The 68778-nt window shown below is 39.5% G+C and overlaps 2 protein-coding genes across 4 annotated transcripts; both read right to left on the bottom strand.

Annotated features, from left to right (window-relative positions):
- Nucleotides 1-36128: 36128 nt before the first annotated feature.
- On the bottom strand, nucleotides 36129-49238 carry si:rp71-68n21.9 (kelch-like protein 9). The gene is made up of 11 exons (XM_059342166.1): nucleotides 49059-49238; nucleotides 47657-47713; nucleotides 46953-47095; nucleotides 45824-46011; nucleotides 45266-45398; nucleotides 43751-43947; nucleotides 43420-43495; nucleotides 42332-42889; nucleotides 41917-42096; nucleotides 41005-41118; nucleotides 36129-38369 (listed from the first exon to the last, which is right to left on the bottom strand). Exons 2-11 carry the CDS (start codon nucleotides 47659-47661, stop codon nucleotides 37873-37875), a joined length of 2091 nt encoding a protein of 696 aa, XP_059198149.1. The 5' UTR covers nucleotides 47662-47713; nucleotides 49059-49238; the 3' UTR covers nucleotides 36129-37872.
- Nucleotides 49239-49989: 751 nt separating this feature from the next.
- hao2 (hydroxyacid oxidase 2 (long chain)) lies at nucleotides 49990-58689 on the bottom strand. Of its 3 annotated transcripts, none has more exons than XM_059343120.1 (8): nucleotides 58554-58689; nucleotides 58012-58164; nucleotides 55832-55983; nucleotides 54845-55128; nucleotides 53413-53631; nucleotides 52156-52314; nucleotides 50909-50978; nucleotides 49991-50811 (listed from the first exon to the last, which is right to left on the bottom strand). In XM_059343120.1, the coding sequence occupies exons 2-8, from the start codon at nucleotides 58140-58142 to the stop codon at nucleotides 50756-50758; spliced, it is 1071 nt and encodes a 356-aa protein (XP_059199103.1). In that variant the 5' UTR covers nucleotides 58143-58164; nucleotides 58554-58689; the 3' UTR covers nucleotides 49991-50755. The 3 variants fall into 3 exon arrangements, with proteins under 3 accessions (XP_059199104.1, XP_059199103.1, XP_059199102.1); XM_059343119.1 differs by having other exon boundaries at nucleotides 53413-53634; XM_059343121.1 differs by lacking the exon at nucleotides 58554-58689 and having other exon boundaries at nucleotides 49990-50811; nucleotides 53413-53634; nucleotides 58012-58160.
- Nucleotides 58690-68778: the final 10089 nt, after the last annotated feature.

Consider the following 68778-nt stretch of genomic DNA (forward strand, 5'->3'; position numbering starts at 1 on the left):
ACCAACATTACACGTGAGCACAGCAACAAGTCTGATGGAAAAGGATCACTGTCCTGTGCTTCTACCAGCCCCTGGCTGTGTGCAGCGATGAGAAGCAGTTCAGAGTCAGTTAGCTGCTGCTTCCAGCCTCGCTGCAGGCGACTCACCACCCTGACTGACCTGGTCCCCATATGTGAGGCCAGCCCTGCAGCTTCATCCAAACCAGGACCACAAACCTCCACCAGCCGGTCCAGTGTGACAATGTTAGTCTCACACAGTTTCTGGAACAGGGACGGCCCTGCTTCACTCCTGAGACCTATGGACCACAGGCTCTTTGAGAAGCCAGAACAGTGAGTCACAGTTTTTTGTTCTCTCTTTGTGGAACAGTCCCCACACTTTATAAAAACCTGGAAAGTTGTTCAGTTTATATCCATTAAAATCCATTAAGAAAAGAGATTCGGCGAGACCCAGCCCACCACACCACTCCAGTATGGCTCGAGATACAGGTCTCCAGACCAGATCAGCAGGTCCAGTCAGGAATCTCTTGATGAACTGGAGCCTGAAAGCAGCTCCCCTGCTTGCCAAGTGGACGAGTCCAAGTCCCCCTTCCTCCTTGGGCAGGAACAGGACGCTCTGTGGGACCCAGTGCAGACTGTCCCAGAAGAAGTCCACCAGAACAGACTGCACCTGAGACAGCAGGTTGGATAGAGGGTTCAGGCACGCCAGCCGGTGCCACAGCATTGAGGACACCTTGTTGTTGATTACTAGGATCCGACCTTTAAAGGACAATTTTGGCAGAACCCATCTCCATTTTTTGAGCCTACCTTCATTGTCCCAGTTCTTATAGGCTTCATCACCAAGGTGAACTCCAAGATATTTAAGACCTCCCCTTGTTCACACCAACCCTCCTGGTAAAAACAGCTTCCTGCTCAGCCCATCACCAACTGCCAAAGCCTCACTCTTCCCCCAGTTGACCTTAGCAGAGGATATTTTACCAAAGTTCACAACAGCTTCATTTAAAACATTTATATCGTCTTGTTTTTTTTAGCAGAGACAATAACATTATCTGCATAAGCAGAAAGTTTAAAACAAAAGAGACACCAGATAAAGACTGTCTGAGCTTGTGCAGGAGAAGCTCTAGGGCTAAAGAATACAGCATGCCAGACAGGGAGCAACCCAGTCTGACCCCCCTCTGTCGCTAAACGGAGCACTCAAACCATCGTTAATGTTTAGTACACTCTCAATGTCACAGTACAAGACCTGGATCTGGGGGTGTGTGTGTGGACTCCCTCTGTAAGACATCTGAGTGAGAAGCCATTTCCATTTTTTTAGTTTTCTGTCTGGTTTTTCCATCACGGTCACCCAGTTTTCCAAGGAATACACCAAGATATTTAAGGCTGTCGGTTTCCAAAAGTTAAATTTTTGGAAAACAAAAAACTTCAAACCACTCCACTCTCACACACACGGCCACTCAGAAAGAAAGAGACATTCAGAGATAGTGATGAAGATGATGGTCCGCTGTACAAATTGAGAAGGGAAGACATCAGAGACCAAAATACACAGAGGGGAAAAGGAGGTGTGGGATTATGAGAAGTAAGAGAGAAGTAAATCAGTTACATGACTCCTTTTGTTCAGAAAGCTGCCAGAGCTGCAGCTATCTGCAGATCTCTGAAGATGGAGGTTGGGGATGATTGGGTGCCCTGTTTCCGTGAATTCCCCAATATCTCCTGCTGGATCCCACCGTCTCCTTGGCCTGAAACATTGTTTATTGACATTGCACTGTACTCCATCTCTGTGCTCACTACGGCCCTCAACCTGCTCATCATCATCTCAGTCTCCCACTTCAGGCAGAGATTAACTTTTTTGTTTTTCTTGACAGGTTTTGTACTTTAAATGTGAAGAACTGATGTAGATTAAGAAGAATTGTCTTTGAGCTGTCATTGAATAATGTTGCTCCTCTAACACTAGTCTGACTGCATGTTAACACAAAAATCCACTGTGACCTTTATATTGTAATTTAAATCACCTACACTTAAATATGTTCACTATATATGTTGCTGAACAGACAACATCTAAATTCTTAAATCAATTTTTATTAATATTTGTAATTGTTTGTACATTTTGTTATGAGGACTGTGTTGTCGAATGATGCTTTTCTCTTTTCCTCCAGGCAGCTCCACACACCCACCAACATCCTCCTCCTCTCTCTGGCTGTCTCAGATTTTCTTGTGGGCCTCCTGCTGATGCCAGCAGACGCACTGCAAAGAACACATTGCTGGTTGTTTGGTGACCTTCCCTGTTCTCTCTTTTGGTTTGTGTCCGACATCATTCTCTCTGCTTCAGTCGTAAACATGGTGCTCATATCAGTTGACCGCTATGTGGCTATTTGTGACCCTCTGCATTACACCACCAGAATCACTGTGAATAGAGTTAAAGTCTGTGTTTGTCTTCTATGGTTCTGTTCTGTTGCCTACAATAGTTACTACTTTAAACAAGACGAATACAGTGTGACCTGCTATGGAGCATGTTCGAATATAACTCATGAGGTGGGTGCCTACCTTCAACTTCTTTTAAACTTATTTGTTCCCGTTACTGCCATTATAGTTTTATATACGAGAGTCTTTGCTGTGGCTGTGTCTCAAGCTCGTGCGATGCGCTCTCAAATTACAGCTGTCACAAAGCAGATTTCAGTGACTAAAACAGCAAAGAAATCTGAGCTGAAAGCAGCCAGGACTCTTGGTGTTTTGGTAGTTGTGTTTCTAATGTGTTTCACACCAAATTACTTTGTAAGTTTGGGAGGATATGAATCCATGAGTCATTCAACTACATTCTTTATTCAGTATCTTTACAATTTTAACTCTTGTCTAAACCCTCTGATTTATGCCTTGTTTTACCCCTGGTTCAGGAAAACAGTTAGACTCACTGTTACTCTTCAGATACTGCAGCCTGGCTCCTGTGAGGCCAACATACTGTAGAGAAGCTGTGGAAGGATGACGTCATGAAATTGGTGAGAACAAAATAAAATTGCTGTTTTTACTACTCTGCTATGGATTTTTATTCATTTACTTATTTATTCATTATTTTTTGATGTCACATTTTATGATGTATTCTTAAAAAATCTATCAGAAATATTCTTAATCTGGAGAAGGGCATGAAGTCAAGAGATAACCTTTTTGAACTGTTGACTCCATGTAGACTATCCTCTCTCCCATGCACATGATGTGTGAGGAAACTGCTCTGAACCCTCTCAGAGACAGATGTAGATGCTGGATGTGTTTTATCTGTGCAGGTCTGTTTGAGAGTCACATCTTTGGGGTGTTTGTAACAGTGAACATAGCTGTTTGTTTAAAATGTAACTGTTTTCCAGTCAGGAGATTTCACTTCTGCTGCCATTTTATTTAAACACAGACTGTGGCCTTCTTCCTGTGTGGGATCTGCAAATGTTTTTTTGAGTGTATCACAGGTCTGCCTGTGTGGGCCACACGAAATACTCAAAGTACAAGTTACATATATTTTTGCCCAAAGATCTTTTTTGTTTTTTTATCTATTTATTTTAGGGATGCACTGATAACATCGGTTATCGTATTGGCCAAAAATATTTTTAACATTGCTGTTAATTAATAAAAACAGATATTTACCGATGTTGATTTGAGCTGTATAAAAATAATTTCTATGATAATTATATTTTCTACATACTTTATGTGTACATGCTGTGAATTTAAAAAACTAAATGTCTTTTTTTATTTTCAAAACATAAATAACCATAAATCATAAATCCTCTCAAGAAGTAAAAAAGAAAAAAGAAAAGAAAAAAGTAACAGCATTAGTTTTCTGCTACTTTTACAATTTTGTGGCAAGTGTGCAACTTAATGACAGTCCAGTTTAATCAATCAATCAAACTTTATTTGTATAGAACCTTTCATACAAATAACATGTATAAAACTAAACTAAAAGATAGACTAAAGAAGTCTAAATTATGTAGCTTCCAAAGGGGTTTAACCATGGCAGTCTTCAAAGCAGTAGGAAAGACACCAATCTGAAGACAATCGTTTACGTTGAGTAAATCTTCACCTAAAAAACTATAAACTGTTTTATTAAATAATGTATCTAAATGTATCTCTTTTAGATCTGGGATCTAAAAAGCAAGTAGCTGGTCTTAATTGGGAAATAATATTTCCAAGCATTTCATCATAAATCATGACATGTGTTTCCTCACATAGAAACAAAGTTAATGGGTTATTCATATTCTTAAGCTTACTTTGACAGAAATTTGATCGAATGCTATCTATTTTATCTCTGATGTGGACTGCAGATTGTTCACATATTGAGTTGGTTGACATACTCAGAATTTATAAAAAGGATTAATTAAACTGGCAATTGTTGAGAAGAGGATTTTGGGGGTTATTCCGGTTGTCAGTTATTTAGTCATTGCCTTTTTGTAAATAGTCAGTTCTATTTCTTCCTTCCTGACCGCGTGACCAAACCATTTCAGTCGGAGCTGCAAGTAGCTCGCCCTCCAAAGGCTGCAGCAAGCCGTCCTCCGGGACACAAAGGTTGCCCTCTTGGCTGGGTGTGTAGTCTTGTCTCTTTATTACCTTGTTGGTGACGGCAGTGTATCCGCTCCCTCTCCCAGCATAACGGTGCGCCGTGATGGCTCATGGTTAGCAGCAGCGTGTTAACTTGTTTATCTCAGAACGCCTTACGGCTGTTTCATTGATTAAGCGGGGACCTGTTGGTGACGGCGGTGTTTTCGACCCCTCTCCCAGAATAGGTGGGCCTTACCTTGTTTATGTTAACTGAATTATTACGGTAGACGACTTGGTCGTACCCGTGCTGCCTTCATGACGGCTTTTCTGTTGGATTTGAGTAAACTTTAATTTTGCAGTTAGCAGTGCTATTTTCACTGGCTGAAACTGAATAATTATTGGATTGTTGTTGTTAATTGAACATCATTCCTTGTTTGGTATAAGCCAGAGGTTTATTTATTTATAAATAATTAAAATAAAAAAAGTAAAGCGGCTGCCTTTTTCTTTTATGCAGCCTTGTTGGTGAAGGCAGTGTCCTCCCAACATACGCTGCTTTAGTGGTGTCGTAATTGGCGGTTGCAATTATGATGACCACTCATTGTTGCTCTGCCTGCATGGCTATTCTGCAGCCTGAGGATGGCCATGACCTTTGACCCTCATGTCTCGGCCTCGAACACTTGAGGGAGGGCCTTTCAGAGGACCTGTGCATGAACAGCGGCCTCATGCCTCGAGCAGTACGGGCTGCTAGGCAGGCTGAGGTTGAGCAGCTTCTGGGTGGTGTGTCTTTGCCAGATGAGTGAGAACGATGAGCCCCGGTGAGAACGGTGAGGAAACGTTAATGGACTTCTGAAGTGGTTGCAAATTTTATTGAGATTTTACAGAGCACCCCTGCTAAGGTTTTACCTGCACCTTGTGATTTTATTGTTGAAAATTTTAACTCCAAACTGAAATCAACACTGGACTCAGTGGCTCCACTTTTAACTAAAACAGCAAAAACAAAACCTGTACCACCGTGGAGAACTGCCAATATTAAAAAACTAAAAAGAAATTGCAGGAGTGCAGAGAGAAGGTGGAGAAAAACTAAATTGACAGTTCACCATGAAATATTACGTTAACTCAAAACTTACAATAACGCAGTCAAACAGGCAAGAATTTCCCATTTCTCAAAACTCATCATTATCCGCAATCGGGTCGCGGGGGCTGGAGCCGATCCCAGCTGTCATTGGGCGAGAGGCGGGGTACACCATAGACAGGACGCCAGACTATCGCAGGGCTGACACATAGAGACAGTCAATCACACTCTCATTCACACCTACGGGCAATTTAGAGTCCCCAATTAAACCTAAGTGCATGTTTTTGGACTGTGGGAGGAAGCCGGAGTACCCGGTGGGAACCCACGCTGACACAGGGAGAACATGCAAACTCCACACAGAAGAGCCGCAGGCGGGAGGCGAACCGGCGACCCTCTAGCTGTGAGGCTAGAGCGCTAACCACTACACCACCGTGTAGCCCCTCTCAAAACTCATCACAGACAATAAAAACAACCCCAGGTTTCTTTTCTCCACCTGCGATCTTTTAACCAACACCAGTTTAAACAAAGCTCGCATGACACCATCAGAGGCCCTCTGCGAGGACTTTGCAGACCACTTCAGAAGTAAGATCGACGGTATCAGATTCAGTCTTTTATCCCAGAATGTATTTTTTTACACACATGAACCATCGCTTTTATCTGAGGAAACACTGGAGAGTTTTGCCCTGGTTGATGCAAGGACACTTTCTCCCAAGTAAACCCAACAACTTGCCTTTTAGATCATATTCCCACATTGCTCTTAAAATCGTTTTATGATTTCTTTGAGGAACAGATTTTAAATGTTGTGAATTGCTCTCTTCAGACGGGTGTATCTCCACTGCTTACAAAACGGCAGTGGTGAAGCCCCTTCTGAAGAAGAGTTATTTAGACCCCAACTTACCAACTTACCATTTTTAAGTAAAATGTTTTTAAAAACTGTTTTTTTAACCAGTTAAATTATCTTTTCAATAGAAACAGCATTTTAGAGAAATATCAATCTGGTTTTAGAATGAACCACAGTACTGAGACAGCTCTTTTAAAGATTTTAAATGACTTTAGATGTAATTTAGATTCACAAAAATGAACAGTCTTGGTTCTACTGGATCTCAGCGCCGCCTTTGATACAGTAGACCATCACATTTTATTAAGCAGACTCTGAACCCTAGTCTGCCTCTCTGGTACTGTTTTTAACTGGTTTAGTTCTTATCTCTCAGACCAAAGTTTCTTTGTAAGTATGGATACATGTTCCTCCAGAATGCATAAAATCAAGTGTGGGGTTCCCCAAGGGTCAATTTTAGCTCCAATTCTTTTTCATCTTCATCTTGGGGACATTATCAGGAGACAAGGCATCAGCTTCCACAGCTACGCTGATGACACACAGCTGTACATCACTGTGTCTCCTGATGACACAGGGCCAATTGATACCCTTTTAAACTGCATTCTGGATATCAAGTCATGGATGGCAGTGAACTTCCTACAGCTCAACCAGGACAAAACAGAGGTTTTTGTCATCAGTCCTGACGGCAAGAGAGTGAAACTTTTACCAAAACTACAAGATTTTAAAACTTCACTGTGTAAAGAACCTGGGCATCATTTTTGACTCTGAGCTCAATTTTATTCAACACATCAAAAATATAACAAAGTTAAAAAAAACCTACAGGGAGGCAGCATTCAGCCGTTATGGCCCGCGCCTATGGAACAGCCTGCCAGAGGGCATCGGGACCGCAGAGACTGTTATATTGACCTATTTTATTTATCTATTTAGTTGTTCATTAAATCGTTTGTATTTTCTTTCCTGCCGATTTTAATTTTTATCTGAACCTGTTGTCTTTTAGTCTTTTAGTTTTTATCCTGTCCTGTTGTCTTTTAGTCTTTTAGTTTTTAGCTCCAGTGTTCCCTCATGGGGGCCTCCGCACTGGGGGGTGTGTTCGCTCTGCCCATGGGGATGTCGACTTGGAGATTCCCTGGGCCCGGGGGACTGTGCAGATCTGCAACATGTGTGGAGTCCGCCCGGTCTACACGGGTCGTGGTGGTCTCTGTGGCGGCATCCTCTATGGCTGTGGGCTCTGGCACCTCTCAGTATGGATGCTCCCACAGGTTGCTATTTCCTCTTCCGGATCCTCGGTGCCTTACCATGTCTCTACACTGTCAATTAATATGTGCTGTGTGTGAGTCTGAGTGTGTGCGCGTACGTGTCTATGTGTGTGTGTGCATGTATGTGTACGTGCAGATGTGTATGTGGGGATGGGAGGGGTGGGTTTTGTCACTTTTATTGTCTGTTTTTATTCTTATTTTTTGTAAAGCACTTTGTGTTACAATTCTTTGTATGAAAAGCGTTATATCAATAAAGTTTGATTGATTGATTGATTGATGAGCTGACTCCAGCTCAGACCTTGGACTAGGCCCAGCCCAGTCGGCTGAAGTGCTGGGCTGCAGAGGCTGAAGGCATTCCCCCCAGGAAGGTGGCAAGGGAGTCTACGCTGGCTTCCAGGGTGGACCAGCTGATGGCAGAGCTTCATCAGAAGAAGTCCATCTTTTTGGCTCTCCAGACTGAGACTGGTGCAGGGAGTGTGCCTACTCCTTCTGTGACCATGTCTGGCTCAGAGGATGACATCCTCTCCACAGCAGCCTCGGCCACTGCATTCAGGAAATATGGGGAAAACACAGGCCCTCAGGACACCATCTCCCATGCCTCGGGGGCAGGCTCCCGTTCCTTGGCTCACAGCTTTTTTCAGGCGTGTTCCGACCAAGGCTGCCTTTACAGTGCCTCCTTCGGAGGAATACCTAAGGGAGCTGCGTGTTGCATGTTGGAGGGTCTCTGGAGCCCTCTCTCATGCAACATCTGATGGCTGAACCCTGGCAGCCATGCAAGAGGTTTGGTCTGGGTCGCATGCCAGCTATTGAACCGATAGTGGTGGCGCTCATCGTCTCTCCCGATGAGGTTGGATGCCAGGTGTCCGTCTCCCCAATTTCGTGACAGCCTTCTGTCTAAGACCTATGATGCAGCAACTTGCATGGGTCGGATAGGTAACTCCATGTCTCACCTTATGCTTGCTCTCTCAGCATCCCTGCAGGAGTCCGCGGTTGACTCTTCAATGGTGAATTTTAGTGATGCGTCCCTGCAGGCTTTCACCCTTATGTCCAGGGAACTGGGACAGCTGATGTCTATGCCGGCCCCCATCCGTTGGCCGGGTCAAAATGACCATCATGAGGGACCTGGTCAAAACCCTGGCCCTAAACCAGGAGCTGTCTACTCTTCTAGCCAAGGGTGCCATCGAGCCGGTAGACCCCCTGTCACAGCCCGGGGGGGTACTACTCAACATACTTTCTCATGGAAAAGAAGGATGGCGGCCTTCGCCCCATCCTCGATCTAAGGGGACTCAACCAGTTCCTAAAGGTCATTCAATTCCACATGCTCAGCACAGCAGACGCACTACAGGCGATTGCAATCCATCGACCTGAAGGATGCCTACTTCCACATTCCCATCATACCCCACCACGGGCAGTTCCTGCGTTTTGCCTTTCAGGGCCACCATTTCCAATTCCAGGTGCTTCCCTTTGGCCTCTCATTATCCCCTCGGGTCTTCACCCGGTGTGTGGCTGCAGACTGTGTGGCTCTGGACACTGTCACAATGAGGGCTTGTCCATCGACACGACGGGTGGCCGATATCTCTCGAGGCTCTGTTCCGTCTAGCCGGGAGACTGTCACAACAGACGCTTCCCTTTCAGGTTGGGGTGCAGTGTGGCAGAACATGTCAACCATGTCAACGTGCTGGAGCTCCGTGCTGTACATCTAGCGCTCAGGCACTTTCTCCCGCATTTGGTAGGAAGGCATGAGGTAGCCTGCCTGAGGGCAATGCATCTCCCAGGGAGACAGAACGAGATGGTGGACTCCCCTCCCCCCCGGCCCGAGTGGCGGCTTCATCCAGAGGTAGTTCTCAGGATTTGGGACCTCTTCGGCAGGGCAGAGGTGGATCTTTTTCGCCTCAGAAAAGATGACCTATTGCCCCCTCTGGTTCTCCTGGACAGAACAGACCAGCCCACTAGGGTAGGACCCCCTCGCACACAGTCGGCCAGTATGCCACAAGGTTCACGTCAAAGCAGCGCTTGTCTCACTGGATCGTGGACGTCATAACCCACGCATATGAGGCAGGTGGTCACCCCCTGCCACCCGGTGTGAGGTGCCACTCTGTCCGGGGCGTCTCTACACCATGAGCGGCTCTGAGAGGGGTGCCCCTAGAGACCATATTTGCTGCGGCCTCATGGGCGTCGCCAAGCACCTTCACCAGATTTTACCGGGTGAATGTTGCTACTCCTCACCCACTGGGTGTGGCATTCATAGAACTGTAGTTACATACATAACTTTCATTTTCGATGGTATTTGATAATTAATTTATACTTTCTTCATCTTCTTTCTGCTGTTCTGCAGTTTCTCTTTAGTTGTTTAGTTTTAATTTTTGTTGACAAATTAGAAGTGATCTTTTTTTAACTTTAGTGGGGCTACTGTATCAACGGTTGATTTCAATTTACTGTTAAAACTATCCAAAATAAAATCACAAGAGGAAGGTAAAATGTCTGCATGAGCTTTGTGCAAAAGATGAATAAAATTTGAATAAAAACTCAGTAGTAGGATAGTGTTTCCTCGCAGTTCTGGAAGATCTTCAAGTATAAAGCCATTGATAGAAAAAAACCCCAGCAGTGATCAGACATGCCTACAGCCATAGCTGAGGTGATATTGGCTGATAGACTGTAGGTTATTACTAGATCTAACATGTGCCCTCTGTTATGAGTGGGCTGAGTAACATGTTGGTTAAAATTCATACAATTCAAAAAATGTAAAAATTCCAAAGCAAGAGAGTCTGATTGATTGTCCATATGCAGATTTAAATAATCTAAAATAATGATTCTATCAAAGTTGGTATGTATAATTGAACGTAATTCTGAAAAATCTGAAATAAAAGAAGATCGTAATTTGGGTGGCCTGTAAACTAACCCCGGGATTCCACTGGATGCGATACGACTCCGAAATGGGTCCGTCCGCAACGGCTGCGTATCTCCACAGTCCGTGAATACACAGCGGATCCGTCTGTGATCCGCACTGTTGCGGACAGCGGAGTCCCGAGGACGCACAAGACCTTGCGAATTCACACGTAATCAAGTCATTGGTTTTCTCCATGTATAACTAGAGAATGTCTCATTTAATGTACAACATTTATTGGACCATATAAGTAACTTACCATCCACTCCCATTACTCCTGCAATGGTTTTCCAAGCCACCTCCTTTTTATGGTTGTCTTTATATCAAGGACGTGACGGGTCATAGATAATTGTATGATTTTGGACCTCCAGAATCAACATCTCCTCATCCATGGTGTCAATGGGGTGAAAAGACGAGTGAAAACCTCTAACCTGTTGACTTCAGGTCTGTCCCCGCCCATCATGACGTCTTCGAGTTGTGAAATGTGATGTATAAGTTGGAAACATAACTTTATTTGTTTAAGAAATAAGTATATCTTTGTTTGGAAATGTCGAAAATGGATTGCACTACATACACAAAGTTTCACAAAAACATTTCCAGCTTATACATCAAATTTCTGCGGTAAAAAAAAACTGTGTGCCTCTCGGGCATCTCACAACAATCAGTCATTCACCGGTGCCTTATATTAACTCATGACATCAGAACCAATAATGAGCGCTCTTCTCCACCCGGTGGTGTGAGGCGCAAACAAACAAATAAACAATCAAAGCAAAATGGCTCTTACAGGCCATCTTTTCCCAGAAAAAGGACTCGTACAAATTTAGAACTATAAAAATGACAAATATAGACAAACTGGAAAAACAGTGATTATTTTACTTTGCAACATTATGCATTACAAAGGAAATGACAGCAAAACACTGCCTATAACACAAGCTCTCCCAACAGAGCTCTATAAAGGCTGTACAGTAAAGACAAAACATGCATATCGGCTCTATCGCAAGGCACAATAAATCTTTTTTTTAATTTTTTTTTATACATCTTTATCCCACGATTTTGTAACCCATTTTATTTATCACCCAGTTTGTCCTATTTCATGATCCTGGGCGCTACCTCGTCCCTGTCGGTCTGGGGAGAGCCCTGAACTGCCACATGCTTCCTCCGATACATGCAGAGTTAGCAGACCTTCTTGACACCTGACGGGGAGATTCCCCGGTGGGACGTAGCGCGTGGGAGGATCACATTATTCCCACCGGTTCCTCTCCCCCCCATCAGGCGCCCCGACCGACCAGAGGGAGGCTCTATAGCGACCAGGATCAATGCATGTTTTTGTGAGAGGTCCCTGTAAGGGGATCCTCGGGGGACACGGGGAGAACATGCAAACTCCACACAGAAAGGCCCTTTTTGCCGACACCGACCAGCGCTGCGGACACCGGAGACATGGAGCCCCCAACGCCCACAGCGTCCTGCCGGGAATCGAACCCAGGACCTTCTAGCTGTGAGGCCTCACCGTGCCCCCGAGGGGCCAACCTAATATGTGTTTTCCACCATTATCGAAACATACCATAAATTAGACATGCAATTTGCAATTGCAGACAGAGCATGGCAGAAAAAAATATGATGTTTGATTTAGAATCAAAATTTCACTTTGCCAATTTCACAGTAGCCAAATGAGTCGAGTAGATGCAATAATAAGCCAAGCACAGGTTCTGAAAAAATACTGTATTGAGTTGAACATTAGTTAAAAGGCACACAATAATGACAATAACAATAGACTAAACATTTGTACAAGGAAATACAAATACAAATTTGAACAGAGTTTCTAAATTATGCCCTGGAAGAAAAATACAAATAATAATAAAAAGAAGAAAGTGAAGAACAATAATCAAAACACTTTTCAAGGGATAGTGATCATTTTTTCCTTTTTTTGCCTGGACCACCAGTGATGCCACATGTCTCATCCTTGCCCTCTTCTCTCCTTCAGCGTCTGTTTCTTGGTCTGCTGAGCACTGCCAGTTGCTTGAGAGCCGTTGTTACGTATGCTTGCGCATCAAGTGGATATATGAGGGGGAAAAAAACGAGCGAGTATACAGGGCGTATACCTGCGTATCACATAGACTACACCACTGCTACTACTGCTACTAAGGACTAAGGTGTTCTCTAGTTTAGCCTTATTGATAGAAAGTTGAACCACTTCACCTTCAGCCTGGCCAGTCCTCTCACCTCAATAGCATCCACACGTCCTGGAAATACAAGTTATAGAGAATTTAGAAAGAAGCAATATAACCAGTGTTTCTTTTCTGTGATTTACCGTTAGCTTTACAAGCTCGAAGCTAACTTCAGTAACAATATCTAACTAACAGTAGCGTTAGCTTATAATTTTCCACCGGAGCTTTAGCTGGCTAGCAGCTAACGTTATGTTCTCTCGCTGTGTTCAATGACTCAATTCAGATGGAGATCTATCTCTATCCGCCATCGCTAACTGTGCACAACGTCAGCAGCTGAAAGCAGCATGGTTTCTGGGTTTCATCAGCCGCATCTGGTTCTCTGATCCTGTGACTGGTTTTCTATCCAACAATAATCTGGGAAATCCTGCCTAGAACATTGAATTTCTGTTTCTGATTGAATTAAGTAGAGTCAAACCATCACTCTATAGCACAAATGTGGACATTGTAAACATTTTTGTGTGGGTTTTTGGAGCAGCTACAACCAGGCCCTGCAGCAGCCTCCACCAGGCCCTGCAGCACATCCACCAGGTCCTGCAGCACATCCACCAGGCCCTGCAGCACATCCACCAGGCCCTGCAGCAGCCTCCACCAGGCCCTGCAGCACATCCACCAGGCCCTGCAGCAGCCTCCACCAGGCCCTGCAGCACATCCACTAGGCCCTGCAGCACATCCACCAGGCCCTGCAGCAGCCTCCACCAGGCCCTGCAGCACATCCACTAGGCCCTGCAGCACATCCACCAGGCCCTGCAGCACATCCACTAGGCCCTGCAGCACATCCACCAGGCCCTGCAGCACATCCACTAGGCCCTGCAGCACATCCACCAGGCCCTGCAGCAGCCTCCACCAGGCCCTGCAGCACATCCACCAGGCCCTGCAGCACATCCACCAGGCCCTGTAGCATCCTCCACTAGGCCCTGCAGCACCTCCACCAGGCCCTGCAGCACCTCCACCAGGCCCTGCAGCACATCCACCAGGTCCTGCAGCAGCCTCCTACAGGCCCTGCAGCACCTCCACCAGGCCCTGCAGCACCTCCACCAGGCCCTGCAGCAGCCTCCACCAGGCTCTGCTTGGGACCAGAGGCCCAGCTACTATCAGCTGCTACCGCCAGCCCAGCTCCTGGCTACCAGCCTCCAGCTACCATCAGGATACAGGCTACAGGATACAGGGTGCCAACTAGCAGCTGGCAGCTAACACCATGTCACCAAGGAAGGTGAAGAAAGGGGGAGATGAGGACTTTGTGACTTTAACCCAGGTGCGTGAAATGTTGGAACAACAGAAACTGTTTTATAGAGAGCTGTTGGAGCAGCAGGAGCGTAGCTGCAAGAACTTTTTGACAATTGTAATTGAGTCAAATAACAAGAGATTGGATGCAATGGTGAAGGAAATAAGCGAATTGCGAGAAAGCCTCCACTACACGCAAAAAGATGTGGATGAGCTCCTGGCCAAGGAGAAGTCATCAACTACAAGACTCTCCCAAATAGACTCAGATCTCTCAGTTGTTGCCACAAACATCCGTTCATTTCATCCAAAAATGGACTACTTGGACAGTCAGTCACGACGAAATAACATTATGATTGATGGGATTCCGGAGTCTGAAAATGAGAACTGGGCTGAATCAGAAAAGAAGGTGAAGAAGATCTTCGCTGAGAAGCTCAAACTCTCAGGCTTGGAGTTTGAACGTGTGCATCGGATTGGTAAATCAACAGGAGAGAGAGCTAGGCCAATTGTTGCAAGATTCTTCAGACACAAGGACAAAGTCAGAGTCATGGAGAAAGCAAAAGACCTAAAAGGGACCAACGTGTACATCAACGAAGACTATCCAGAAGATGTTCGCCAAAAACGTAAAGAACTCATACCAGCTATGAAGGCTGCACGTGAGCGAGGGGAAATAGCATTCCTCCGCTATGATAAGCTCATTGTCCATCCTGCCTCCCGACCCCCAAACAAAGGAGTTGGAGAGGGAAATGCAGACAAGTCTGGGGGTTCATAGGCCTAACCCAAACATGGCTGGCCACAGTGACTGTAAGTCTCATTTTGATTTAAGTTATGAACATGAACTTGAACTCTTTAAATCTTCCTAACAAAGGCTTGGTGATTGCTCATATAAATGTATGTAGTGTCAGGAACAAGATCCAGGAATTGAACAGCCTAGTGCAAGCAAACACCATTCACATACTTGCATTGACTGAGACTCATTTAGACTCTTTCATTCTTGACCCAGTGGTATCATTAGAGGGTTACTCTTTATTCAGAAAGGACAGAGACAGATATGGAGGGGGAGTGGCTATTTACATACAAAGTCATCTTCCTTCAAAATTGTGTCAGGATCTTATGTGTAATAATGTAGAAGCACTGTGGGTTCAAATACATCTACCTCACTTGAAACCAATATTGGTTGGCTGCTGCTACAGGCCTCCTGGAGCAAATTCTCAGTACTTTAATGATGTGTGTGATATGATTGACAGAGTTGCTGATTCAAAGAGTGAAATTTACTTGCTTGGGGACATGAATACTGACTGGCTAGATAGTAATTGTTCCTTGAGGAAAAAGTTATCATCATTGGCTAAAGCTTGTAATCTGTCACAAATAGTTTCTATGCCTACAAGAGTCGTCACTAATTATGCAGGACATACTTCTTCCACATGCATTGATCATATTTACACCAATGTCCCGGAGCACTGTTCAAAGCCAGTTTCTCTACCAGTTGGATTCAGTGATCACAATATTATAGCAACTGTAAGAAAATCAAAGATTCCAAAATCAGGTCCAAAATTATATTCAAAAGGACATACAAGAGATTCATTGAAAACAATTTTTTAGTTGATGTTGGAAAAATTGACTGGAATGGTGTGTATACAGCTGATGACCCAGATATTTCTTTAAATGAATTCATGAAGGTTTTTATGGAAATTGTAAATAGACATACTCCCATGAAGAAGTTTACAGTGAAATCTAAAATTGCCCCTTGGGTTGATGAGGGGATTAAATGTTTAATGAAAAAAAGAGATGAAGCTAAAAGAGTGTTGGCAGCATCTTGTTCTGCTGAGGATAGACTAAATTATTGTAAATTGAGAAATATGGTGACTAAATTGAACAAAAGTAAAAAGAAGGAATATTATAGGCTGAGAATAAGTAATGTGAGACATGATGGTAAACAACTTTGGAATACTTTAAATGAAATCATGGGAAGAAAGACAAATGGGTGGGACTCTTTTGTAGAGGCAAATGGTGTGTTTCTAACAAAGCCACTAGAGATTGCTAACTATTTTAATAACTTTTTTACAAGTAAAGTTCACAAATTAAGGCAGAATATGTGCTGCACAAATTCCAACACTTTTAACTTAATAAATAATGAAATAATGAAAGATAAGAAATGTACTTTTGAATTCCAATGTGTTAACACTGAAGAGGTCAGGAGGTTGTTGGAGTCCCTCCCTGCCTATGGTTCGGCAGGCACTGACAACCTAGATAGTAAGATACTGAAGCTAGCTGCTAATCACATTTCAGGGCCTATATGCCATATATTGAATAGATGTTTGTTAACTGGAAAGTGTCCTGGACTGTGGAAAGAGGGTAAAATTATTCCTTTGCCCAAGGACAGTAGATCAACTTATAGTGGACCAAATAGTCGCCCTATAAGTATTCTTCCTGTACTGAGTAAAATTATGGAAAAAGTTATTTATGTTCAGATACAGGACTATTTCACTTCAAATGGACTTACCACTAAATACCAGCATGCATACAGACAAGGATATTCAACTAGCACAGCACTGACACAAATGACGGATGACTGGTTAAGGGAAATTGATGACTCAAAGGTAGTAGCCGCTGTTATGCTAGACTTCAGTGCTGCTTTTGATGTCATAGATCATGAGTTGCTGATTGGAAAGCTTATTTCTTATGGGTTTACACACACTGCCATTACCTTGATTAAGAGCTATCTCTTTGCTAGAACACAGAGAGTTTACTACAATGGCAGTTTATCTAATAGCAGTAACTTAACCTGTGGTGTGCCTCAAGGAAGTTGTCTTGGTCCTCTCCTCTTCTCTATCTTTACTAATGATTTGCCATCTGCTGTAAAAAAAGCTAGTATAGTGATGTATGCAGATGATTCTACAATGTATTATGCAGCAAATACATATAAGGAACTCAATGAAGTTGTATCACAAGAACTAGAAGGTGTGCATGGATGGATTACATCGAACAAGCTGGTCTTGAACACATCTAAAACTAAGAGCATTATTTTAGGGTCTAGACACAAACTGGCTGCTAGGCCAAAATTGGATCTATATGTGGCCAAAGAGCCCATTGAACAAGTGGAGAAGGTGAAATTACTGGGCATGGTCATTGATAACCATCTGGCATGGTCAGAACATATAGATAGAATCATTAAAAAAATGGGGGTTGGCATTTATTTCACTAGACAATGTGCACCATATGTACCATCTCATATCCTGGAACAAGTCTGTAGATCATTAATATTATCTCACCTAGATTACTGTTCAGTGGTCTGGGCCTTAGCCACAAAAAGAGATCTGACAAAATTACAAGTTGTTCAGAATAGGACTGCTAGGCTAGTTCTAGGTTGCTCGTCTAGAACTAGCACTCTTAAAATGCAATCTAGCCTATCATGGCTCAATGTTGAAAAGAGGCTGGCCTCATGCACAGTGACATTTCTGAGCAACACATTAACAACACACAGACCTGAGTTCATGAAAGATAAAATAGTTTTTTGTAATACTGTGCATAAACATAACACCAGGAAGGCAGACAAGGGTGATATTGTGCAAGCTCATCCAAGAACTAATTCTCTGAAAAGAACAGTGCTTTATAGAGCAAGTAAAATATGGAATGATTTACCACTTGATATCCGTCAAGAAAAAAGCAAAATATCCTTCAAAAAGAAATTAAAGATGTACTTTGTCAGTGGTTAATGTTAGGTGTAGGGCTAATTATATTTTTTGGGGGGTTTCTTTAAATTTTTTTTTTTTTTCTGTTTATTTTGGTTGAAAGGACGCTACTCTTTATAGAAGCGATGTTTGCCTGGATTCATGATGTCCAGGATTACAATCAATGATACTGGTTAAAGCTGTATTGTTTTGTTTTGTTTTTTTTGTCTTGTATTTGTTTTCTGATCAAATGCATTAGACCAATTATTCCTAAACATTTAATCCAAATGGCTATAATTCAATGGTTTGATTCTACAAACTGTCTTTTAAATTTGTGCTGCATTTTGTAATGAACTTTTGTGCTGCACTTTTCTAATGTATTTTGGAATGTATTTTTACTGTTAAAGTTGTTGTAGGACTGTTGAGTATTACTTGTTGGAATGTGGACCCCAGGAAGACTAGCGAACTGCCACGGCACAAGCTAATGGGGATCCTTTAATAAAAAACAAAAAAACAAAAACAAAAATTCATCAAGCTGTAGCTAACGTTAACTAAGCCTATGTCAACAGAGCTCCTGGGTAACTTAGATATAACAGAAAATATAAAAATTATTGAAACCATCACTCACCAAATTCAGTCCGGTAAATCCAACTTCCAGCTTCTGGTGGTCTGCACTCTGACTCCTCGATGTGCAAGCTCTGGTATCGGTGGATATCACCACCACCATGCGAATTCAGTCAAGCGTGAAAATTGGCATGAACACTCTCCATGGGTCACTTGACAAGAAAATTGTCCGAGACATTTAAAATTTTAAGATGCCGGCCATTTTTCAAGATGGCCGACACCTAAGTGGAGCAGTTAAGTGATATAATGGTTTATTTGGTGATACAAGCAAACAAATTGGCATGAGCAGTCTCTGTTGGTCACTTGACAATAACCCACCCACAGTTACTTGAAATTCCAAGATGGCGGCCATTTTTCAAGATGTCCGACACCTTAGTGGAGCAATTGAATGATATAATGGTTTATTTGGTGATACAAGCATAAAAATTGGCATGAGCAGTCTCCATGGGTCACTTAACAAGAAAATTGTCTGAGACATTTGAAATTCCAAGATGGCGGCCATTTTTCAAGATGGCCGACACCTTAATGGAGCAATTGAATGATATAATGATTTATTTGGTGATACAAGCATAAAAATTGGCATGAGCAGTATCTGTAGGTCACTTGACAATGCACAGCAAGCAATGCACAGTTACTTGAAATTCCAAGATAGCAGCCATTTTTCAAGATGGCCGACACCTTAGTGGAGCAGTTAAGTGATACAATGGTTTATTGGGTGATATACGCATAAAAACTGGCATGAGCAGTATCTGTGGGTCACTTGACAATAAGCCAGCCACAGCTACTTGAAATTTCAAGGTGGCAATTTTTTTTTTCAGGATGACTGCCGCCTGCCATGTGGACCTTTTAAATTAAGAATTTTCTCTGTATTGGGCTCCTCAAGAGAGGTTGTTTGACTGTGCTTTGTCTGACTCCTTGCCCACGACCTGTCCAGTTTGGTAAAACCTGACGGGAGTTCCCTCCCACCGACGTAGCTCTCCGGGTTCACCGAGGTACACAGGCTCCCTTACCATGAGGGCTTTTTAAAATATTTTTTTAAATTACTTTTTTTTTAAATAAATAACCATTACTACTGCCATTAAACATGCCAAATAAATACTAAGGGGTGGGGAAACACAGTTATGGTGCTGAACGGACAGTGCTCCAAAATAATAATTGAGCAATGGTTTATACTGAATGGCAATAATGACAGATCCAGAGGCAACAGCAGCTCTGGCTGACACAGAACCATGACAAACAGTATCTGAAACTATACTAGGGAACTAAACTGAAAATGTGAAAGCAATGTTGCAAATGCAAACAAAATAGAACATAATGCGCCGATGTGGCGAGGGGAAGCCGAGCCATAGGCCTACACTTGAAAACACAAAGGACAACAAGGAATAACACTGGCAAAAGAAACAAGCAAATAAGGTCTGGCAGGGGCAACTGAGTCCATATCTGTAGCACTTACACTTTCCAGTACAAGCCTTGGTGCACCCACATTTTGTCAACTCCAACAACTCTCCGCAATAGGTGAAAGTGGAGTCCAGAAGACTTTCCACTCTCCTTGTCCTGTTTTTTTTTTTTTTTTTAAAGATTATTTTTTTGGCATTTTTGCTTTTATTGAAAGTGATAGATAGAAAGGGGGAGACAGAGGGGAGGACATGCGGCAAAGGGACCACAGGCCGGATTCGAACACGGGTCCGCCACAGGAAGGACTCAGCCTTAATGATACGCGCTCTACCAGTGTGAGCCACCGGGACGCCCCTCCTTGTCCTGTTTAACCCATCCCCAGTCGGACGGGCTCGGCATTTGTGGGTGTCTCTTCAATGCCTGCCCCCACACATATCCAGCCTCATAAGAAGTCTGGGATCTTCTTGACCTCTTGACATGGATATCTTTGGTGTCTTTAGTGTCTTTAGCAGCAGTAGATGCCTTTTTTTGTGCCCTTTCCAGCTGTGTGTTGTTGAACATAAGTTTACAGCTTGAATGATATTTTGCTCTGTTTCTTGTCAATGTGCTTTCTATGCCATCACCTTCATCTAGTTGGGTTGGACTACGTAAGATAGGCAGAGCATTTATTTTATGAAATAATGGAACATTTCTTGCAATGGTATCATAACCAGTATGATCTTGGTGTCCTGCTGTTTGTTTTCTCAACTGTTATGATGGCTTCTGCAATGTCTGCAGCAAATTCAAAGGCAGAGGCCGAGGGTTTATCCTTTTACCACCTTTTAATAAGCACTTTGATGTATGGGATACAACTAAGTTCATGCCTCAACCCTACACTTAGTCTGATCGTTCATCCAATGCCATTTTTACCCTGCACTGTTAACCCGGATAAGTTGAGCTTACTTAAAAAATTTGAGGAAACCGGTTGCCCTAAAAAAATTAAGTAATGTTTGATGAAAACTTGAGTGGATTTAACTTAAAAAAATGAGTGGATGGTATTGTTATTTTGAGTTCAATACACTTAATACCAAGTTGGTTTAACTTAAAATCATTAGTAATATCAATTGCTTTGCCCCTTTATTCCACTGAAAACTTAAAGTTAAGTGCACTAACCTCCAAGATGATTAAACTTAAAAACATTAGTAAAATCAATTGCTTTACATATTTATTCCACTTATAACTTTAAGCTGAATACACTAACCTCCAAGTTGATTTACCTTAAAAATTCCTTTGCCCAATTACTCCACTCTCTGAAGAGTAAAATAAAATCAGTTTAATAAAAAAATATATATATACAGATTAAATGCATTAAGAAAATAAAAAGCAAAACCACAAAAGTACATTCTTGTCTACATGTTTTATTAAACTTGTCTTTATCATGTTATCAAACAAAATAGGTGTGCAATCAAAAAATCAAATAGGACTCTTGTGAATCAGGATGGCATTAAACTACAAAATCAATGCCAATGCTATACAACATAGGTAGCAATAGGAATTAAACTAGATCAGCGCTAATAACACAAATCATACAGCAATCAGCATGGAATCAAATTGCAAAATCAGTGGCAATGCATAAAAAACTTGCATATCAATCAGTGCCAACAGTAAATATGGTATTTTTAAAGTGCAACATTACAAATAACCAAGCACTCAGATCCAGAGCAGTGGTATAAGTATTCAGAACCCTGTTTTAAACAGATAGCTGATTCTTCAAAGACTGAATTTTGGGTTCCAGCTCACCTCTGCTCAAGTTGAGCCTGACCTGCTGAATAAAGTGAAAGGTGCTTTTCATGCACACTTGTGAATCAGGATGGCATAAAACTACAAAATCAATGCCAATGCAATAGGAATGAAACTAGATCAATGCTAATAACATGAATCATACACCAATCAGCATGGAATTAAACTACAAAATCAGTGCCAATGCCATAAAACATACTGTAGCTAGAAATAGTAATGGAACCAAACTGCTAGATCAGTGCTAATAATCAGTGCTGATCAGTAATGATCAGTGCTACTAACATGAATCATACACCAATTAGGATGGAATCAAACAGCAAATCAATGGCAATGCATACAAAAACTTGCATATCAAACAGTAAACATGGTATTTTTAAAGTGCAACATTACAAATAACCAAGCACTCAGATCCAGAGCAGTGGTATAAGTATTCAGACCCCTGTTTTAAACAGATAGTTGATTCTTCAAATATTGAATTTTGGGTTTCAGCTCACCTCTGCCCAGGTTTAGCATGACCTGTTGAATAAAGTGGAAGGTGCTTTTCATCCACTTGGGGTAATCCAAGTGCAAGGCGTAAATCAGTCCAAAAAGGACACAGAAAGCCTGTGGCAGGTTGGCCAGCTCCTCCATTACCACACTCCCTTCCAAGATGATGCTCACTCTGGATGGGTTGAGTTGAGGATGTTCATCAATGCAGAGGGTTCCCACTGAAGTTTCACTGTACAAGTCCTTGTCAGTTGCATCCTAACAGAAAAAGAAACAGACAAAGAGAGGACATTGTAATGTCAATAATGCTGTGTTGCGCACAAAAATTAAGAAAGGACAAGCCCAATTTTAAATCGCCATAATTTGAACTGTGCATTACAAGAGCTGTTTGAAAACCTGTATGCTGAAATAGTTTTGTAGCTCAGCAGAGATGGAGAGCTTTTTCAGTCCCAGTCAAGCTGAAAAGTTGTGTAAAAACTATTTCCAGTACAGATGCAATTGTTGCAGTTGATACAAATGACCAGTATTGTCCTTTAATCTCAAAAAGTAAGAACTTATGTAAGGGTTTTTCATAGTCATCAGCAAAATAAAAAGAGGGGCAATTTCACAGAAATAAAGACAGGTGAAAGTTCAAAATTTTGTACAATGTTAATTTGTTTGTAATTTAGAGTAAGTAGTAGTAATCCATTTTTTTTAATAGTAAATTAATATCAGATGGTGTTGTGAATCAATAATGCAGATTTTCAAAACAAATTTAGTTACTTACTGAGCAGGTTTTGAAGAACGCAGAGGGGTCATCCCTCAAGACGACTGGCAGTCCCCGAAGACAAAGGCACCTGATGTCTGTTGGCTCAGTGGTCTGGAAGATAGTGGACATAACTAAGTACACTCATACTGTATATGGTTAAATAGATTCCAGAAAGTCGCCACAATTTAATTACTTCATTACAAACTTCCTGGACAGAAAGTAGAGAGGAGTGGATAGAAGGACAGAAGAGGAGAGATAAAAACAAGAAAAGTATATATAAGTATATAGAGTAGGAGAAAAGAGGAGGAAATGGAAACGGGAGAGCAATGAAAAGTAATGAGATGAGAAGAAAGGGGGGAAGAATAGAGAGGCAGTCAGCTTAGGTAGACAAGTCAGCCTACCTTTGTCTGACGTAAAAGGTCAGTTAAAAGCTGTCCACTGAGGCCCGTCTTCTTCCTGAAGAGGTCCATCAAGTTTGGCGAGAAACGGTCAAGTGCCTCAAAGAAGGCCCATGGTCAAATGAAAGACATTTATGACCCTCAACACAACACAATTTGGGTCACACAGTGTTAACCACTTTTTGTAAATACTCAAAACAGGCATACAAACCTGCATTTCGGAGAAAAGTGCTGGCCATCGCTGTACAATCTGGGTAATTGCAGGCTTGTCTGTCACAACTTCTTTTCTCCAAAGAGCAAAGGTCCTATCCATCTCTTTCTTAATAAGGGACACATTTGGCTTTGCCTTCATCATCTCATTGACTAGAACCTGGCGAGCTGCTTCCAGGTTGTGGTCATCCAACCCCTCTGGATACTGAGGCAGGAAATGTATTTCTCCTTTCCTTGGCTTCTTGATGTCCTTGTTTGGAGGGTCGCCATTTGTAGAGTATCTTCCACATTTACCACTATTGACAGTGACGTCAAGTCGGCCCAGCTTGCACATTTTGGCTCTGTAATTTCCAACCTTGAACTTCAAACTGTTCTTCCATCCAACACAGCCAGAGGGTGACCCCACTTCTTTAAGACATGGGTGCGTTGCTACTAAAGCTTGTGCAACAGCCGCTAAATCTTCCTTTTTTGGGTATGCATCAAATGCATAGATGACCTCAGCCAATTTCTCAAGGATATCATGCTTTAGCTCTTTTGTCACTTTGAGATAGGTTCCATCCCTCATATATAACAAGTTACCTTGACGGAGTCGGTACTCAGCATCAACTGAAAATTTAGGAATTTCAAACACCTCTGGCCATGGCACACTTCTATCCAGAGAGGAGCTGGACAGGATCTCGGTTTCTGCCAGGCTGCTTGTGTCACCACACGATGAAGATTGTTCAACTGGTTCAGTGACTGGTACCAATTCAATCATAGGGATGATTTTAATGGTTGGCTTATCTGGGAGCTCTGAAACATCTTCAAGGTTACACAGTTCATTGTTAAAGTCGGGGTCTTGGTACTGTAGGACGAAGTTGTAATTTGCTTGGAGAGTGCCTTTAAGCCAGCCAATCAAATCTTCAAGTGTTTCCGGTCGTGTTGTCATTGTCAACTTTCTGATGTCTCCCTCTGAGACAATAACCCTCATGATGAATTTCTCTTGCAGAGCCATCTGGGGAGAAAGAATATACACAAGAATTTAGCAAATAACATATCGTTTCAATGTTACCATAAGTTCTCCTTGGACCCTGTATGCTGATAACGGGAGGACATCATTCAGCTCCGATATCTTGACCACATATGTGGAGGGGATATCACCATAGAGAAGTTGGTAAGATCTCAAATGCTCACAGTACCATGCGGTCATTTTGTGGCAGATGAACAGGATTTCTGTGTTAGCTGTAACGATCTTTTCAATCTGGGCAAATTCAGAGAGACCTGAGCATGAGCCAAAAGAGAGAATCATGCCTGGATGATACATGATTCCATCTATGCAGACAGATGACACATCCAGAACAGACTCTACCTTTGCAATGTCTCGAGCAAATACTCTCTGAACATTAAAAGGGAAAGAGGCAAGCAAAACTGGGGTAACCCTTGTCATTTCCACCGATGGTTTGAAAAATGCACTGCAGTCAAGATGGTAACTGACTGCTTTCTGGTGTTTTGTAGCAAGTGTCATTGCAACATTTTTTAATTTTGAGTGTTCCGAATTGCTTTTTTAAAGAACTTATGTTTCCCCTCGAAGCGCATTGTCCAAACATCGCACAAGGGACCAAACTTCCTCAAAAGGTAAGGATAGTGTTCCAGGTAGTGATGCTTTGGCTTTAACCGAAAACCTGGAAAAGTTGACTGCAGCAGCCGTCTGTGTTCTGTTATTTTACATTCCATGAAATGCAGTGTCTCTTCAGTATGCCTTGGTGCCACAGCCGGCTCGATTATATCTTTAAGAAGCATCAGAATTTCCCAAGTGTCATCACCCTCAGGAACACAGTGACCAATAAGAAATGGGAGGAGCCTTATGAGACACCAATTCTCATGGCCATTTCCACCAATGCTTCCTTTGGTGGAAAATCCCTTTCCGATCAACTGAGGGCGATTTGTTTTGTCCGTGAATGTATAATTAAAGTGTCTGATGGCCTGATTTAGTGTATCTAACGTAAAATACCTCTTGCTTATCAGATTTTTAAGACACAGGGACAACTCAGTTGGCACAATGCCTTCAAAGAGATCGTGCAAGATGTCAGGAGGATACCCAGTGACCACATGAAAGTGCTCGAGATTTTCAGTTAATGGACATGCTCTTTTCACACCATAAGTCTGAATCAGTGCTGTGTCCTCTCTCACCTCCTGCACTTGCCTATCATGAGAGTCCTTGTCTCTGAGCTGAAAGAATCCAGAACATACCTCTTGCTGTTGTGCGTCTCTGCTGCTCGCTAGACAGAATCTGCAGAACTTGTCGACCCTGAAGCTCTCCAGGAATCCTGCAAGAGAGTGAGCACCAAGATTATCAGCGGCAACATATAAGACTGTGCCCTTCACACTTGCACCTAGTGACTCTATGTAAACACCATTTTACTCCAATATCTTTAGATCATAGATGAGAGGTTGCAGAACTTTTGCATAACCACACTCTTTTAACTGTAGAGGTATTGCATAGTAGAGCAAGCTGGATTGAGTTGAGGGTGGACCTGTATATTGCAGGTATGTTTGCAATGACCCAGTATACTGCACAGATTTTATGTTTCAGCTTTGACGTTCCTAGAGGATTGGCAACTTCAAAGTCGTCAATGTAAAGGCCAAGAGCAATTGTGAACTCATCGCTTGCAAGAAGAGAATTTTCATTAAAGTACTGCCCATCTGCATAAGACGTGTATTCCTGCAGTACATGGACTTTTTCTGACATAGCTTTGTCTAACACGTTAGTTTTGTTAAGCAGCTTCTGGAGCATTGGAACAATGGGGACATATGCAAGTGGTTTCTTGCCTTTTTCCACAACTTATTCAATAGGGTTTACCAATGGGAACTCTTTGCGTACATAGGCTGCTCTCTTTTTAGCAGTTCCTAAGGGTCCATCTTTGGCACAAAATGACATCATGTTACACTCTGACACAGCACTGGTAATTTCGCTCACAACTGTATCATCCACATTATCAAAGTATTTATTTAGTGTAGCCCTCACTTTGTTATGCAGAAGTGGCTCTGACAGCTTATTGATTTGACAAAGCTGCTGTAATACCTCTTGCACAGAACTCTCTGGTATGTGCATAACTGTTTGCATCTTTAACAGAAGAGATGCTAAGTTGTGCTCTAGCTGCTTTCCTAAATCACGAATATCATTCTCACTAGCTTCTTCACTAACTCCTTCCAACTCTGCCATGTCATCAGCATGTGATATTTGCTCTTGTGCACTATCCTGATCATGACCTTCATAATCACAACCAATGATTTCTGACTTGAACCTCTTCCAGCTGTGTTCCTTGTGTGCTTTACTCTTGTGTGCTTTGAACGTGGAGTAGACACTGCTTTCAGCAAACCCACATGACAGACAACAAAACTTTACTGGTACATCTACAGTTGGTTGCTGTTCTGAAGTTTTGGTGTGAAGGCGGGATAAGTGTACTTTTAGTGCTTTTAGAGTGATTTGAATGTACACAGACATTCCTGGTGTAAACATGGAAACGGTTCTGTTCTTGCATAGCTCCCATGTTTTAGTCTATAGTGCTTAAATAGCTGTCCTCTCTTTTCACAGATGAAAGGACAGTACTTACACTTCCACAACATGTCTTCTGGAGACCTGCAACACAATAAAAAAGAAAAAAAAAAAACATAAGAGACGGGGAAGTAATGTTAGATTATCCTCTACAATCTATCTGTATTTTGAGACTCTTAATTCTGGATAGTGATAAAACTGTATAATGCCATTTGTTTGACGTTTACTTCTTAAAAAGTAATGTTACTTTGTGGAAGTAACTTAAAGAGGGTCACATACACATTGAAATAGCACAGCCTGGTCACATGAATACAGTTAGCATTTCATAGGTGATTTACTAACAATTAATGGCAGTTATCTTGAGTGAAAAAATACACAAAAAATATCCGTGCGTGGCAAGAGCAAACATTTCCAATGCTGAAAAACAGGACCTTCAAATAGCTATCTGTTTAAGCAACCTTTTCAACCGGCCGGTTTTGAGTGGCAGTGGGGGGTGGGGGGGTCTTCACTGCTCAGTCTAACAAGTGAAAATATCAGTGTAAATACTTAAAACGCCGTTTTCACTGCTCATAAACAGCTACTAAAGCTATGTGTGTCTTAGAAGAGAAAAATGTCAGTTAAAATGCTTTACACTGCTAGCCAAATGTGTGTTAACATTACCACGCCAGTTTAGCTAATGAAAACGTTGTTTTTTTCACTGCTCTAACAGTCATTGGAGCTAGTGCTAATTTTAAATCAAAAGCCACCACGCGGTCGCTCACTCACCAGATTCAATCGTCCTGTCGCCCTCTTTTTTCGTCTCTACTCCACGCGAGGCACACGTCCTCTGGCAGGGCAGCCGCCGGCGCCGACGGCTTGTTTAGCGATAAAATTAGCTACAGTAGTTCTGCGGTAGTGGAACTACTGTTTCCACTGCTTACAAAAATACTCCTCGCTGTAAAAAACTAATTGTAAAATGTCGGACACAACAGCAGCGAACTGTTATAATACATGCAGGAGAAATCAAGCTACGTGTTGCAACATGCCTTCAGGTTAACGTTACCTATGCTGATGCTGCATTCAAGTGGTGTCAGAATAATCGGGTAAATGACTTTCCGAATGACAAAAATCACGCGAACACTGATAGGCTACAGTAAATTTCTGCTCATGCAGAGTAAAATGACTTATTGAGTTATTTAGGTCTTTTTAAATGTTTTGGTTATTAAAACATAAAGCATCTTCTTTGTAGCATCCACAAAGTTGAAAAATGACCTCGGGAACACCGAACCTTCCTACACTACTTGAATGGAGCGGGAATTTAAGAGGTGGGTCATGACCTAAACTTAAAAATTCCATCCCACTTAACTTAAAGTTACTCATTCATGACATTACTTTCAAATGTAAGTATATTCTACTTCGAATTAGTAGACTGCGCTTAAATTTAATAGTTATACAATCAAACTTAAATTATCTATGTACGTTGAAATTGATTGTTTGAGTAGAAATGACATCTGGGCTAACAGTGTGTACGATCTGTACACCACCCGGTTAACTAAAACTACTCAGAGAGTTGTCGTCTCTTTTTTGACTAACTTTACAATTGGCTGACATTGAACCCCACTCTGAGTTTAACAGCAGTCATATATCACCAGTGTGCCCTGGTAGTGCAGATACTGACTCTTGTCTAATCTGTCTATGATCAACAAATCATCACAACTGTATTATGATGTGTTAAAACTTGTTTTCCAGAATAATCTAAAACCCAATACATTTCTATGAGAAAATTGATCTTTTGAGGCTGGGAGTGTTTTTTTGTCAACCCAAGTAACTGTGGATGGCTTATTGTCAAGTTACCCATGGAGACTGCTCATGCCAATTTTTATGCTTGTATCACCAAATAAACCATTATATAATTTAATTGCTCCACTAAGGTGTCGGCCATCTTGAAAAATGGCCGCCATCTTGGAATTTCAAGTAACTGTGGGTGGGTTATTATCAAGTGACCCACAGATACTGGTCATGCCAATTTGTATGCTTGTATCACCAAATAAACCATTATATCATTCAATTGCTCCAGTAAGGTGTCGGACATCTTGAAAAATGGCCGCCATCTTGGAATTTCAAGTAACTGTGGGTGGGTTATTGTCAAGTGACCAGCAGAGACTGCTCATGCCAATTTATATGCTTGTATCACCAAATAAACCATTATATCACTTAACTGCTCCACTAAGGTGTTGGCCATCTTGAAAAATGGCCGCCATCTTGGAAATTCAAATAACTGTCGGTGGGTCATTATCAAGTGACCAACAGAGACTGCTCATGCCAATTTTTATGCTTGTATCACCAAATAAACCATTATATAACTTAACTGCTCCACTTAGATTTAGGTGTTGCGCCCCTGAAAACAGGGAGAAATGATCACAAAGCATAAGCGATGTTTTCCTTCATAACAGCATTTACTGATATCTTTCCACATATATACAATCCACAAACAACTTGAAACATTCCCTTAACAAAGTGTACATATGAATTCATATGCGACAGAAACAGTTACAGTTGCCGGTTGAACGCTGCAAAAAAACGCAGGGACATTGTTTACAAACACACGCACGCATGCGCTCAGCAAAACTACTCCCAACTTAATTCAGAATACCCCATAAACAGTCTCCCAACACACAAAACATATTACAACATTATAACAACAACTTCAACAGCGTGACCCGCTGACAACACACCTGAAAACAGGGAGAAATGATCACAAAGCATGAGCGATGTTTTCCTTCATAACAGCATTTACTGATATGAGAAAACTAGCGCAATTTCCCTTGGGTAAAGTGGGCGGAGACCAAAGCAATCGAGTCAGATCTCGCAGATCCAGACCACAATGCAGATCACCGATGACAATATCAAGAAATGAATCAAACTCCCTTTTCAACATTCAACCCTGTGTTCTCCACAATATGAGTCTTACTAGTTTAACAATCCATTTTAACACATCACAGAATTTACTTTAACACCCTGTTACATCATACATGTATCTTGAAAAATGGCCGCCATCTTAAAATTTCAAATGTCTCGGACAATTTTCTTGTTAAGTGACCCATGGAGAGTGTTCATGCCAATTTTCACGCTTGTATCATAAACTGAAAGATTCTGGCAAAAATGAGCACGCTCCACTATATGTGTTCCTCTTACATTTTTTTTCTGGCTGTGCCGTGATTGATTGATTGACAGCCGATGGGCCCAAGGAGGAGGGCTCTCGGCCCTCCCTCTATCTGATTTTTATTGACCATTGGACAATGAGACTGCCGGGCTGTGACATGACTGGCTGATTGACAGCGGAAGGGGCCAAGGAGGAGGGGGACTTTCGGCCCTCCCTCTACCTGTTTTATTGGCCATTTGGCAATCAGTCAACCAAAAAATAAATTAAATTTAAAAAATATTTTTTTTTGTGTAGTTTTTTCAAGTTGTTCGGCCCAAAAGTCCTACCGGCCCACCAGGCATTTGCCCGGTATGCCAGATGGCCAGTGCATGGCTTGATGCAGCATGCATCATAAATGTGCAAAAACAAATATAATTCTGATTGGTCCAGTAGTATGAGAGATATACTGCAGAGATAAAGACATACACACACGATCAATGCCCTCCAGACTGAAAATTGGCAGAAATGTGTGGCTTCCCATAAACAAATTATCAGTTTATTATGACTCTGTGATTAATTCTCAATTGACGGTTCATCAGTTAAGAAATGTTCATTTATACATATTTCCTATATTAATGCAAGCAAACCTATTCTCACACGGAATTGTGAGTCTTTTATTTATTTTTTATTATAAAACTGCTCATTTCCATAATGCTGCACCAAAACAACCTTTAAATTCTCTAGCCAGTGCCAGTTGATAAATTAGAGGAAAGTAACTAGTATTGAGACAATTGAAAGACTTTATACTTCTGAGAATAGATTATTTTTTGCTTTCGAGAAGGCTGAACAATCTCATCACTCTGAATAAACTCTTATGTAACTGGTATTCAAGAAGTAATGGTGAATTAACTCTCCTTCCTGGAAATCTATAATATGTGGAATAATCACAAAAAGCCATGATGAATTGATCATTTGCTAGTGGTGAACCACAGGAATTCATGGAACATCCTTCACTGATTAATGGAATAAGATCATCATGAGTCAAGCAAGGTATAGTAAATGCTTTGTGCTCTTTATATAAAGTGTTGCCAAGTGGACTTAATCTTCTCTTATCTTATGTTAATCAATAACATAAACTCAGTGGTTTCAGCATCTATTTCAGCCCAAAACTGTTTTAAAGAGTAAAATAGGCCACAAATCAATCTTTTTTTTACACTATAAGTCTGTAGTTGCTGCCTAATTTTATTCTTAAAAATAGATTTCATAGTACTGATTTATATTATTTCAAATGAAAATAAAGGCAATCAAACAGCTGGCAAACGAGCTCATTTAATTTACACACAAAATGCCCAACTTTATCAATGTAAAGTAGGTAAATTCTATTAGCTGCAGTTGTATAGATTTATTATAATATATTTATCTTCCAAAACCTGCAAAAGAGAATAATTGTAAATGTTATTTTTTACTACAACCTCTTACGTGAAATTGATGCATGAAGCACACTTCTCTCTGTATTTTTATTGTATTCATTTATTTGTGTTAAAGCAGAGAGAGAGAGAGAGAGAGAGAGAGAGAGAGAGAGAGAGAGAGAGAGAGAGAGAGAGAGAGAGAATAGAGAGTATGTAAGAGTTGTGGCTGAATTTGTTTGTCCAGCAGTCGAATCTCAGCCATTTTCTCTTCCTCCAGCAGCAGCTTCACCAGCCTCTTCCCCAGAAATCCACCAGCTCCTGTCACCACACACACTTCACCTTGCAGAGACATCGCAGGTTTATTCTGTCTTGAATCAATGACAAAAAAACTTCTTTCAAATGGACCTTTTTGAAAGTGAAAAGAAGAATACAAGTTTTGTGGGAGAGACACAGAATGATCTTGTCACAGTTTTGCTCTGTCTACCAGTAATTTTCCACTGAGCCTACTCCCTCCTCATCAGCCAGACTCTCTTCACCTGTTCACCCAGCTGCCTCTGATCACTAATCAAGCCACTATAAAGACTCCTGCCTCACACACACTCACTGCCAGATTGTTCTCAGCTCTTCAATGACAGACTTTCCAGTGGTTTTCCTCAGACTGATTTCCTGTTGTTGACCCTGCCTGCCTCTGATCTACTTGTCTTGCCTGACCCCTGGTAGACTCATCAGCCTTCTGTCCCTGACCTGGAGTTTCCCTGCCAGTCGAACCAGCTTTGCTGCCAGAGACTTTAAGAGACTTTGTTGTTACATTCAAGCTGTTCAAAGTGCAGATTGTTTGCATTGGTCTGTACCTGCCAAGGTTTACATTAAAAGCAATAACCAAGTGTTCCTGGTATCCTGTGTGCTGCAATTGGGTCCATACACAACCCGTTAAAGATCTGCTGTCACAGTCTCAGCTCTTTCACTTTTTGTAAATCCAGAATCGTAACCAGAGAAAACAAATTATTTGCTCAAAGGCAGTGTGGAAAAAAGAGGATTGGCGCGGCTGCTTCAGGGTGGAATGAGAGGCTTTTTGGAGACAGACAAAATAAGGGGCAGGGACTTTTTATGTGCCAAGGACAATGCCTGTTAAAGTTGTGATCTTTTATTGACTCACACTGCATGTGACCAATGCATCTGTTATAAAAGTAGTTCCAAACCTTTTTCCTTTCATTGACTTCATTTGAATAACTTTAAGGGTTATAATAGTATACAGCTTAGAGCCATGGTAACATCAAGAAAGAACCACATGACTGAATTAACCAACACTCTGTTGACATAGAAAAAGAGGGGAACATGTGGAAAATATATTATATTCTACTAACAGGAATGATTTAGCAAATTCAGACTTGTGAATATAAAATGAGAAATATGAAATTTACTAAATAATTTATTACTGTATATTCAATGCACAGCAATAACAGTACATAGTTACTGACAAACTACAGTACAGTAAAATTAATGAACTCAATAACTGGAAGTCTGAAGAAGTTTTCCTGTTATTTTGATGAACTTTTCATACAACTTTCTGTATTATATAAACACATATATACACAGTACTGTTCAAAAGTCTAGCGCAGGTGTGAAAAAATGCCTAGAAGAATTGATGCTGGTTTGGAGGCAAAGGATGGTCACACCAAATATTGATTTGATTAAAAAAAAAAAACCTTTTTTAAAGCACATCTTCACCAGTCATACATTCTCAAAAGGCTTATTTTAGTTTTTGAAAATCCTTTTTTTCTTCCCACTGATGCTTGGTAATTGTTCTATTAGCTCTTTGTTTTTGTTTTTTAACTGTCGACTACTCTCGTGCAGACGAGGCGGTTCAGCAGCTGTGAGGTTTCTTCTTGTGAAGTCTCAACTTTTGGGTCTTAACTTTTGTTTCAGTTTTGGGTACAAGGTAATGGCATTGTTGCCAACTCTATTCCAATGAAAGCATTAGCTCTAAAATGAGCTCAAAGTTAACCCATTATTATTAACCATTAATTCTGTTTTTTACTTTTGGATTATCTAAAAAAGTTGCAAAATGTGTTGCTAGTTGCTCTTTAGAAATAACGTTAAGAGTTTTGATGATCTTGGTATCAAAATAAATGTAAATGAGTATGACATTTTAAATTCTGCTATAAAAAGTTGACAAATGGCTTAAATTGTGAAGATAGATGCCAATTAATGGCAAAAATTGTTACTTTTAGTACTAATTTCAGTGTGTGTGTGTGTGTGTGTGTGTATGTATATATATATATATATATATATATATATATAATTTGGACATCTGACCGATGTGGAGTTTTCCGGAATCGCTAAATGCTGCAGGGAAAGACTGGTTTTCGTACTTAAAGAACTTTGAGGTGAAGAATAAACCACAGAATTTAATCTTGTGTATATTTAAAATGTTTGTCTTCAAAGAGCTCTAAGCAACAGAAGATCACGCATCCTTTTCACTGCTTTATTGAGCTTGTTTAGAGATTCAGAGGAGGTTGCTTATAAAGGAAATATGAGTAAATCAGATCTGTGCTCTCATGTTCAAGGCTGGTTCAGACAAATAAAACCAGATTGGACATTTTAAGGTGAAATCTGTCAGCCAGATGGATAGATATGCTTCTCCTCACACAGTGATGGGTGATAGTTGTCACATTCACTGGTTTCCTCAGTAAATGGGGCACTGAGTCATGAGGCTGTGTGTTGGAAACTCCAAGTGCTGCAGGGTTTTTACCGTTAATAACCAGCATGGTCACATCCGAAAACATTCAAACAACAGTTTCTACACTTTGTTTTTAAGTGAAGGAGCCTGAAGACATTCAGTCTGTTGATGTTGAGCTCTGTACACTTCTTTACAAGTCCTTTTATATGTAGATGATTTATTTTATTTGACTTGATGATGCAACAGAATGCACTGAATGAGATGATGTGCCCAGCCTCTTTGGAAGTGTGTTCAAAAATACATTTCTTGAAGTGGATTTCATAATAATCCATTGAAATTTAACTTCATATTTAATATTTTTATCAGCAACTTTAAAAAAAAGTTTTCTTAAATACAGCTTTTATACTTTTTGATCATTTTCAGAATAAATAACAACTTTGAGTTCTGCAATTAAGTGTATTTTTTAAATTTTGCAATGATTTGTTTTGTGAATTTACAAAAATTATAATATTCTTAAAATAAAGTACACTTGAATAACACATTAAGAACAGCAGAATGAGCATATTAACTTAAACTACATTAAACTTGAACCAAATGGCATCTTTTTGAAGTTCACTTTTTAAAAATACATGTTAAATATACTTTAAATAAAGCATGATAGGTTAAAATGTACTTGCAATTACTTTAACTTAAAACACATTTTTAATCAACTAAAGTGTACTACTTTATTTGCAATTTCATGTAATTTTTTGATATATGATTAATGATTTGTTGTACATTTAAGTACAATTTATAATATACGTCTTTTTTTTTTTTTACCATTTAATGGCTGTATTGAAAAATACATGTTAAATATACTTTAAGTAAAACATGATAAGTAAAAGTGGTGGAATGTTACTAAGTACATTTACTCAAGTACTGTACTTAAATACAATTTTGAGGTATTTTACTTGAGTTCATTCATTTATCATTTATTTAACTTTATAATTCTATTCCACTGAATTTCGAGGCAAATATTGTATTTTTTTTACATTTACCTGCCAGCTTTAGTTACTTTTTTAGGTTAAGATTTAACATAAAAATCATGATGCATTGTTCATTCTTTATTTGACCTCATTAAAGTATATTAATCAATAATAATCCAATAATATATTTAGAATATATAAAACACTCTGAGTGGGTCCATTCTGCATAAAAAGTACTTTTCCTTTTGATACTTTAAGTACATTTTGATGCTGATATTTTTGTTCTTTTACTTCAGTTAGTTTTGAATGCAGGCCTTTTACTTGTAGTGGAGTAATTTCACAGTGGGGTATTACTACTTTTACTTGAGGAAAAGATCTGAATATTTCTAATACACTAAACTACGTCTATTTACCCAGGTTAGAGTATAGTCAGAAGTGCTGCTTTGTGTTTTCTTTTTGCTATGTATAGAATCTGTCTGCTGCTGAGTGTTTTTGGCCCTTGGTGAAGCGATTGATATCACAGCTGTCTGTCGTGTTATCTGGGAGGTGAAGGACAAAGTCTCAAGGGTAATTTCATCGTCACTGACTTGCATCAGATGGACTAAACAGTGCGTAGTTCGCTGTGTGTGTGTGTTAATAACATCCTTGTAGACAAAGATGCATATTTTTCCTCCGACCTGGAGCAATATTTCTCAATCTAGATTGTTTTGGTGTGAGTTGGTGAGTTTTGGAGCCGTAGAGATGTCAGCCTTCTCTCCATTATAAAAGAACTGGACAACATTTTGCTTATTGTGCTACAAAAATACATTTGGAAAAACTTAACACCAGTATCACTTACCAGAAATCATAACCTGGCTACTTAAGATAATTCAAACACTTTGTTGTGAGCTGTTTTATGTGGGAACTATTTTATATTTAGCAGCTTTGAGATAAAACTGTTATTTTTGTGCTATATAGTTTATTATTATATATTATATTGTTATATCGATTATTTCTGAGAGAAGGCAGACATCTTAAACACTCACACCAAAACAATATAGACTGATAAATAGAACTACAAGTAGGAAGGAAAAACTTGTATTTTTGTCAATTTAACTGATTCTGAGTTAAGATCATAATCAACAGTTTATTTTCATCTTAAAACACTGCATAAACATAAATATACAAATCACAAGTCCTCCAAAAATATGACATTTTTGCTCCTACCCAAAAAACAACAACTCATAAATAAATGTAACCTTTGCTGTTTTAAAAAAATTGTTCACTTGTCAAATCATTGCAGTTTTATGGCAAAAGAGTACATGGTTAGCTGCTATAAAAGTTCTATTAAAAAAAGTCAAATAAATGGAGGCAACTGCAGGAAGTTGGTGACATAAGATCGCAATGCACCGAACTAATGCTACTTCAAATCGTATTGTTTACTTTTAGTTGCACATGCAGTCCTTTACTTGTTTTATCCGTACACGACCCCTCCTGCCCTCCTTAACTGGACTTTGCTGTTCTTTATACTCAGTTTCTTCTCTTCCCCCTTTATTTTCACACTCGGTAACGTACATTTTTGTACATTTCTGTTCCACACGTCCTCCAAAACATACAGGTTTTTTTATTCTGACCCTAAAGAAATACGACCCACAGGAGCTTACAAAAATGGGCGCCCTAACAGCTTGCAGGAGTCAAATGGTTGCAGTTTAAGGGCAAAAAATTTACATGGGTAGGTGCTATAAAAAACAGTGAAAAAGTAAAATAAATGCATGTAACTGACGAAAGTTGGGAACGTAAGAACTCAATGCATGGAAGTAACGTGACCTCAAATCTTACTGTTTATTTTTGGTTTCACAGGGGACAAGAACATTGGTCTTCATCAAGTCCTGTGCTTGTTTTTATCTCTACACCCCTCCCACCCTCCTTAAGTGGACTTAGCTTTGTACTTTAATTAGTTAACGTAGTTTCTTCGTTAACTAAAAATGTAAATATATGTCCTAATAAGCTGCACATGGAGTCATGTTTTGTGGCAGAACAGTCTCTTTCTCTGTTACTTCAGCTTATGTAACAAAAGGAAATTCCCAATCCTAATTTAGACATTATCGTCTTTGTTGTCATTTCAGGACTCTGCGTCACAGACCTCCATGACCATTAAAAAAAAGATGAACAACACAAGTGAGCCTTTGTGGCTTGTTACACACTCATTCATTATGAAACAGACTGATTTTTGTTTAATTTTTGATGCCAGCTAGACTGTCATGCCATGGTAGTCTGTGGTTGTTTTTCTTTGTAACGAAATTACTTTCTTTATCCCTTCTTAATTCAAATGTGCATGCAAGTGAGTAATAAGTGAGTAATATAAAAAAATCCCATACTTTTAATTGCTTTATTTCCCATATTTTGTCATGAAAAATAAGTATATATACTCAAACAGCTTTGTATAGGAATTATTCTGTGCTGAGCTTTTTGATCCCTGTAAGCCGTTTCCACTGTATATTTAATTTATTTCTGAGGTCAGTTTTTATGGCTTTCAATCACTTTTGTGAAACAGCAACAGGAAATGGGCTGGCTCTTTCACTGAAGATGCGTCAAATGTTTCCTTTTACATTCTGAAGCTGCAGAGTGTAAGGACACGAGCAGCAGATGGTGTGATGCTGCAGGGCTGCCAGGACAGGAAATGCCACTGAAGATAGTGAAATGTGATAGAGGTGAATTTTGAGCTGCTGAATGCTAATCGAAACAGCTAGATATGTTTGCATGAAGCTTGTGTTTGCAGCCCACACTGTTTCCTGTTCTGCCCTCGTTTCACCGCTGCATGCAGGTGATTCTCGTCTGGCCTGTTGAGTTGGAAACCCCCCAGTCTGCGGTGCACGTTCAGCTCTTCGCTGTGGGCAGCGGACACTCCTGTATCTGCGCCTCGTCCACTGATCCCTCCGGCAGGTGAACTGTCATGGTGCAGGCACGAATCCCCCCCAGGGGCTCCAGCACATTGAACACCCTGTCCCACACGTCCTGCTCCGGGTCATACCGCTGCACGATATCGACCATGCACCTGCTGTTCCAGGAGTACCCTCCCACCACATAGACCTGCCCATTGAACACTGTCACCCCCACGTCACTCTGGCCCCGAGGCATCGCCGCCACCACCGTCCACTGGTCCGTCTCCGGGCTGTAGTACTCGCAGCCCAGGACGTCGTCGTAGTCGCTGCTGCCCCGGAAGTGGTTCCCACCCATGACGTAGAGTCTGTCCCCGACAGTGCACATGCAGTGCAGGCCGCGCAGCTCCATCATGTCGGCTCTGCGGCTCCACGTGTCGGTGGCGGGATCGTAACACCAGAGCTCCTTCTGGAAGGTGTCACGGGTGATCCCACCTGATGGACAAAAGAGGATAACAACATATGTTACAGAAAGAGAAAAGAATGACAGGGCATGTCTTGGCGGAAGTGTTGCACTGTGACTATCTCGCAGTGTGAGTTCACAAGAATTTGATGGTGTTGATGATGATAAAATTTTAAAGTTGATATTATTGTGACGGGTCTTTAACACATGGATTCTGGTTCATAGGAGCACTGATGTTGAGCTGTGTGTAGGAGAAGCTGTTTGTGTTAACATGATAGACAAAATACTTATTTAAGATGACTTTTCTGGCATTTTTCATGCTATATTGGACAGTGACAGAGAAAATGCGAGGGGGAGACATGCAACAAAGGGACCCAGATTCCAACCCAGGACTCTGCTTGAGTGGTATATGCCTGAGAATTTAATTAATGTTTGACGTTAATGTAGTTTATTCTGGTAAACAACACCACCACATTATATCTTTATTATATCTTCTCTTGGGTTTTAAATTTGCTTCACTGTGACCCACCTCCACCACAGGTGGTGTATTTCCTGCTTCTCAGTCCTGCGTCGTGTGAAACTTGTGTTTCTGCTCTCAACATGAGAATCTGGTTTCCTGTCCAAAGTTGCTAAGAAACCTGGCTGACATCAGACTGAGAGTCTACTGCTGAACAGGAAGTGGTTTAAAATCGGCCTGCCGAGCAAGTTTGTCAATACTTCAACTTGTAAAAATAGAACCTGATATGCAGTTGCTGCAGAAACAAATATTCTACGCTCCTCACTGCATAGAGGCCATTCCACTTTCAAGGACCTAAAGCTGAATTTAGCCAAAATCTTCTGTCTTTTTTTGTGTAAAGCTCCAGTATTAATTTATTTTAATATAAATGTTAGTTATTTTAAAGGTGATTGTGTTGTTTTTGACCTCTAGTAGTGCTATTGAGCATTTTTTCCTCACTTTTATGCCTACATCGGTATACACATGCACATTCCTGCCAGTGTTCTCTGTTAACAGTGAGAGATTTGAAGGGATAATTTTACCTAACTGCTTGGTATTGGATGGTAAGTTAATCAGAGAGTTATGAGCTTCATCTCAATATCACTCCTCCAGTTTTCTCTCTTCTCTCCTCAAACACTTGACCCCGAAACACAATGAAGATCCTTCATCTTGAATGACGTCCCAAAAGTTTTTTTGCCAATTTAGTTTACAAGGCTACATTCATCCTTTGAGGCAAAAAAAGGTACATTTCAGAAATGGAAACAGAAATTAAGTAACAAAAAAACCACCTTGTATCCCATGAATATCTCTCTTTACTTATGATGTGTGCACAGCTGTATTATCTGTGACTGGACAATCTGTATCTGTGCACAAAGAGACAGTTCCCCCCCTCACATTCTCCCCTGGTTCCCTTCTGTCTCGCTGCCCTAAGCTAACAAAAACTGTCTTCGCTGTCTACCATCTATCTTCTACATTTAGCTGACAGCTTTAAGATTTAACATGAAAAACATGATCAATTAAAAAATATTAAAACACAATTTACTAAGTAGTTAAAATGAGCTCTACCCTGCTTACTTTAATTACATCAATAATAATAATAATAATAATAATAATGATAATAATAATAATCCAATAACTTGCATAACAAGTAATTTTACTTTTGATACTTTAAGTACAATTTAATGCTTATAGTAGTAAGTTTTGAACTTTTACTTGTAGTGGAGTAATTCAGCAATGTGATATTAGTACTTTTACTGAAATTATGTACTTTTACTGAAATGATGATCTGAATACTTCTTCCACCACTGGTTAAAACACCTAAAATGACCTTTGTGTAGTTGATTCATTGAATGTGTGATTAATGACTGTTCTCAACCAGAAGCAAAGGGAGAAGTTGCATAACTTTGTCAGTTGTAAAAAAAAAAAAAAAAAGTTTATGAGGAAGTCAGTTCTGATGTTGCAGACTGTGTCAAAGTTGCGTCCACATGTGAACTCTGACTGTTGGTTTCTTTTCACCACGAAGAGAAGCTTTGTATACATTCAGCCCTGACCATGATCTTTCTCTGACCACGTAGTTCTCGTTCAACTGAAACCAACACTAACCTCAGTGGTAGCAGAACAGAAAATGGTCATATGACTTATTTCTGAAACAGTCAGAGGGGTAGATTCTGACTACCGTTTAGATACGAATTACTTTCTGTTTAGATACCAGGACTTCACACAGTAGTTCATGATTTATTGTGCATTTTTAACAAATTTTTGGACTATCTTATAAAATAAGAAGCATATATCTTTGCTACACTGTTTGTGTAATGTACTTCATTGTTTATTTTATGAGGAGTAAATTAGATTTAATTGGTACTTGACTGTGTTGTATAAAAACTTGGCATTTAAATTTTTTTTTCTGGCAGAATGCAGAGTAAATTATTATATTGTAGTTCATGATTATTATATATAGAGAGAGAGTCATGGAAAGATTCAAGTGTGTGTGAATTCACTCTCGATGGTGCAAACTGATGCAAAAGGTGCATCGACATGAGCTGAAAATGTTTCTACTTTAGCAAAGCATTTTTGCCTGTTTCAAGGATTTATGAATCTACTTAATAGATAAAACACATTACGACATTAAATATCAGTACTGTGTGACTGTGTGTTGGACAGTGTGAACTTACCTGAGATGTACATGAGGTCCTGGTGAACTGTCCCAGCGTGTCCGTAGTGAGGCTCCACCATGTTGGCCACAAACGTCCATTCGTTTTTCTTCAGGTTATAGCACTCCACTGTGTCTGAAAAGAGAGGCGTTTTTTATTTAAGCATTAAGTATATTGTCACATACACAGTCAAATAATCTTTATAACATTTTGTTCATGTCCTCATGTGAGAACATTTCTTTATTCTCATCTTAACTTTTTCTCACTTTATTATTCAGAACAGATACAGGATTTTCAAACTCAACTGCACACGACTCCTGCAACGGGTCTGGACGCCTCGTAAATTGTGTTTGTGCCAAAGAGAAAATTCAAAACACAAGGAAATTGGTGAATAAGCAAGCTCTCTTCAATCACTTCTACAAGCCACTTCAGAACGAATCTGTTCGTACAAGTGGTACAAGTGTTTCTTGCATGAGATCCAATGTTTTGTACATCATGAGTCTTTGGACTTCTCTGTGTTGACTTGGGACTTGAGTGCAGAGTCTGAAACCTTCCATTTGGATTCCTAAAAAAGTGCTGCTCCTCACTGAATGTAGTGTATTTTAACAACATGCATGCATATTTATTTGTTGTTCATAAACCTTTTCTGTAACTTTATTGCATGCTGTAGTAGATCCGGTGCCAAAGTGTTGACTTGCTGGGAATCAATAACGTTAATGATTAGTCATTCAGGACAATTTTTAAATAATTTATATTACTTTAATATTACTTTTTAATGGGCTTGGAGTAAGGTATTTCTTAGTCAGGAGGCTGAAGTCCAAGTTCAGGAGTGCCACTGGTGCTTTTTATTTTGATGATATTTTGAGTCCACATGAGTCCAAGTCATGTGAAAAGATTCCACATCTCTAGCTGACAGCAAATAAGAATAATTACCGATCTCTCCTGATGCATTTCTTCCTCCGACTGCGAACAGATTCCCTTTCAGCGCGCTCAGGTGGAAAAAAGTCCTCTTCTCGTTGAGCGAAGCTATCTGAAGCCACTTGTCAAAGCGTGGGTCGTATCGGTAGGCCGTGTCTATGGCCGTCTTCCCCTTTGTGTCGTAAGTGCTCTGACCTGAGAGACGAACAGGAATAAAGTAGATTATACATTCCAAAAGACTCATTATTATATATTTTTTTATTATGGTTTGTTTTAGTGAGTGACTAATGGTCTGAATGAAATCAATCAATATTACAACATACTGCATAATGGTAATTTGTTAAAGAAAATAATTATCATGTTGCAGCAACTAAGTTTGCCCCAAATTAAATACAAACACAGTTGTGTTGTGTACTGTAGGTGTCCTGACCTCCAACAATAAAGAGGAATCCGCCCAGAAGAGCCATGCCATGCTGGTAGCGCGGCACCTCCATGGGCTTCAGGGCCTTCCAGTGCCCCGTGGCTTCAGCATACAGCCTCAGCTCGCGGCTCACCACCAGCTGCTGCCGCATCACGCCGCCCAGGGCCAGGATGTGGGTGTCGTCTGAGCGTATCTGTGTCCGCTCCGTCTGCAGAGCTGGCTGCATGAAGGGCATCATCTGGTAGTTGCTGGCCTCCAGCAGCAGGTTCACACAGGCCGTTTCGGAGCGCATCATGGAGTCTCCCCCCTCCTCATCGTCCTGCGAGATCTGGATCAGCTCACTGGGGCTCATGAGAGGGAAGCGAATGTGTCGCATCAAGGCGTAGACGGAGGAGCGTCGGCTAGGGGATTCATGGTCCAGCCATCCTCGGGCGATGTGGTAGAGCTCCATCTCAGAGAAACCCTTCAGGGAGTTGTTGGATAGAGCATTGGCCATGGTGGTTTCAGAGAGCTGGAGGTAACGGCCGCACCCCACCAATGCCGAGAGGTTCTGGCTCACAAACTCACCTGGGTTTCATACAACAAAGAGGATCAACATCGACAATCATAACAAGTTTATTTATTTATTTTTTCTGTGCGTGTTGATAATATAAACATCCTTATGTTGTGAAATGATCACAGCTTGGCTATGTTTAGGAAACATAACTACAAAGTGAGTGTTAGGAAAACATAACTACTGCTGGACACAAGGTATTTACAGAAGTTATGGTAGTTATGTAGATTATGTAAAATGTAATGCAGAATGTGACATAGCTACACAAAAGTAAATGACAAAAAATGAGAGATCGATGTCTATAGAAGATAAAGAGTCTATACAAAAGTGTAGAAAAAGAACAATTAGATAGAGATAGAGAAAATGCCAAACATCTGCCATCAATATTTCAACTGAAATGGAAAACGCAAGAACAGAGAGAAACGGAAATTATTTAAAAGGTGCCGGATTATTTTCACAATATTAACTTGTGTGTATTTATTACAACAATATAGATTTATTATTTTTGTTACCGTGCTTTTAGATCAGTTCCATGAACTCTCACCTATATTCGTCTGAACGTCCTCCAGCAGCAGGTCTGTGGCGATGCGCTCCACCTCCACACAGTTATCAATCGTGATCTTCAGCAAAGAACAAGAAGAAATTAATGTGAGTAAAATATGATTATCAGCTTTGCTGGGCACAACTTTCACTATTCTGCAGCTGCAATGCACACAGGGGGCACTTAAAAACGTCTTTTATTCTGTTCTGTGTAACTGACACTGACAGAGAGGGCGTCAAAGGACAGTGAGGTACTCGGAGGGATCTGGCAGTTAATGAGCTGCACCTCCAGTGCAGCTGTAATTTATGCAGCATCACACAGTAAACTCTCTCACCTCGCTGCTCAGAAGCTGATTACAGAAGCTCAGGACCGGCATGACCTGCAAGAAGTTGGCAGCCTCCAGCGTGTCCTGCAGATTACCCATGTCCAGGCTGACTTTGGATGTGTAGATGAAGTCGATAATATTCTTTAAACCCGACTTAGTGACCCCATGCAGCTTGATCTCTCTCATCTCCTGCTCCCTCATGCCTCCTGGACAAGGACACAACAAAAACACAGAGACGGAGACAAGGTTAATGAATGATTTTGCATCCTTTCAGAAGCTTTGTCATGATGCCAAAGTGCACAGTCAGCAACATATAAAAAGGCACAGCTGACACTGTAAAGCTGCTCAGACGTTAAACAGAGTGAGGATAATAAAAGTACTGTAGTTCATTATGTTGTCAAAGCTGCAAAGGAAGCTTAAAGCGGAAGTGAGTTCTTCCTCTTTTCTTTTCCTATTTGTGAAAATAGTGGAAGTATGAGTAGTTGCACCCTGAAAACAACACATATGTTAGTATTTTATATTTACCCTATTTTTTCAGATATCAAATCAAAAATTCACCACAGGACAGAGAGTTTATTTATGTATATTATAGCAAAGCTAGTGGTGTAGCTGAAAGGAGAGTACATACTAAAATAAGGATATGTGCATGCAAATAGTCTGAGGATAATAATATTTTCAGTATGAAAAAAACTTTATTAAATAGTTATACCAGCTAAATATCAGTATGTTACCGTCTATATTGGGTGTATTAGTGATGAACGGGCTGATTCTTGTCACAGAATTAGTTCAATCAATCAGTGATGCATGTAAATGTATCAAAACTGTTTGAGATTGGATACTTTTTTCAAAAACATGTCATCAGTTTCCTTGTGACACTCCGTTATTGACTCCATCCCCCAAACATTCTCTACAATGCATTGCCGATTATTATGTTTAAGTTTGCATGAATAAAAGATAAATATTCATTAGAATACATTGAGTCAGCCTCCCCCTAGAATGTTGGGAGGCTGTGTCAGCTCAATACGATGTTACAGAAATGTCGCCTACCAATCTGTAATTCTTATTTAGGGGAACCAACAGACGTCCTGGTTTTTTTAAGTATAGTACCACTTGAATGGTGCAGACTCAAGTCTAATTCAGTCTTGTTCACTCCCAGTTTGAGAGATCTTGTTCAGTGAGTCACTGATGATGATGAGTATGTTTGACACGCTAACCACGTACATATCTGACACTTAAAGAGCTGTTCAAAAAGTTTTGCCCATGACCATTCATCTCAGAGTAAAATCAGCCTCACAGAGCTGCTAGCATGTCTATGAACTCTTGGTGTTGTTGATACTATGGTTTGCGGTGTAGTCCGGAAATTTGTTTCTAATATTTTCGTCCACCTAAATATACATGAACACACATGTTAAATGTAGTGCTGCCTTTACAAAGTGATGCACTTGTCACAAAGAGTATATTTTCAAAAAAGCAAATGTTTCCTACATTTTTTGCATTCATACTGATAAAAACAGGACGTCTGACCTGTGAACATTGCCTTGAAATAGTCACTGGATGAAGCCATGATGACTCGGTGGACCGGGAACATGTCCTTGCTGTCTCCAGGAACCAAAACGACATCACAGAGAGTCTCGTCTGCCCGAAAAGCATCAAAGCCCTGCAGGAATTTATTCACATTATAATAATGTTTAGACATTTCTGACAGAATTAGTGGCTTCTACAAGATTCTTCTCTTCCTCTCTATCATGTTAATGTGGTGCATTGGTTTTTTTTTTTACCCTTTTGTTAACTCTTAAAAATTGTTTAAACTTAGCACCAAATCTGTGTAAACAACTGTATTAGCCCCAAAATTGCTGAGCAATGCTTGAGCATTCAGTGAGCTTTTTGTATGGGAACAAATTTCTTTACGAGACTGAGTTTAGTGTAAGACAAAAAATGAAATCAAAGAAATAAAATCCACTTATAACAGGAGGTATGTTTTAAGCTCACACTAATTCCAGAGATTTTAATAATGTAGAGAAACAGTTGCTTTCTTTTTCACTTCTGCTCCAAAATTAGTTGTTGTTATTAATTAATATTTACATGCAACACAGCTGCTCCATGTTCAGTGCTGCTGAACACCTTTGACAGTGGACGAGGGGGAAGTTTTGGCTTTGTCGCTTTGTCTGGACGTTTAGGTGGCATCTCCATTGGAGGGTGGAAAGGAGCAAGAGTCGGAGCTGGAGCAGGAGGTGGAGGAGCAGCAGCGGCTGGTGGAGATGGCCTGTCATCTATCAAACAGATGAAGATGAAGAACAGATATCGAGAGATGAGAAAAGTCATGATACTGGCGATGCTGCAGGTGCATACTGCATACTGCAGACTGCTCGGCTTCTTAAGTGTTTATCTGCACGTATCATCCTGTAATTATAATCCACCTTCTAGTTCTGATGATTAAATAGGTTTTTTTTTAAGCCCATCGGATGGCTGCTCACTATTGCTTTTCCTTTCACTTTCAGTTTCATTAGGCTCACTTTCGGGAACAAAAGTACTTCTCTAAGGTTAAGGCTAAAAGGTTTCTGGTTAGGCGTTATAAAGATAGTTTAAAAAGTAAAAATAAATGCATGAAAATGGCAAAAGTTAAGCAGTTATATTGATGACGTTAATATAAGTGACATAGTTACAGTGGTTATGTAAAAAATTATGTTAAATCATGTTACTTAAACATTGTTTGCTTTTGCTTTCACACAGGACATGGATGCTGATCTCCTGGATGAAAGTCCTTGTTTGTTTAACCACCACCCCTCCCACTCATGCTAAGACCGACTTTTACATGCTGTATCCTCAGTTTCCTACTTCCCCCTTCACTTTCATACTCTGTAACGTCACTTCAACTTTTGCAACAAGCATAATTAGCACGGCCACTAGAGGGCATCTCCAAAAAAAACATTAATGTTGCAGCCCATTCAATGAGCTGACAACAACCTGCTGTACCTACTAGAAGGTCCTGCCCATACTTATTGTCAGAATTGTCTGACAATGATCAAATCAACTGCCACAACTGATTCCTTCAACATATCAATATGCTCTTTCATCTCCTACAGTTGTTATTTATTTGGTCTGCGTTTGCAGGGAACATTTTGGGCACAATCTTCATGTGTGAATTTCTTCTCCTCCTCGTATCAAATGGGATCAGTAATTAGTAACGTAATGAAAAGCTATACACACACACCTTGTTGAACAGGTCTGTCAGGCGGAGCAGGAAGTCTCTCCGGCTGAGCCGGAGGTCTCGGAGGATCCCGGGACTGATGCCTGCTGCCCAGGCGGGACAATCTGCGGCTCAGCCTCCCGGGCCCGCTGTCATCTCCACTGCCCCTACGGAGGAGGAGGAGGAAGAGGAGGAGGAGGAAAGAGATCAGAGACCAGAATCAAACTATTATGTGCAAAGAATGTAATGTAAATGAAGGTCAAACTAGTGAATGAGTAGTAACAGTAAGCTTACCAAATATGTACCAAGAGTAATTTTTGAAAGTTTTATTTAGTATTTTGTCAGTTTCGACTCTAATACACAGTTTTTTGCCTCTCAGCATTTCCTCTTGTAAACAAACATTACTCCCTAAGTTAACTTGGCAGACCTCGATTCGCTTCGACCATCTCTAATTTACAGCATTTAAGTACTGGAGTTTCCTGGAAGAAGAAGTCTTGCAGCTTACAAAAGTCCTTTATCTGTTATGTATTGCATGTTCTGTGTTTTGAAAAGGAGGAACCAGTGAAATGTTTTCAATTCAACCACTTCACTTGAAAGTGTTAACTAACAAGCTGCAGGAACAGGAAATACACTAATACCACAAACTAATTGTGGCATATAATGGTGTTAAAATATGGCAAAAAGTTGGAACATAAAGCGGACAATGTTGAATTATAAAAACACTTTACCCCATGTCATTGGCCTCTTGTGGCTGAAGACGCTGGTTGTTTCGCTGGTGAGACTTCCTGCAGGGAGACAAAATAACGAAAGCTTTTTGTGGACTGGTTAAATTAAGGTTAAAATACCTGCAGAGGATTGTTTTACAGTAAAGAGTGTTATATGTTTCAACCCCCGGAAGAAATATCTCCCCCCCCCCCCCCCCCCCACCTCTTCTTATGTGTTTATCTTTAGATTTCAGAGAATTTTTGTGTTTTTTTTTCAGCAAATGTTTAATATTTTCTGAAAACATTCAGCAGAAGCAATGTTTGGTATCACTTCTGTCTGAACTTTTTGGAAACTAATAGTAGGTCTGCATAAATCTGCTTAACTGAGTGTCTTTCTCACCAACAAGCATGAGAACAGGAGACTGCAGATTATCTACCACTGCACGGATAGCTGCGATTTTGTGATTACGGACACCTGGCTACATGAAAACATCCCCTACACAACCATGTAGCTAGCAGACCACATCTCCACCACACTGACTCTGCATTGCATCCACCTGTGACTCCTCTCAGCGGGCTGTTGGTCTCTGCACGCTCCAAAGAGCAAGTAATCTCCCTTGGGATGGAGCTACACTCTCCGGGGAACCCGTGCATAGCAGCTGTCTTCTGAATGCAGAATATTAGTTCCGGTGTCGGTCTTAAATTTAGTTTAAAACGTTTGCTATACATGTTTGAGGAAAATGCAAGTTTATAGCATCACAATCTTGAAATGTGTCATCGCTGCATTTAGTAAATCATGCACAAAGTAAAATACTGCCCCAGTTTTTGAAGCATGTTTCCAATATAAACACACACTACCTACCACAACATTACCTTTATAATACAGTGACAAATGTCTAAATTACTGTGTTTTGCTGATGTATAATAGGAGAATTTGGAAGAAACAAAGCCTCTTTATTAACATTTTACTGCTTCTGTCATCTTCAAGTCCCAACATTTATGGTCAAAGACACAAAACACTTAATGTTAAAGCTTTAAATTTGTCTCACAGCATACAAGTAATTGCAAACTCATTAAGTGACTTGTTAATATTCAAAAGAAACATTTAAAGGAATCTGAAGTTATTGGAGGCCAGGTGTGACCTTAAATCACCTCTTATATAAAACAAAATGACGTACAGTGACCATACTCTGTTTCTCAACTGACAAGTGCATTTATGAAGAGAAACAGCAGCTCAGTGTCGTGAACACTTTGAAAACAGAATCAAAATGAGTGAATTTAAATGCACCACTGCACTATGTGTAGCTTCCTGTACAGCTGATCCAGATGAACACACACATATGAATTTGTGGTACTTTATTGTCATCATGTACAGTGATGGCTCACATGGATCCAGATCTGAAACAAACACCTATGGGGGACCTACCTGGAAGAAATCCTCCTCAGCAGACTGGAACCAAGGCCTCCCTCCAGCCTGCCCGTCTAAACAACCAGAACTCCGAGAGGAACGCTGAGCAGAAAATGTCTGCTGTACTGCGTCAGCTGGTTGGAGTGCTGAGCGCCTGGGTGAGCATCAACGTCTCTTTGCCTTAACCGAGACCTCAGTCACTTCCTGTGCTACTTCTCTTTCTCGCAGACAGCGCCTTCTCACATCTCTCCACCCCAAAGTGACACACTTGTGATACTGTTAGCGAAATCATCACCAAAAAGTTTCACAAGCTGTTTTAAAGCTTTGAGTGGGGCCTATATGCAAACAGGTAGGCTGTCGATTTCCTCTGTAGATAAGACACACATGATGACACAGATGGAGGAGTGTGTCATCTAAATCTGTCATTTATTCTTACATTTTTTCTTTTTTATGATGGATGAATACAATTTAATAGAATAATACTAATACTAATACTAATACTAATAATTTTGACCTTTTAAAATGGCAGTTTATGGTGTTTTCCAGTAGAGCCCAACTGATTTATTGGACATTGTCCTATAACAGACGTCAATATCTATCAGTATCAGTGTTCATATTTTTTGGTAGGCAAAGATATAACTTTTCTTTTTTTACAGAACATGTTATGCAGAGAATGATGCTTGGGTGATTAAGAAATTGTTTTAGCTGTTTATTTTATTTTTATTTTATTTTATTTATTCTTATTTAAATGGTCAGCAATTGATTGCTACTAAAGATACAGTAATATTGTAATAATTTTTTAAAAGATATTTATTTATTCTTTATTTAAGTTGTCAGCAATATCATGATACTGAACATACAGTACTGTTTTTAAAACATTAAATGGTCTAAAAATGATTGATACTGAACATGCCGCACTGGTTTATTTAGGAATTTGTTTTTATTTTCTCATTTAAATGGTCGGCAATTGATTAATGCTGAACATATAGTAACAATATTTATATAGCTATTAGTTAATTTTATTTATTTTTTATTTCAATTATTAGCAGTTGACTGATGCTGAAGAGACAGTACAAATGTTTTTTTTTATAATCTACATTGAAAAGGTCTTTCTTCAGTCCAATTTAAAAATCCGTTCGCCATATTGGTAATTGGTGCTATTTGTAATATATTGGCGGGAATCTGACCTGTAGCTGAAACAATGTAAATGTTCATTACAGATTTAAAACTCTTTTTAAACACTGTATTTGAATCTCCCCTGCATTGAAGTAGAATGGTTATCTTTGTAAATATAATATAATATAGAATATACATTTGGAAACAAAAACAAAAAGACAAACTTCTGCTATGTCTTTTACCGCCTGCTTATAATTTAGATCCAGAAAAGAGCGACAGATCTCCATCACCTCATTAGGCATTTATTCAACCACAATCACTGGCAGCATCTCAAACCGTAGTGTGTTTTCATTATCAGTTGCATTTCTCACAATAAAACCAAAACAAGTTTGTTGGTTTCATCCCCTCCAAGTCCACACCGTCCCACTCGTACACTCTCGCATGAAGCTGTTTTGCATATTTCCTGACGTGATAAAGTCATGAGTTCTGAGGTGAACATCTCTCTCTCTCTGTCTCAGGCTCTCGTTAAACACTGTAGGTTTGTCTCTGTCCTGTTCAGTGGGTCGTTATCGTCCTCAGCGCTGCCCTCTGCTGGTTTGTTAGAGTTTAGAGAACTGGATGAGGTTCCTGTTGATCTCTGCCACATTCCTGCAACCTGGATCACATAAAAAATAAAAGCGTTTTAGGAGAAACAGGAGATCGCTGTATTGATTCTGGAACAAAAACATATAAACACTTCTCATTGACCTCACCTGATAAAGCCATGGACAGACGGAACTCATCATTTAGGATTTGCAGCACTTCCCTCACTCCTTCCTCTCCCTGAAACATCACACAGAACACATAATTACTATTAAACACACAATCCAATCTATAATCCTGTAATCTAGCTATAAAATAAACACGAGGACACATCTGCTTTAGTTTTACAGGCCTTTTTGTTCTCTCCAACAGCGGAAACTTTATTTTAATTTGTCATTTATTTACTTTTTATTGCCAAAGACAGTTAAGATCATTTAATTCCACATCACACACAGTAGGGCTGTTGTAGATTTTAGTCGCAGTAAATCAAAATGTTGACCCACTGAGTTTAGGCAGAACAACAGCTCTGCAAGTTGTTCTTTGTTCACATCTAAAACCTACTTATTCAATTTGGCATTTAATTAATGTCATTCTTACATATTTCCCAGATTCTTTCGAATTTATTATTCTCAATGGTCTGTTTTTTTAAAACTTTTTTTAAACTTTTATTTGTATATTTCATCATCTCTTTACTGTCTAATTTAGTTTATTGTCTATTTCAGTGGTGGAAGAAGTATTCAGATCCTTTACTTAAGTAAAAGAACTAATGCCACAGTGTGAAATGACTCCACTACAAGTAAAAGTCCTGCATTGAAAACTTGCTGAAGTAAAAATACAAAAGTATCAGCATCTAAATGTACTTCAAGTATCAAAAGTAAAAGTACTCGTTATTCAGAATGACCCCACTCAGATTGTTTTATATATTCCAAATATATTATTGGATTATTATTATTGATGCATTCATATAAGCAGCATTGTATTAGGGCTGATTGTAACTACTTCATATGCTGTACCTTTATGTGGTTTATTAAATAAAAAAGTGTAATAATTTTAATATTGATCATTTTTTTCATTTTAAATCTCGATCTGAAAAATAACTAAAGCTGCCAGTTAAATGTAGGATTTTATGTGCCTCTAAAATGTACTGAAGTCGAAATATAGTGACATAGTTGAGCAAATGAGTATTGAGTATTTGCTCTTGTTTGCATTTTATTTATAGTAAAGCACTTTCAGCTCCCTCTCTCTAAAAATAAAGTTTCTTCCTCTTTCTATTATTGATATAAATGGTTTTAAGTCAACATTAGTTTTCTGTGTAAATCTTAAACCAAAGCCTGAGCCTCAAGGACAAACTTTAACCGTCACTAATGATATTTAACTAAAGAGCACACACACACACACACAGATCAGCTGTCTGTACCTTATATGCGAGGCCCCACACGGCTGGACGGCCAATGAAAACGCACTTTGCTCCCAAGGCCAGCGCTTTCAGAACATCACTTCCTGTCCTGATGCCTCCGTCCAGATAGATCTCGATCCGGCCCTGAACCGTATCCACGATCTCTGACAGTGCGTCGATCTGTCAGCAGAGGTTAAGATGTAACAAGGCCAACACTCTTTGTGTAAACATGCACAGGCTGGTTAGTGTGAATCTACTTCCAACTGGCTCTCTGTTAGAGCCATACAGATACATCAGCTGACAGATATTATCGGCAGATATTGGCCTATCAAAGGAATATCAGTATCGTTGTACCTGCTGTCCGATATGTGCCATTATGAAACTTATTTACAGAATTTAATACAGAAAATGTTGCTTGGCGGGTTTTAGAAACTGTTTTAGCTTTTATTTATTCTTGTTAATTTTTAAAACAATTTTTAAATAGTCAGCAATTGGCTGAAACAGAACAGAAATTATGTTTATTGTTATGTTTATTTATATTGTTTGTATAATGTAAAATCATTTTTAACAATGTTAAATATTAAATAAAGTTTCATGTTTGAAAATGTAGCTCTCCGGGTACATCAACAAAAAAAGTCTATTTTCATTCCAGCCCAAAAAATGGAGTGGTGAGAAGGCGAGCAGCAGAATTCTGGATATATTGGAGTTTCTAGAGTGTTTTGAATGATGAAGCGCATAGGAGACTATTGCCTCAAAATCCTGTTTGTTTAATCAGTAAAACTAACACTGCTGGTTTCCTGGCAGCATCAATGTGACAACAAGACTTCTGGGAAAACCACAACTAACTATTTGTTTTTACTGCGACTACCAGTAACGCCACGAAACCCCCACTACCACCACTGTTTTGGCTGCTCACTGTGTTTATTACTTCTTCTTACTTCTTAATCTAACATGCATCCCCTTCTATAAACATGACATTAGAAACAATTCTCCTCCTCTTCCCTCCCAAACAAAGAGTAGTTAAATTGCACTCAGTTGTCCCTTCCGACTCCCTTACAGTCAAAAAAGACGGCAGATGCAGATTAAAACAAGACTAAATTGTCATTGGATGTAAATTTTTGAGCCACAACAAAAACTAAAATGCAGCTTGTTTTTAGCCTTGCCGGCTCAAAAAGCATTCAGTTATACATGGGCATAAAACGTTTAAGATCTGATGTTTCCAGTAGTGAGAGTTTAAGCTCAGACAATAACTTAAGAAGCAACATGGTGAGTAAGTACCGAAGCTGGGCCTCCGTCCAGCTGTCTCCCCCCGTGGTTCGACACGATGATGCCCTGGACGCCGTGCTCCACAGCCAGCTCTGCGTCCTCCTTGGTCAGGATCCCTTTGATGATAATAGGCAGGCGGGTGATGGACTGCAGCCAGTACACGTCCTTCCAGCTGATGGAGGGGTCCAAGGTGTTGGCCGGGATCCCGTACTCCTCCGGGGCTGCAGTCTCCTGCTTATAGTGAATGTAGAAAAAATACTGTCAACTTTATATACGAATGTACTCTTGACAAGCACTGCTCATACTTAAACTCATAAGTCCTAAACTATTGTTATGGGGAAACCTTGACACTGCTGGAACAGAGTTTGGATATTTTGTGTATATGACTGAAACCTTCCTGAGTTATTTTGTCTGTTTGAATCCTTTTTTTTCCCAGCACAATCTCATCTTTATAACCTGATAATTATTTTTTTTCACTTTGACTTTCCGGATCAATATTTTGAACAAAAAATAACAACAAAAACAACAACAACGTAAAATTGGATTTTGAAACTAAGGAGAATATCTAGTTCTAGATTTTTATACTAAATATATTTGACCTTTATCTCTGGACCTATCATCATCAAACAGAAACTGGCATGGAGTTCAGAACTCTAGTCAGAACTTTAGAAGGAAGCTGACAACAGGAAACACGCTGCAGATTTTTTTAGGTTGTCATAAAAAAGTCACATGATTTGATTACGGCGGCATCATTGGCAACTCCAGAGGGTTAAGCCATATTTCATACCTCACACAAGTAATTTCTGATGCACACATACTTTGTTATATGACTTAGCCTGTCTTAATATGTTGTGAGCTTTTAGCATTTATATTCGTGCTCAATAATGATCAATAATTGTATCTAAAGTTAACAATCTAGAAATTTAATTATATAGCAGAGAAATGTGTATAAAATTATGAACTAAAACACATTTTTATGGGTTTTTTTTGTTTTCAAGGTAAGTCAAAGTGAAAAAATTATTATCAGGTTGTATAGGTGATGTTGTGCTAACAAAAATATACCAACATGGCATAGTAGTGGTGTATACAGGCAGAATGAAAAGGATTCAAAAACATATAAAATAGCCCAAACCTCCAAAGGGTTAATATGTGGTGAGCTATCAGTAGATATATTAGTGCCAAATAACTCAATAATGGTTTTTAATAAGGTTATTATATGGCAGAGACATTAATATAAAGGTATGAACAGACATCTAAAGTTTTGCTGCTCATGTATTAAAAACATACAAAATTACAATTCAGGTTAAAACATTTCAGTCAGCATAAAAATACAATATAATAACAGTGAAACAAGCCAACAAGTCTTTTCTTGTTTGACCTGACCGTTTGTCTTGTTTTGTGTTTTTCTGTATGTTAAATATGTTGGAAAGAGAAAAGCAGTTACCTGAAACACTCCATCAAAGTTTTTGACCTTGAGGTGCGGCGGCAGCTTGAACTGGTTGCGGATGTCGTTGCGGCGCTTCCCCGTGTACGGGACGTCTACGGTGAGGACCAGGGCCTTGTAGCCAAGCGCCTCCACGCGGTGCACGATCTGTTCGGACAGCTTCCGATCCCGGTACACGTACAGCTGGAACCAGCGGTAACCGTTAGGTGCTGCAGCCACAATCTCCTCCACCGAGCAGGTGGAGTATGTGCTGGTGATGTAGCAGGTGTTCAGAGCCTCAGTGGCTGCGAGGGAAAAGTTAAGAAGTTATTACAGAAGATCAAATCTACATGTAGATCTAAGAAGTTCAGTGCAGTAAGCTACATAAGTTGCTGGGTGTCCCAGACTCTCAGAAACATATTGGCTGCGTTATTGTTTGTACAGCTAGAGGAGAAAATAATGATACAGAGCCTTACGTACAGCAAGATTATTACAAGGTTATGCTCCCATCTAGTGTTTGCAAACCTTGCCAGGAACTTTGAAAAACATCTTTTTATGTTATGAAAAGTCTCACAATCTCTTCTGAGTAGCCACATTTAAAGGCACAATGAGTAGGATTTGTCCCTTACTGTTTGTAAACGCAACAATCAAAGTTTAGTGATCTTCAGTCTATCTAGTTAAGTCCTTATCATTCGGCCCCCTTTTATTGAAAATTTTTAGGGGGCGAAGATTAGTTTGAGATGCAGCTCAGCACCGTGTGTCAAGTTGTTCTACTCATAAATCTCTCTCTATAAAAGACTTAATGACAGTGTCAGCCAGACCCGCCCAAAAAAGTCCCAAACACAGCAAAATAAAAAGAGAGGAGAAAATGCAGCAGAGGGCAGGATCTCTGCAGATACAGACACCACCACACACTTCTTGTGGGGTGATTAAGAGGGATTATTTTCAGTCTATACATTGATTTTACTCATTCTGCCTTTAAAAATGGTTTAATATGAGAGTCCTCACCTCGAGCTGTGGCCACCTCTCCTTCATGCCAGGCCAGGCAGTGAAAGGCAGTCGGTGCGATCCCAACCGGGAAACTGATTTCTGTCCCCTGCACTGTGGTCCGTGTGTCGCTCACAGACACGTCCCGCAAGATACGAGGCCGCAGACGTATCCTGAGTGTGAAGTAGAGATGAACATGTAAACAGAAACACCAAATGGAGACAGAAAGGTGAAGGTGTTCATGCAGAAAAATCTGGTCAATGGACAGGTCGCCAGACTATCAGAGGGCTGACACATAGAGACAGACAACCATTCATGCGTTCATTCACTCCTACGGGCAATTTAGAGTCACCAATTAGACCTAAGCTGCATGTTTTTGGACTGTGGGAGGAAGCTGGAGGACCCGGAGAACCCACACTGACACGGGGAGAATATGCAAACTCCACACAGAGCCAATTAGTGCTGTCATCATATAAAAAACAGCATTATTTGGATGCTGATTTATGTTCTGATCCTCCTTAGTATGCAAAAATAGGCTTCACCATGTTGTCATTTTTATATAAAAAACATATTTTTATATAGTAATACCAGAGAACATGGTATATACAAATATACACATGTTTGTACATCTCCCTATTTACTTAAATGTTTTTCTATATTTTCATATTTCTATGTATACATATCTCTGTTTACTTAAGACTTGTTGCATTTGTATTTTATATTGTTGTATAGCACGCTTTTTTATCTTCATTTTATTTACTTGTTTATTTACGTACTTATTTCTATTTCTTAAACAGCAGCAACTATAAAAGCATCTTCTCCCCCATGGATAAATAATGTATTATGATTCTGATATCTTGATATATATCACTACTATACCTATAATCTGGGTAGAGATTTTGTCCATGTCAGACTGGGCTCTTATATCTTATTAGAGTAGTCTGTTAATAACTCTTTGTCACGACAGCATGTCAGCTCTTCTTGGAACCAAACCAGCTGTTGACAAAGCATTGCACAATCTTAACATCCATGTTCTCGAGATGACAACATGCTGGACAAGTCATATTTCTCTTCAAGGGGGTTGTGTTTTCCCAAAGCTGCGACATGAGATCATTTTTCCAAGACACAGCCCAAACTTTTATTCCTGCAGGGGGGAAACGTCCATCCTGACCCCAAATGCTCCAGTAAACAAACCCTTAGTAACAGACCAAAAACAGAAACACAGAACAATCACAGTGAGGAGAAGCAGCCTATCAGTCTTTATAAAGACATTAGGAAACACAGGAGGAATGCACAAAGAAAGAGATTTAAAAAAAAAAGCATGACCTTGTATCTTTGTCCCACTATTATTTTTTTAGAGACAGTTTCTAATTCACTACAGGGGGCTGGAGTACGGTGGCCCTTAGAGCTCACAGCGCTGCAACTTAAGAAAACAAATGCAAACACACAAAACACAAGCAAATTGAGAAAACATCATCAATAATGTTATAAAGTTATAACGTTTTGACGTAAAATTATCTTGAAATAATAATGATAATAATGTCACAAGCGTGTCCAGATGTGTGCATCACTTTTAAGTGTCCTCTGGAAACATTTCTGTGTGTTGTGATCCATTTGCAGCATGTTTTATTATTGTGCTGTGTTGTGGTCTTTGCAGCGTGTTTTCTAAATGCTGCGCTTGTGTTGTCAAACTGATGAAGATGTTTTCTTAAGTTTCAGCGCTGTGAGCTCTCAGGGCCACCGTACTGGACAGTCAGTGCAACAACAGTCCTCGATAAAAAGTAACTGCCTGTTAATGGTTATAAGGTATTACATAAAGAATCAGTTACAGTTGCACAAAGCCCACAGAAGCATTTATAGGCTGTGTCCTCATATGATATTGGGTGTGAGTATCTAAAGTACGTTTTCATGAATTTAATCAACCCCCAATGGTGAATATTAATGTTATTCAACACTGTTTTATAAGTTTAGACAGGTTAAATGTGTATTTTTTGTGCCCTTGAAAGTCTGGGTGAACTTTATTTTTCCCCACTGTATCTTTGTAAGCCAGTAGATTGTTTTTGTACTAAAAACAGAAAAATAAAGTAAATAAATATAACAATACAACTATTTCCCTAAGCTTTAATTACCATGCAGTAAGTAAAGTGAACACAGGGGCTTTGAAATTCTGGGTGAACTTGATATTTTTTCAACCAATGTACCTTTTGTAAGCCAGTAGATTGTCGTCCCTGGTGCAGCATTCGTCCGCTCCGGCTGCATAATAATCCCAGGTAGCCTTTGAGAGATGCTCTTTTGCATACTCCTCAAAGTCTGTCAGGCATACCATAGCCATCTCTGCACAGCGTCCTCCCTCTCTGCATGGAAACACAGATCACTCACTTTAAGTTATTTTCAACACTTTGTGAGATTGGCATGCACAACAAAACATGCAAAAAAGAAGGACATAATCAAACATAAATACAGATTCTTGCTTCTTATCAAATAATCAATGTCAAGATAAGACATTTAACAACTTGCATAGGAGCTTCTGTATTCAAAATATATTTTTAGTAAACACTGCTGGCTTTGTTAAGTATTTTTTTCCAGTCACTTCTCATATTTAATCCATGCAGTGTCATCTGGAAAATCGATCTGTTGCTTTGCATGCGAGACGAATAGCTGCAGGCTCCAACAGCAAACAGACACTTCAACTATAAAATGAAAAACTACTCTAAATCCAAGAAAGTTCAGCTTCAAGACTTACCACAAAAAACTGATCTTTCATAAACAAAATCCCCCACTCTCACTCTCATGCAGACGCTGCCTGCATGAAGCACTGAGGTTGCAACATCACTGTTCAAATCCTGTCAGCAAATGCAGTGCAATCAGGTCGTTCCACAAACTCACCAGTCAAGCTTCCACACTTTGACATCTGAGCAAGTAAAATTTATTTTTAGTCTTTTTTCTTCTATTTGTTTTTTCTTTTAAAAAAAACACCCCAGAAATGAATCCTTGTGTCCACAGTGTTGCTTTTGTGTCAGTCAGAATCAAACTTTCATAGAGCCACTGACTGTGTGTGTTTGACCTGAGGGTGACCCTTGCTCTTATTGTGTTTACACAAGCTGGAAATGTGCTGATGATGACTCCAACTATAGTGAGGACAAGAGGCGTCTGACACTGTGCTCTGTGGTCCAGATGGTACGCACACTGCAGCACGTATGAACATTTACATGCTGTGTACACAGGCCTACATGCTAACACACACACACACACACACACACACACACACACACACACTCACACTGGGGACACATAGACTCTGCTTTTAGTGATCTGCACATTAAAGTAATCTGTTCATATAAGCTGTTAGAAAACAACAAGTTCAATCTGAATAATGTCCTCTTTGAAGAATAAATAAAAAAGGTACTTAAACCACACCATCTTATGCAGATGTGCTCACACACAACAGCTGGAGAACATTTAGTCCACAGCACATTGAAAAAAATACTCAAATAAAAGAATAATTATCGATTGTAGAATGTATATGTATGTGTGTATATATAAAAAAAATTGTTTGTGTCAAGTTGTGGCAATTTTGGCAATTGTGCCAACACAAACAAAACATTAAATTGTCACAGTCAGCCATGATTTTTTTGTTTACGTTTGGCATTTGTCTTGCACCTGAAACACTTTCCGATTGATATTTTATATCAACTTTATATGAATTACGACGCACTCGTTTTTATTTACCGTTCGTTTTTCATTTTACCGTTCCACCTGTTATTTCCTGTCACTACCTTTCAAAATTAAAGCACCCGTTTCACACTGGACGGCACCTTTTCAAAATAAAAGCATCATAACAGTGTAAAACACCTAAAGAATGTACAAACAAGAAAAACAAGCTAAATAATACAAAAACACCAATAGAAACCTTGCTAAAGGTCATTTACAGTTGTGTTTAAAATAAGTGGAAAAGTGATATAGTGATTGGAGTATTTACTACTTTTTACTGCTATATTTGATTTACTCCACATTAACAATCACAACATGTATTCTTATCAGTAGCAGCTCAAAACCAGATAATTTACTGTATTTTATAAAGCGATTAAATCATTTGTGGTATTGGTCATGTGGCCCCTTGCGAAAATTAATTGCCCACCCCTGCCATAGACTGTATATGAAGGTTGTCTTCAGGTGAGTTCATGAGACATTTTATGTAATCATCCCTTGAAGTTAGTTTTAAAATTAGGTTGGTTTAACATGTCGTGTGTTTTGTACTCCAGTTGTTGCCTAGCAACTGCGTTCGATTTCACGACTCGTTTATGTAAATTGCTTTTAGCGTTGTCCAAAAATAAAACACACAAACTCAGTTTAAAAGGCACATTGTGCCCCAAAATAATGCAATATAAGAACATTATACAATTACATTTTGGAGTGTTCTGCTTTCACAGAAGAAGACAATGGTAGCCTAGTTTTTTAGGTTACCAGTCGGACCTTAATTGACATCAGTGCACCTGCGACTTTGGTAAACTACTACTGCCAACATTAACGTGGGGAAAATAATAAAAATGATCGTCCTTGTCATGAACCACATGGTCCCTTTATAACATGTTGAACAATCAGTTTAATAACATGCTGTGTTTGACCAATTGTACTGAATTTGACCAGTGGCAGTAAAAATTCATAGTACCATAACACATAATTTAGTATATATAAGGTACCAAACCATATCTGTATATTATATAAATAGACTACACAAATTGCTTCTAGAGGTAATAACCAAAACAACTTTTTGGCTAAGCTTAAGAATTTCCTGTGGTTATAAACATATTCTCTCAGCAGGTCACTGACACTGACATCAATCAACAACTACTGTCACTACTTGACATCATGATTGTAAATGTAAAATGTGTATATTTTTTTTACTAAACATGTTATGTTTCCTAATGCTTTTCATGGATAGTTTTGTCTTTTTTTAAATTTTTTTAATTTTTTAAAATAAACAGACTCTGATATATAAATAAATAGACTCTGAATTTCATATTTAGCATCTTTAGGTAACTGAAAAGGCATCTATGTAGTGTCTTGTAATTAGAATGGAAATTATATCTCTATTTCTACCTAAGCTTAATACCCAATATTACGTTTAGAGACAGTAAAGATTTCCTTTCTTAATTGATGCTTAATTTGCTGTGTTTCATTATTTTTATTGTTCTTAAGGTGAACCATTTAGTATAAAGCTGTTATGATTAGTTGGTGATTATTTTTGATAGTTGTTCAAAACACAATGGCAGAAAATGCTGTGTTCAGCAGTTATTCTGCTTTTAGGTTTTTAAACTAATATATAGGGGTGGGGGATGACTAAACAAGACATATATAATCAGTTTGGACTTTGAGGAACTGTGATTCACTTCTTTCACAATCTTCTGACATTTTATAGACCAAACAAATAATTGATTGATCTGTAAAATAATCAGCAGATCAATCAATAATGACAATAATCGTTAATAATGATGGTTATCCTCTGTAAAGTTTACTCACAGATTGCAAATGTTCATTCTCTCTCAGCAGAACTTCGTCTCTCCTGACAGACTCATAACCTGCAAACAGAAATCTCCATTACTGTGACTGACAAAATTGCTACTACATACTACTACTACTGTATTACCACACATGATATTTCACAATAATAACAATAAAAACACTGCTTCTGAAGATCACAATACTGCAACCTCAATTACCAAATTTTGTTGCTGCTAGAAGTGACTGTTAATACTACAATAATTTCCAGCCTTGCAGTTATAATTTCTACTACTATTAGAAGTTCTAATATACAGTGTAACTTTTAGATTGTATACAAACAGAATAGTAGTGTGTGTGTGTGTGTGTGTGTGTGTGTGTATGTGTCTATATGTATGTAATATATGTGGGAATGTATCTTAACACATATAATTTTGTTCTTAGTATTCTAGTGATCTAAATATTTCAGTCATATTACAACAAGTACTACTGTCAACGAGAGAGAGAAAGACAGTCATACATTTAATGTACTTAATTATGATCCCTGTTTTGAAAAAGTGTCACACAATGTGTCCTTTTATTAGATCTAGTATTATAGTACATACATATAGTCATACTGTAAAACCTGTCTAGTTTAAACACAGTATCAGCTAAAGTTTCATCTGTGAACACTTGAGGGCAGTGCAATACTGAATGAAAGGCCATTCTTAAAACTCCAGTCAACATGTGTAAAGCAGGTAAACATAAGCAGACTCGTATATAATGTATGTGTTTCAGTACAGCACAGTACACGCTCAGTGTCTCTGTAGAAAAACTGTAAATGACCTCTGATGTCACACCCTTTACTGTAGTGAACACAATGTTACTGTAGTGAACACAATGTTACTCTAGTTACACTACACACGGTACAACACTACATACCCGAGTTGTGTGGGCTTTGTAAGGTTAAATATTTAATCCAGTTTTACCATATTTACATTTTTAAACTTCCTGTTGTCATCGGATCAAATTTATGAATGTTTTTGTATTAGACATCTGGGTGTTTTTCATCCAGTTGCCATTAAAAAACATGAATAAACCCCAAAACGAAGTGTAAAACTTGTGCTAATGTGTTGGAATTACATTGGCCCAGGAGCTGTAACTCAGAACTGGGTGATAATTTACACTTTATGCTCTATAAACAATGAAACAAAACTTGTTCTGTTTTGACCCGGGCACGGCCAACAGTAAGACAATATTTAGACACAATTTGGAACACTTGTTACGTAGGTTAATTTCATTTAATGAAAAAAACATTTGTATCCTCATAATTATAGATATATAATTTAGTGGGTAAGCTTGTTGGTTTTTCTCACTCTAAATTAATAAATTATACAACATGTTTCTGATATATAGATCATCTGTGAATTTTAAAAACAACTTATTTACCAGAATATAATTTTGTTATTCACTGTAGTTGTATTTTCCTCAGTGTGGCTGGATGTGTGTGATGAATGTGAGCCTCTGTCCTGTGTCGGCTGTGAAAGGTGTCAGTCATTGAGACCCACTGAATGGCTGCTGAGAGCACATTGTCCAGGTGAATTTCTAGAATACCTGGTGTATGGTATTTAGTGTGCCGTGCTAAACAAGTTGAGGATTTAACCAGCTTCTGTTAGAGATTATAAATCGTTTTTGTCACACTGGTTAGGAGCTCTGCTCACCACCTGCAAATCAACACACTCTGACACCTTGTTGCTATTTGTAATTCATCTGGTAGAAACACACTTTGTGTTTACATTTAGTTAAACAAATGTAGAGTCCAGTAAAGTGCACACAGTGTGAATAAATACAGTCACTGAAGCGGAGAAGAAACCAGTGTCCTACCTTTACCTGAGCAGTTTGGCAGGCCTTCAGTACGTGTTGGTTCCCCTCTCATTTGACAGGGTCGTGTCAGAGGGCACGCCAGCCCCCACCCCCACCACCATCCCACCTCCCCCTCCCGACCCCCACCACCCTCACAGTGTGATGCTCCGCCCACAGTGGCTCAACACCAGCTAAGCCTCTCGTCAGCACTCTGAGCCCCGGCCTCTCTGTGTGCCAAAAACACTAAAAGCTCGCCCAGGTCAATTGTTATTAGGGACAACAAACAAACACTTCCCATTATCCTTCCTCCTTTCCACCTTCTTTCCTTCCTTGTTCCATCCTTTGCTTCATCTTTCTCCCTCACTTGTTCTCCTCATTCTTACCTCCATGTCTCTTCCTTTTCTCTTTAAATCCTTCCTTGCTTCCTTCGCATCACTCTCTCCTTCCCTCCCTTTCTCACCTCCTTCTCGTCCTGCTAGCTTTAAACCCGTCCTCCCTGTTTTTTCTTAAAATATTCATGAATATCTTTCCATGTGTGTTTGCATTAGTTTGTCTAAAAGAATTGATCTGTCAGTGTCCGGCATTGTTTCTGTGTGTGTTTTTGAGACACGAGTTTCTAAGGTTAAACAAATAACTTTTCCAAGGTAATAATAAATATTTAGGACACAAGTAAAGAAACCAAGCTTTTATTGTGATAATTTAGTCCTTAGACCTTTTTAAATGTAACATTTCAGTGACATTTTCATCACAGATTACGATAATATAATATCAACTAGATACAGCTGTGATCAAATTTAAGAGAGAATGGCTCGAAAACAAACAAAAACCTTGTGAGGTGCTACACGTCTCTTTTGGGAAATGTCAAACTTGTCAAATGGAGTGTGGACCTTGACAGGTGTTTTGAGGGCTTTTATGTATAAAACACAGATGTCCCGACCTTTGATATCATGAGCTTGTTATGTTAGGGTCCCTACCCGTAAGTGATGGATCGATGGCAGGATGTGAGAGAAGAATGGTATGAATGCCACAGTGTCTCAGCTCGCCACGGACGAAACAAAACGCCTCAAGAAGTTGTTCAAGCGTTTTAAAACAGCAGTGGGATGCAGTGATGTTAAATTAGATTCTCTTGCTCTTATTTCATTACGGTCTTTGGATTGAATTTACTCTTTGTAAATGTAATATCATGGTAACAGAACCTGACTTCTTGAGAGATCTCTGTCGTTCTGTGTGTATGCGTTTTATTTTGGCTCTCACACAAAAGGCTGTGAAGGTGGAGCCAAAGGCTAAATCTGACGAGTTGGACCTCCACGGGGAGGTGCGGGTGTTACCTGCACCGAGAGGAGGTGAAAATTGTGTTAATCCACAGCTGGACTCGATGCCTAATACCGCAGAGTTAGATCTGGCTCCGGGCCGCCGTATTGGAGGTACTGGACGTTCAGCTGAGTGGAAAACCTCTTCCACATGCTGGCTGAGGCTCTGCCCCGAGGCTGCGGCCCAGCACGCCGCGGCACATGTGTGTTGAATTGTCAAGGTGTTATCATGCCCTGGCGAGGCTCTCAGCTCCTCCACCTCTGCCTCTCCCAGGTTTATTATCAGACTAAATACAGCAGAGTCCGCAGACACGGGCCGCAAATTCATGCGGCAAATTCATTCAACTCTGCAGGAAGGCCTCATCTGATGGCTGTCCATCATGGTTTTTACTTTTCACACACCAGGCCAGAGAAAGTGAAATTTTATTCCTATCTTTTTCTTTTTTAGCTGGAAAAAGAGCTAAAATAATGTTACAAGACATTATCTGCTGAGTGCCTGAATCAATTGAAAGCTGTTTTTTAACCAGTTTCCTGCTTTCCCACACAAGTTAGGACAAAGGAGAAGTAAAATACCACAATGATTAAAAAAGACAAACGGCAAACAACAAAGGTAACAGGTTGAAAAGGCCAAAGATAAGACCTCTCTGTTCTGACACTGCTGATTATCTGAAGAGAGCATCTCATGACAGGCGGTGCCATTGTATTCTTTGTGATGAATACAATTGACTTCACTTGACTTGATAAAAAAACATACTAACTTAATGACACCTAAAAAAAAGACAGACACTATTTGCAGGATTTCAAGGGCTGGAACAAATATTAAATATATATATATATATATATTATATGGAAAAGACAGAAAAAGAAATTGTTTGTGTCTGTGAGACCGTGCACTGTTATTTGGAGTTATATGAGCTGGTGAAGCTGACTTTTTTTTAATATAACTAAGTTCCTCACATCCTGTAAATCCATTTTATTTAGGCTAATTTGTGTCTTTATAGTATTGTTGCTTTAAACACATCATTTTAAGAGACTTTAACTACATTAGCAATTTGCACAAGTTGTCCATGCAATTTTCCATCATTTTCTTGAAATTATTGTCAACATCTTAATGATAATAATGAAGTAGACTGCTTGTAAAATGTTCTTAAAATAAGTTAATTTGTGTTGTAATCAATGTGGAATATTATCAAACCATTTGCTGATTTCTTTTAAACTAAAGACAGAATAAGTCTCTTAATTTTACAGCCAACAGCTTTTAAACATGTCTGTATCTACCTTTTCAGTCTTTGTTTTGTGAACATAAGTTGGGTTTATTTTAGACTTTCTCTTACCTCATATGAATTTTGATGTTGAATCAGTCATTCAGGAAAATATTAACAGTATTCTATAATTTACTTCTTAAGAGCATATTTAAAAATATCTTGAAGTTTGGACATTTATTTTGTGTGAGAAATATATTTTTAAATGGTCAAAGTTTAACTTTTTGAAAGCTAGAATCATAAATAAACAGAAGTCCTTTAATTTCTAATGTAGGAGCTGGTTTAGAAAAGCTCTCTTTTAATATCTGGGAGTATGTAGCTGCAGCATTGTTCACGGTGCCAAAGCGAAGTCAAAGGAGCGAACGCATGAGTGGCTGTAAACGTCATGTAGCGGCTGATTGATGGATGTCCAGAGTATTTGATGTCTGGGAGAGATCTGAGCATAACTCACAGTCCGCAGTCACGCCATTTCATACGCTTATGATTCAATCCATACAGCAGCGCATGATTTGCTCACATCTAACAAAGGGGTGGTGGTCTTATGTGAAAGTATTATTTGAGAGAACGATTAATTCCTCCCCAAAGCGTACTTAAAGCTATTGTGAACTCTTCTGCGAGTGCATTAAGACATTAACTTTCACTTTGGTCTTCATGCTGCACATAAACACCATTTTACTCCTCCTCACTGCTCCTTTTTGTAGTTGTAGTTTTGCTTTTTTGTGGTAAATGTCAGAGCGTTCTCTTGAATAATGTCTCTGGAAATTGTTTGGAGCCCTGTTCTGAGTATAAGTCAGTGTTTTCTAGGAAAGGGTTTGTCCAACATGACATTCAAAAGGAAGTAAAACGGCTTGTTGAAATGTGATCGTGAGGAAGTCATTGTGACAAGAGGAGACATATAACTTATTTCAATCCACTTTATGTAATTTTCACTTGTTGACAACAGGATATCTAAGTTGTTCCTCTTTTACCATGACCAGAAACTCACTTGAACCTCCCTTCTTTTAATTGCTTGCACACTAGAGGATAATGGGGATGATTTTGGGTGTGATTCTCTTCTCCCTACAATCACACGGATGTTCCCAATTTGAGGCTGTCTGAACCGATGATCTGTCCAAATGATGCTTTAGTGTGAGGGGTTTACATACATAATCTTAACGTCACAGACCGGATTGGAGTAGGGCTGGGCGATATGGACCAAAAGTCCTATCCTAATATATTTAAGCTGAATATCGATATACAATATATATTCTGATATTATATTCGCAAAGTGAGAGCAAATGTTCAGTCAAAGTCAAATATGACATGTCACAAGTAGTTTTATTGAAACCTTTTATTTAAGTGAACATAAATACTGTATAACAACAGGAGTACCTTTAAAAAAAAAAAAATCAAAGCTCCATAAAGTGCACACTTAAATAAAAAAAAATTGCTTAAATTAAAATAGCCTATGAAATTAAATAGGCCAGTCTTTTTCTGAAATAAATATATTTATATGGAAAAAGAATAACGAAAATTACAAAAGAACTAAACAGACAAACCCTAGTAAGGGCAGAATTTATATATAAAGAAAGAAAAAAAAGTTGAACTATAATCAATATATGCGATATGGTCTAATTCCATATCACATTCAAAAAGATATCGATTTATCGATTTTTTATATATCGATATATCGCCCAGCCCTAGATTGGAGTTCCTCAATTTCAAATTGTAAATATGCAAGGTGTTTGATATTTAGTGACCAAAGTCCTGAGAACGAGCTGAAGCATCCCTGTCACGTGAGCTTGTAGCAGTAGCGTGCATTAGCCCCCTTATAAGACTGAACAAAACTTTAAGCTCAACAAAATCTATAAGCCATGCTGATTCAGCCATCAATTCTTCCACGGTTTTCTTTTTTTGATATTTGGTGCAGTACATGGCACACACCATGCAGTAATCTGAAGATGGCAGTCAGTTAACATATATTTTTTTCTGAACTCACTTTTAGTTAGACAATTTTCTGTGCAAGTGTGTGGTCCTGTGTCCTGACTGAATCATGTAGTGCAGAAGTGCTCAATCATTTCTCAGCCAAAGACACCTTACAAGATAGAGAACATGCCAGGGACCCCTCATGTGTTTAATCTTTTCTCTTTTTTCACTTCTAGAGTCTTGAATATGTAGAGTCATACGAGTTATAGCTTTCATATAATAGAATGTAATCCATAAACTATTAAATATAATAAAAAATAAAACATTATGCCACTATAATTTAAATGAATGAAATTGATAACATCAGGGATTCCCAGGCAAAGTGCCACAAACCACCCTATCAGTCATGTGTCTAGTTTGTACGTTCTTGTAAATGAAATATTTCAAATCGGTTAAATCTGTTATATGTGTGGTCTCCCACGTTTTAAAATCAGTCAAAATTTGAAAATGATCAAGTGTGCACCATCTTTTAACAGACTGATGAAAACAGCACATTTCTTGGGTTCCATACACATGATTTGAGTGTTTTGACATAAAGCTCATTTTGCTAAATATTTGATAATTGTCATAAGGACTTGAAAACATGTTTAACTTATCCTTTAATTTGAATTTAAACTTGGATGCACAATAGGCATTATTTTTTAATAAGGCACCTTCATACCTAAAAGCTCTTTTTGACTGTTTGACTTGTTGGTGCACACAAATTTGTGTGGTCCCTGGCTTGTGTGAAGACTTACTTTGTTGATAATCAGTAGGCCTATGCATTGTTTTTTTGTTATTTTAAAATTTTGTGATAGATTAAGGTTTAGGGTGGTTTATTCATCACCCCATAAAAAGTGCAGCAAAAGACAAATAATCATACTCAATATTTTCCCGTATCCTTCATGTCATCAGAGGGTTAAGTTCTGTAGTTTTAGTTTAAAGAGGAGCAGATAGTTTTAGAGTTTTGACAGGCTCGACATGTAGTTTTTAAATCTGTGGCGACAGGCAGCAGAAAGTCAAGACAGTTGGCAGTTCTTTGTGTTGTTACAGTTTACTGTCAACTCTTATTAACACTCTGTGATATCTGGTTTGTCATCTATTGCTAATC

This window comes from Centropristis striata, chromosome 10 (genome assembly GCF_030273125.1).
Source record: "Centropristis striata isolate RG_2023a ecotype Rhode Island chromosome 10, C.striata_1.0, whole genome shotgun sequence".
Taxonomy (NCBI): Eukaryota; Metazoa; Chordata; class Actinopteri; order Perciformes; family Serranidae; genus Centropristis; species Centropristis striata.

Bases quoted from the DNA above. Each gene is read 5' to 3' on its own strand.
- si:rp71-68n21.9 (XM_059342166.1), bottom strand. The intron at 43,948-45,265 runs GTCAGACGTCCT...GTCCTTGTCCAG, and splicing joins TTTCAAGGCAATGTTCACAG to GAGGCATGAGGGAGCAGGAG. The intron at 42,890-43,419 runs GTGAGAGTTCAT...TATGAAACCCAG, and splicing joins GGACGTTCAGACGAATATAG to GTGAGTTTGTGAGCCAGAAC.
- hao2 (XM_059343121.1), bottom strand. From the start codon at position 58,142: ATGGCTATGGTATGCCTGACAGACTTTGAGGAGTATGCAAAAGAGCAT. The intron at 52,315-53,412 runs GTACTTACTCAC...CTCTGCTGACAG, and splicing joins TGGACGGAGGCCCAGCTTCG to ATCGACGCACTGTCAGAGAT. The intron at 50,979-52,155 runs GTACAGACAGCT...GTGATGTTTCAG, and splicing joins TGTGGGGCCTCGCATATAAG to GGAGAGGAAGGAGTGAGGGA.